The 59928-nt window shown below is 32.7% G+C and overlaps 5 protein-coding genes and 1 pseudogene across 8 annotated transcripts; 1 reads left to right on the forward strand and 5 right to left on the reverse strand.

Moving 5' to 3' along the window:
* The first annotated feature begins 8078 nt into the window (after positions 1–8078).
* LOC114421053 (reticulon-like protein B2) lies at positions 8079–10199 on the forward strand. Its single transcript, XM_028386822.1, has 5 exons — positions 8079–8508; positions 8970–9150; positions 9241–9382; positions 9583–9652; positions 9762–10199. Exons 1-5 carry the CDS (start codon positions 8307–8309, stop codon positions 9929–9931), a joined length of 765 nt encoding a protein of 254 aa, XP_028242623.1. The 5' UTR covers positions 8079–8306; the 3' UTR covers positions 9932–10199.
* Positions 10200–14471: 4272 nt separating this feature from the next.
* LOC114423107 (uncharacterized AAA domain-containing protein C16E9.10c-like) lies at positions 14472–20729 on the reverse strand. 4 transcript variants are annotated; one of them, XM_028389730.1, is made up of 17 exons: positions 20616–20728; positions 20284–20503; positions 19838–19959; positions 19627–19715; positions 19492–19527; positions 19237–19330; positions 18845–18887; positions 18653–18753; positions 18154–18218; positions 17530–18026; positions 17373–17460; positions 17134–17274; positions 16316–16884; positions 15941–16079; positions 15754–15822; positions 15142–15318; positions 14472–15011 (listed from the first exon to the last, which is right to left on the reverse strand). In XM_028389730.1, the coding sequence occupies exons 2-17, from the start codon at positions 20499–20501 to the stop codon at positions 14898–14900; spliced, it is 2562 nt and encodes an 853-aa protein (XP_028245531.1). In that variant the 5' UTR covers positions 20502–20503; positions 20616–20728; the 3' UTR covers positions 14472–14897. The 4 variants fall into 4 exon arrangements, with proteins under 4 accessions (XP_028245531.1, XP_028245533.1, XP_028245532.1 ...); XM_028389732.1 differs by having other exon boundaries at positions 20284–20452; positions 20616–20727; XM_028389731.1 differs by having other exon boundaries at positions 17134–17271; positions 20284–20729.
* Positions 20730–23915: 3186 nt separating this feature from the next.
* On the reverse strand, positions 23916–30891 carry LOC114421054. Its single transcript, XM_028386823.1, has 4 exons — positions 30369–30891; positions 29803–29955; positions 25195–25266; positions 23916–24988 (listed from the first exon to the last, which is right to left on the reverse strand). Exons 1-4 carry the CDS (start codon positions 30498–30500, stop codon positions 24320–24322), a joined length of 1026 nt encoding a protein of 341 aa, XP_028242624.1. The 5' UTR covers positions 30501–30891; the 3' UTR covers positions 23916–24319.
* A 4081-nt stretch (positions 30892–34972) lies between these two features.
* On the reverse strand, positions 34973–43357 carry LOC114421055 (potassium transporter 3-like). Its single transcript, XM_028386824.1, has 9 exons — positions 43161–43357; positions 42188–42431; positions 41836–42084; positions 41657–41707; positions 40615–40875; positions 40485–40537; positions 39717–39831; positions 37916–38170; positions 34973–36628 (listed from the first exon to the last, which is right to left on the reverse strand). Exons 1-9 carry the CDS (start codon positions 43200–43202, stop codon positions 35523–35525), a joined length of 2376 nt encoding a protein of 791 aa, XP_028242625.1. The 5' UTR covers positions 43203–43357; the 3' UTR covers positions 34973–35522.
* A 3971-nt stretch (positions 43358–47328) lies between these two features.
* Positions 47329–52862, reverse strand: LOC114421057 (annotated as a pseudogene).
* Positions 52863–54521: 1659 nt separating this feature from the next.
* LOC114421056 lies at positions 54522–59599 on the reverse strand. The gene is made up of 3 exons (XM_028386825.1): positions 59389–59599; positions 58214–58293; positions 54522–57314 (listed from the first exon to the last, which is right to left on the reverse strand). Exon 3 carries the CDS (start codon positions 56991–56993, stop codon positions 54945–54947), a length of 2049 nt encoding a protein of 682 aa, XP_028242626.1. The 5' UTR covers positions 56994–57314; positions 58214–58293; positions 59389–59599; the 3' UTR covers positions 54522–54944.
* Between the last annotated feature and the right edge of the window lie 329 nt (positions 59600–59928).

The raw sequence follows: 59928 nt of genomic DNA on the forward strand, positions 1-59928 counted from the left end.
TAGTATGGTGTTTAATCTATACCGATAAAAAAAATTAAACTCACAATTAAGTTTATTGTTTAGTTATTTCATTTAATTAATCTACGAATTTATTTAATTAATTTATCTCACTAATTTATATACTAACTAAATATGAACTCTTGTCTAAAAAAAACTAAATATGAAGATCAGTTAACTGACTTCATCAGTTACTACAATTTACCAAATTTGTAAAAGGAGACTATTGAATTAATCATCCTCACACCGCTCACTTTCCTTCCTTTATTTATAGGCTGCAGAGTGCAGACCTACCTACCTGCTAAGTAATGGGCCCTGTCTTCCATTGCTGAATTACATTGTACTGTACTCTACAATGCGTCACTGCATGGCGCTGTCTACCAAAACCCCCCATAGAAAATATACCTGAATTTTATGCCTGTTATAGTTTTTAAAGTCCTTTTATTAAAATGTTAGATTATTAATTTATACGATCGGTATTTTAGTGGAAAACTCTTTATACATAAATTTCAGTAGCATGAATTATATTCCCTGAGTTCACATGTGAAGAAGACTTAAACTGCCCAGAGAAAATGGGGACCCTCGCTCCTCAGGGATGCAGGTCTGAAGAGTAGCAGAGATTAGGAAAAGTGGAGCCATATCATGTGCGGTGTGATCATAACAACAGCATGAACATGGTGATGAAGCCCCCATACCATTTATTAGTGCCCAAGTTGTAATCAGAGGAACAAAATAAATATCATGTGCTATCATGCGAGACGCCCCATCCATTTTAGGTTGCACAATCACTATTCTTGGTATCATTTATCAAGGTATCGTTTCATTGTTTAATTTGGTAGACAGAGGAGGATGTGTAATTTCAGCCAAAGACCATAAAAGTTATAATACACTAGCCAGCCAGATATTCACAATTGATCCCCCCCCCCAAAAAAAAAACTTTAGATTTTTCACTCATCACTTTACAAACATCAATCCAAGGTAAAATTTCAATATTTAATCAAGCAAGATGTCTCTACTGTGTGACCTCTTATAAGCTTCCTTATTTGTGAAACTGTTGATTCTTGATTGCTCAGTTACCCGTACAAGGCACACCTATCAACAATGAAGAAAATGTTAATATCCAAATCTGTAGTGGGGGTAGTACATGGAAATATGAGTTTTTAGTTGATTTTTTTAATATAAAACATAGTTTTAATGTAATTATTATAAAAAGTTAATAAGTTTTAATTTCTTAGTAATTTAATTTTTCTGGTGACACTGTCTGTTTATTGGTTAAATTATTTTTGTAAATCATAATTTATAATTTTTAAAATAGAAAATACAATATTCATCTGATGTGTTTTTTTAACCATAAAATTACATTGTTTATATATTAATGATAAACATTAATAGTTAGATTCATCTTCTTTAATAGAACTTTTTAAAATAAAAAATACTAATACACATATTCTGATTTTATTATTATAATAATAATAGTAGTAATAATAATAGTCGTAGAGGTTATTGGAAACATATTACTTCAACCAATTTAATTAAAATACCAAGCAAATTTAAAATGGATTTCTTGAATTTTTAATTATCATAATAAAAAGAAAATAAAATATTTCATTAAAAATAGAAAAAATAATACTTAAATATATTTATTTTTACAATCAAAATTCTTAAATAAAGAATAATTACCTTAATATTAAAAAATTTAAAACTAAAAAAGAAGAGGAAGAATCAATGCCTTAAGTCCTTCCATCCCTATATAACACAAGAATAGTAAAATAAATTTAAAACAACTAAACTATGAGCTTGTAGCTTTTCGTCCCGCATAAGTTTGTACCAATAAGTCAATGGTTTGAATTTTGATTGATATTGAGTTTGAGTTATGTTTTTTTTGAGTCAAGTCTCGAGTTCTAAGTGTTATGAAAAAAGAAAATATGATTTGATGGAAATATCTTATTAAATATGATAAATTAAGTTTTCTACTTTCTCAAAAAGATTAGTTATTAAAAAATTGATGAATATTTTATACTAATATTATAAAAAAAATATTATACACATTTGTACTTTGTAGTGCATAGTCAATAGTGAAATATATATATATATATATATATATATATATATATATATATATATATATATATATATATATATATATATGAGAGATTTTGGCCCTTAAAAGATAAAGTTCTTCTAATTTAGTCTTTTATTTTTTTTATATATTATAAAGAGAAAATTTAATCTATGTTATCAAGTAACATAGGTGGTAAATGACGTAACAATAATCATATAGTAACGTGTCATGTCATTCAAAAGTCTCACAAATAATTATATATAATTTTTTTAGTAAATTGCTTTTAAACTCTTCTATCAATTAGTCTCACATCATCAACTTGTTTAAACCAATAAAAAAATGAAAACATAGTTTACTAAAAAAAACATATAGCTATCTTTTCATATTACTTAATGACGTGATAACAACTAATAAAATAAAAAAATAACTATTAAAATAATAAATTTTAGAAAGAAAAAAATAAAAATCAAAGGAAAAAAATAAAATAACCCAATTTTTTAAAGACTAAAATCAATAATAATCTTGAAACCTTTTTTTTTTCGATTCCCATCCATTCCTCTGTCACCTATCGGGCAATGCTGATAAATAAAATAACAATAATAAAAAGCAGACTTGCTCGTACCATAAAAGATCCCCATTTCGGCCTTTCCCATTCCAACAAAGTAAAGTAATATTAAACTTGAAAATTGAAATGGATTTGTGTGGAAATTGGGATTTGTACAGAAAACATCCTTTTTTTATATAGTGAAAACATCCTTTTCTGTAAACATGAAACAAGTATAGGAATATATTTGCATTGATTTCCACGTAATGTGTTCTTTCTAAAGAATAAACTTCATTGGGCATTGATATGCAAAAGGGGATTGTCCTGCATGCCATGTCTGCTAACTTTCCTAAAAGCTTCTTAGGATTTTAAAAGCAAGCAGGCTCCCTTTTTTAATCCACCCGTTTTAATTTTAAATTTTAAATTTTAGTTAATTATACTTGACAATTCGAACGTGAGTCAACCTTTTTTAATCCAGGCTTATAGTGTTTTATAGTCAATCCAGGAGGAGCCAGTAAATAGTAAATAGTTGTATGTAGATAAGTAAGGTTGAGGTTTCAAAGTAAATTAACTTGTCATACAATTTTGCTTAAAAAAACTTGACATACAATTTAATACAGGGTGTTCAGAAAGTAAGTTAACTTGATTTTGATTTACTTTTTTGGCTAGTGAAAAAAAAAAACTGGATTGACGAGTTAAGTGTGTTTGCTCGTGAACTAGCCTATCTAAATAAAAACAAAATATGCAAAAAGTACAAGAAAATTAAAAAAATTTAAACATAAAATAATAACACACTAATTTATAGTAATAATTCAAAGAATAAGAAAACCAAATAAAATTAAAAATATCAAGAAAATTTATATAAAAGTAAAAATATCAAGAAAATTTATAAAAAAAGAAAAAATAAATTTACCAGTGAAAAAAGTGAGTTTAACATTTTATAACTCATTTAGCTCTTGAATTAGATTAGGCCAGAATAACTCACGTATTGAAACTCACTCTGACACCTCTAATTTCAATATTACAAAACAAAATACAAGTGATGCTAGTTAAGGTAATGTATTTGAGAGAGAAAATGATAATTGGATGAGATGCTTTCCTCCCTGTATAATGGAAATGCAATGCCTTTTATAGATAAGGAATCATTCTTTTTGTTTCCTATCTCTGTTAGAGTTGATCTAGCCAACAACGTGAGTTGTTTAAATTTAATCACCATTTCTTATATAAAACTGAGTGATATATACTCGTGATTTGAGTACTCTGTATCTTTTTGAGTATTTGTGCTTGTGTAACATTGATTTCATCTTTTGGACTTATGAAACGTGTCCAAGTTTATCAATTAGATGGGGTTGGGCTGAGTTGTGAGCCTATGGGCTGATTGTGGTGGCCCATATTAACAACCATTACCGGGCATGGCAAGGCTGCAACTGCAAATTTCAATATAGCCAACGGTATAGCCAACGCATATTCGGTATTAATGGACGAATCTCATACCTAACAAGTTCAGCCTCCCATTTATTCTAAAAGGATATTCCTATATAAAATTTGTAAACCATTTAAGAGAGATAAGAAGAGAAAATAGAAACATAATAATGAATACTATAGAGAGACGAAGAAGAAAAAATGTGTTTTATGCTGTAAAATCTTGCTGAATAAATAACTTAGTTCTACTCTAAATAACCATTATTATACCTGATTTCCAATCCAGCATTTATTTTCAAATCAAAGGCAAATCCTAAATCCTTATGGCATCTGTGTCAAGCTACTCAGCAAAAAATACATAAAGAATCATCATTGTCATCCATGAATAGATCCATGTTGTTCATCTCGACAGCAAGAGAGTAACCACACAGCATATACAAATACAAATAAAAACATACAGAGTTCAGCAACCTAACTCTTTTGCTTCCCTTTCTCTGGCTTCTGCGTTTATCTGTTTCAGACTAAATAAGGTAATCCGTTTATACCCCACCATCCCTCTACCTTCTCTTGTACTTTATACTTTACAGCGCATATAGTAATTCCTGCAATTTTACTTTAATCTTCAGTAGTCTTACTAGCTAATACAAACTGTATTGCTCTGATTTCTGGGTATCCATTAGAACAATCAAATAATGCATTTTCTTTTTACTCCTCTGTGAAATTATGAAACATTATATATCAAATTAAAATTCGATTCTAAAGAGTCATCATAGAGGGTGTTTGTTAATATTAATATTATTGGTTCTAAAGTTTTCATATGTTTTCCCTTGATCCCCAAAACCATATTATATATTACTTAGTTACGATAAAACATAAAGATAAGAGAGCATTTGTATCTCACATTCATTCTCACACCTGCTTGCTAGTGTGGTTAATGATAGAAACCCAGCACCTTGGTTCACACTCTCTGACCTACTCACCCTGGTGGCCTGGTATATATTTTTGTCACTATATTGTCTAACTATTTGTAGTTACAAAAGGTAGATATTGTTGTAAAACTGCAATACCTTGAAATCGATAATTTCTCAGACCAAATATTGTGGCTTTCTTTCGCTTGCATAATTGAATTCCCAATTATATCATACATACTCTCAACCCGGCTTAGAGGGTGTTCTTCTTAGTTTTTTTAATCAAGGGATGCAAATATTTGACACACCAACCACTGCAAAAACTTGACAACTACTCACCAATTGCACCAATTTGGGGTTTTCTCTTGGCATTGCTGTGTTGGTGAACTGGATAAAAGAGTCACACATTAATCAATTGAAATGCCAACTAATCAACTAAATAATTTATCTCTGTAGACACTTTGACTGAGACTTTGACATTGTTTTTCTCCATGCTATATCTTGGGTGCTCTCTTACCATCATTGGCTATTATACACTTATGTTTGTTCTAGTTGTCATATGTGTTATCTTTCTTTCACCATTTCCTATGTTTGTTCTTATGCATAATTACTTTACTGGGTATTCAGAATCTATTAAAAGAAATCATTATTTCATTTATTAATGAATTATTTGATTCTTAAATCCAAGCATTACAAAACATGGATTAATAATTTCATCTTTATGTACCAGTAAATAATAACCATAACAATATTTTTTTTTGGACGGCAATAATAACCATTACAATTAATCATAACAATAAGGTAAGAGTGCTTTTTACAGTGTGCATTTGTGATCTATCTTCTTGTAACCTTACGAATTCACAACTATTACTACAATTGCTATAGAAGTTAGGAAAAAGGCAAATAAGGAATATAGTTTTTGTTTAATCTCTTGTTGGGAGAGCCTCCCAAAAGTGTACTCTACGTGTTTGTTTCACCTCCAACTAGGTGATATGATCTAAGGTTGTTTGTTTTATCTCCTAGGACTTCTTTTCCTCACGTTGATTTTCCTTGATTGGATGATTTTTGCATTATATCCTGTATTTTTTTTCGTTGGGTCTTAAGTTTGAAAATTTTATTGCAGGAGTTATGAAATTATTGTTTTCTGCTTTTGGTGCTTATGTTTTGTCTAATCTGTTGGTCATAGTAATTATTTCTAATATAGCTTGTGCACACATTGATCTTTTTTGGTTGGTGGCATAGTCTTTTTTGAGGTTTTTAGGATATTGGACATGTGATGAGACATGTTGAAGTCTCGCATCAAATAAAAATAATGCTGAAATAAATTATATAAGTGGAGTTGAGCTAGCAAGTTGAGTCAATTAAATTAGAAAACTTAATTTGATTTAATTTAATTAATATTTTTCATAATACTATTTACTTGATTTTGTTTTAAAATCTAAATTATTAATATCATTCAATTCAATTTAATTTATACTAATTTATATTTGTCTAAGTTTTAAGTTTGTCTTATTTACTTTTCAAATATGTGAATTTATCAAATTTATCAATATGTGTATGTACTCACACATATTGTATATGCATGTAATTGTAAAATATAGATTTAAGATAATTTAATAAAATACACCAATACATATTTGAACAAATGTCATAAATTTAAAATTATTTAACGAACAAGGTTTTATTGTAGTGAAACTAAAATATGATCCTACATAAACTTTATTTATAGTGTTAGGTATTAAAATCAGTGATCCCATGTGTGTGAATTTTATTTGGCGCATATGGTTCCCTTTAATTGTTTGACAATTCAGCTTAAAGCAATCCAGGAAATGGTGATATTGCAACTTCACATCAATTTTCCTGAGCATGATTAGTTAGTAATTTCGGTTTCATGGGTCTGACATGTTAATGAAAAAGAAAATTCATATAAGCAAATTAAAATGGATTACGATTATGTTTAGAAGGAATAATATAAATACACCCTGAAATGTATTGGAATAAGATAATATAATAACTAGTGAGATTTAAAATAAAATTTAAAAAAAGATTTTATTATTTAAAAAAAAAGAATTATAAATTTGGTTATTTTATTAATAAATAATAAATATAACTTTTTCTTTTGTAAAAATTAAAAGCAAATAAATTTTTTGTTGATCAACCTAAAAGTTGAACTTTAGTACTCTTGCTCTTGAACAAGTCTCAAGATAAAAGGAGAGTAAAATAAAAAGAAAAAAATTAAAAATAAATAAATATAATAAGTAATATGATAAAAAGTGATAAAATAAAAATAAATATAGTTATAAAGGTTGTGTTAAAAAAAAACAAAAGAATACTTTAAATTCAGGAAAGGGAGAGAAAAAGAACCCACGGATCAAGTTAAATTAAACGGGTGGTTAAGTAATAAAAGGCTAAATGCTATTCATTTTCATTTATTCCTTAATTAATGATCATGCAAAGAAAAGAACAATATTAGGTATTAAATTAAAATCTTTACTCCAAGTTGATTGATTTTTTGCGGTCAGTAACAGTCCAAGAAAAAACATGATGGATCTGTATGTAATATGTAGGACTTTTCCTTCAGCTATAAGTCTATAACATCAACATATGAGGTCATCACTGGTCTATAACTATACATGCAATTTCTTGTTAATTTCAGCAATAAGTGGCCCAATCCCGGAGTATCCACGTCAATGTGGGACACGTATCCCCCATACGGGTCCCACTTTTGCTTCTCATGCCCCCGCGAAGATTCTGCTATTTGTCTATTTAAGTAAAATGGCCACAAGCCTTTGGATTATGGACCGGGCTGGGTATTTTAGTCAAATTCACCACACTCCAATTTTCTTAGGAGCTAAGTTGTTTACTACATTTTAATTTTGTACATTCAAAATTCCATATATATATATATATGTATATTATTTAATAAAATGTATTGGAGTCGGGAATTTAGTAATGAGGGTCCCCACACGAAAAAAAGTCCAACGTGTCGCAGATCTGTGTGCTGCAATGAGGCGATATTTTGTTTGTTGAAGCGCGTGTGAGACTTTGAAGCAGCGGTGACGGAGGTGCTGCCACGCGTCCAAATTCATGTCATTTAATTTAAATTAAGTTTCTTAACGGCTTGGGTCCCTTGGCGCTTGCGAAGCGAGGGTGTACGAGACGCATATCGGGTCGGATCACACTTTTCAATTCGGGTCACTAATCGAACGGGCGAGATGCATCGATGATAATCACCCACGCTATTTAGAGAAGGAAAATGAGAGTGAGGGTTTGTTGTTACTTTTGCTTTAACACATTACACTCACACTCTTTGTGAAAAAGGGGAGTTTCTTATTCTTTCTAGACGCTTCCATTGATCGGCGATTTCTTAGACATGGCGGAGCATCACGAACACGAGGAAGTGAAGGGTGAGTCCTTGTTGGAGAAGATTTCTGGGAAGATCCACGACCACGATTCGTCATCTTCGTCGGATTCCGACAACGAGAAAACCAGCGCTTCTGACTCCTTGAAGTCAAAGGTTTTCAGGCTTTTCGGCAGAGAAAAGCCCATTCACCATGTTCTTGGCGGCGGAAAACGTATGCGATTGCCTTTTATTGGGTTTTTTTTTTTATTCTTTATTTCTTTCAATTCGTGTTTTGTCTCACTAATTTATGCTAACAATCTGTGTACTTTTCTTTCTTTTTGGTTACTTTACTTCTGAATTGCTCTTTTGTGTTTGGTTATAGTGGGTCTAGGGTTTATGAGGTTCAAGTGAGATCTTGTTTGTTCCGATCGTTTTTCTTGTTTCTCTATTCTTTGTTTTTAAGTACGATTTTGACAATTAAAATTCAGAGGGACTGGGATAACATTTAGGTTTTAGATCTGCAATCCTCTGTACTCCCAGTTGTGTTATTTTTCACCAATATTTTCTCAACTAATACAGGTACCCCTAGCTTGTGATAATCGATGGATTTAATTTTATGTTGTGTTGGTTAAATTTTCATTTTCCTTTTTTGTGTGTTTATGCTTTTGACTGAGTTTTTTTGTTATGCATCAGCGGCCGACGTTTTTCTCTGGAGAAACAAGAAGATATCTGCATCGACACTCGGAGTTGCGACCGCTATATGGGTTCTGTTTGAATTGCTTGAGTACCACCTCCTCACCTTGGTTTGCCACTTCCTGATCCTTGGTCTTGCGGTGTTGTTCTTGTGGTCCAATGCATCCACTTTCATCAACAAGTAAAGTCTTTATAGTGTAATTTGATTTGGTTCTCAGATGTTCGGTCTATTCTGTTGGCTGATTAAATTGCTTGTTTTGATTTTAATTAGGAGTCCACCAAAGATCCCACAAGTGCACATTCCAGAGAAACCTGTTTTAGAATTTGCCTCTGCTCTTAGAGTTGAGATCAACCGGGCTTTTGCGTTGTTAAGGGATATTGCATCTGGAAGGGATCTCAAGAAGTTCTTATCAGTATGTTGTTTTCCTTTTATATTTTGCTCTTTCCCGCTTGGAATCTATTGGCTTTATGACCAATGAATAATAACACGGCAATTTCTGCTAGTGAGTAGGGGGAGACGATAATAATTTATTTGTCCTACAATGCAGCAAATTGTTGTGCTGATTTCCAACTTCTTTGTTATTAAATGTGGTTTCTGTTTTGTATTATTTAGGTGATTGCTGGATTATGGGTTTTCTCTATTTTGGGTAGCTGGGCCAACTTCTTGACCCTGTTCTACATAGGTAATGAAGTGTTTCTTTATCATTTGACATTTACTGCCATGGAGGTTCTAATATTAACTTGAATTTTATATACTGCGATGTAATGTATTTCTATGTTTTCGTGAAACAGCTTTTGTTTTGCTGCACACTGTGCCTGTGCTTTATGAGAAATATGAAGATCATGTAGACTCTTTTGGTGGGAAGGCAATTGCCGAGATTAAGAAGCAATATGCAGTGTTTGATGCGAAGGTGTTGAGCAAGATACCCAGAGGACCTTTGAAAGATAAAAAGAAAGATTGAAGTGGCACTAGATTCTGACAAATATGTTTTAGTGGGGTTTCATGAATGTCCTGTTAAATTTAGATTCATCATCAGTTAAAACCCTATCATGTCATATTTTATTTTTTTAGGGTCCTTTTACTAGACATTGTGGATGAAGAGTATCTTGTATATTTTTCTTCTGGCTTTACATGTACCTCTCAGAAATCCTATATGCTTATGGATGACTTGTTATTGTGTTGTATTTACATCATGAATACATACTCTGCATTTGAATGCTTTCGTAGAAGTCGTGGTGGTAATTATGTTTTCCTACTTTTGTAATCTCGAAGCTGTTTGACAGGTTGCCCCATCCTGTGCCTGCCCTTGTTCTAACATAACAAGGCACAAATCATTTTTCCCCAAAAATTACCTGAAGGCATTTCATCCTATCCCCCATTAAATAAATGGATTCAGTTTACAGAGATATTTTCTATTTCCTTGTTATAACATTAACCACCCCACCTGAAGCCAGAGTTCACTTCGTTTGAAGTCGTCACCTGTTCTGATCATAAATCTATGCAAATTTAAAATGGATAGCATTTTCAAGACATTGAGGCAAATTTTGGCAAACTAATTAACCGAAGTCACTTCAACAAAAAACACAAATTTTATAGTGTTGACTGGAATTTGAGGAGCAAGTATGGTAATCTTCTCTGAAAGAGACCTAAGCTGTGTATGTACACTCTTGCCGCATCGGGCTTGGTGGTGAAAAAAATGAAAATTAATTGCTCATTTGGCAAGGCAATGCACATTCTAGTAACTAACCTAATAAACCATATAATTTGTGGAGGTAATTTTCATCAATGACTGTTATATCTGTATCCGTAATTTAATGCACATACTTGCTATGCAACGAATATGAAATTTTTTGATTTTTTTTAGGTTTTGCTTTTATAATATTTTTCTAGTTATCAAGCGTGGTTAAGGATTTTTCTTATTCGTAATTTATACATGACACGTGACAAGAGCTTGAGCCTTGAGCAGCTGCCGCTAGACTAAAATAACAAATTGATTGTTCTAGAATGATTCTGTGTGGACATCCAAATTCGCTTTAGCCGTATTTTATATACAAGTATCAATGTAGCATATAATGTTAACATAATAGTATATTATTGATATAAATATGTAAATAAATATTTTTTCGGTAGATAGTAAAACTGTAAGAGACTATAGAATAATACAGTTGTTATTGAATTACAGTTTTAAAATTTTAGTTTATAAAGCATATTCTAAAAAAGAAAAACTTAAAACATATATAGTAGCATAAATATAATTTAGTATTTAATCAATGCTATTAATGTATTATTTATACAAATATATAATTTTTTTTCTTATATGATATGACAGTTTTGTTATTTAATTATGATTTTCTTAAAAAAATAGTTTACAAAATATTTTAGGAAAAAAAAATCATATATATAATGATATAAGAAAACTTGAAGGCGTTCATACCGGTGGGAACAATCTATTTAGTGAGAGAATTTGTATTGACTTCCCGTGTGTAAAATTTCCTTGGGTCATTGAATGATAGTCATGTACCGCGAGCTGAAATAATCTCTCATGTAATGGGTTGGGAAACATCTGTCTCTCTAACCTAGGAAAAAAATATAAGAAAAATTTATTTAAGAATAAGTATTAATGTAATAAATATATAAATAAATAATGTAATAGTGTATTTGAAAAAAATAATGTATTTTATATTACTAGAAAACTTAAATAGAACATTTTAAAATTAATTTATAGAACATTTTAAAATAGAAAAACTAAATATATCTTAATAGAAAATTAGTCTTGAAAAAGAAGTATAAATGTAATACTAATATAAATAAATAATTTTCGTGTGTATAATATGACAGCTTTGTAATTTAGTTAACATTTGAAAGAAATGATAAAAACATATATAAACAAGAAAATGAAATACAACAAATCACACTAAAAGGGGAATTGAATAGTGTGTTAGTTAAAATATAAAACTTTTTTCAAAATGAAGGATGTTATAGTGTGTTAGTTAAAATATAAAACTTTTTAAAATATATAACCTTCGTTAGGTGACAAGAGGTGGATTATCATCCAATGACATGTAAAGCTTTGTCTTCCGCTAAAAAATCTTATGTGCAAGGTGTGATAGTAATGGACAATGAAATACTTTATAAGTTAATAAAAAGCATTAAGAACATTTTTTTTATACTACTTCACTCAACTTGAACTATGTCCAGTTCTCCTTTGTCAATGAGTAAAGGGTTCCACTAATAAATCTTGATTATAACAAGTATTCTTTCCTGCCACTTCTGACACAACCTTTAGACTTTCTCTGAATCTAAAAATACTCAAGTATTATTTTGTCATTAACTTAGCTTTCACAAGCAAAAGTTTGATATAGAATTAGAGATTCTTTACCATACTCAGCGAGAAGATTTACAATTAGATTCTTATCTCTCACTAATACTATGTATACAACAAAGGATGAACTTTTTGAATATTATGATCATTGTGCAAATTGACTTTTGTTTCCAGAACTAAGCGAACAGTGTGCGTTTCTATTTGATAGAATCATAAGTTTTCATATGCATCATTCATAACCCAATATGACCGTTAAACACATAAATGGAAATAAAGGATAATTTCATAAATATGTTCCTTTTAAACAAAATCATACAAAGTGGAATAAATTGATAGTTCAAATAAATGCTTATTCCACTTGTTGAGTTATCTAATAGTGAATAGGTCTCTTCCATGGTTGTTTTTAATTATCAAACCTGTTGACTTACATGCAATGAATTGATTAACATAAATTTATATCTTTATTTTCATTAAAATCGTGAGAGATGTCTAGATCATCCAATAATGAATCATTCAATGTCTAACAGAAAAGTCCATTTAATTTTATCATCAATGTAATATTTTATTCAAAATTATTAAAAATTGTGTTAACAATTAATTTTTTACTTACTTTTTTTATTTATGTAAATAATAAATAGTAGGTTGAATTTTTTTTACTACAAATAAACTAACTAATATGTGCATTCTTAATATTAGTAAGCTGTTTAATTTTTTATTTTACGTATAGTGCATTCTTAATTTGATTTTGGCGATAAGAATCAAATTAAGAATATATAACAAACAAAAAGACTAAATTAAGAATGCTTTTATATAGAGAGAGATAAAATTAAGAATGTGTAACCAACAAAGTTATTTTAGTTGGTTAGAAAAAAAACTCATATTTCAAAGGAATCTGAACTTAATTTCTCTGTGGATGTGAAAATTGTTAATAGATAATTACAAGTCTCAGTATGCACGAACAATATAATAACTTTTTAAGTATAAAGAACAAATTGAGAATCTGCACACGTATTTGATATGAATCCAGTCCCCCCATGCTTATTGTCAAAAGTTATATATCTTTGTTATATGCACAACTAGTATAAACTTCCCTTTAATAATTTATAATTTTTAACTTAATATTCTTATCCATTTTGCTAATAATTATTTATGATGTTGCATTGCACTATTGCAGCTTCTTCAGATAGCACTCCACTGGACATTGCAGAAAGAATATTTGCAAATTGCTACCTTTCCTGATAGGTTTGAGATCTACAGCTATTCTTTCATTTTATTTACTTGCAACTGCATATTAAATTTCTTATTATCGAAAAATGATAATTTGTTAACAATAGTATGCTCACGAATAAAAATCTACTAATGTTTGTTAGTTATTAGAAGAAATAAATAATTACTAGCTTTTATCCAAAACTGCATACTTGCATTCATTAACAGCCATGTTTCAATGTGAATTTGATAAACCACTATGTCTGATTTGTTTATGATCAGGCTTTGGTACTAATTCCATTCTTGTCTCTTGTTAACTGCTTTGTAAAATTTGAAGTGCACTACTTAAAATACAATAATAAGGATGAAAAGTAACTTAAAATACAATAATAAGGACGAAAAGTAACTTCAGTGTATGCTTTAAAGCAAGAGGTTATGTGGTATGTTTTTTCGCAATTCACGGTTTCACTTTACACATATTAGTGGCTGGACATGTCTTTAGCCCTGTCATAGTTCTTTCTATTATTATTAATACATTTCCTTTATTTTCACTTTAACCTGAGACAATTGTTCTACAGCTGTTTTTTATAATGAGTAGGGGCACCATAATCCTTCCTTTCCCAGTAGTTGAATCTTTTTTTTCCTTAAACTGATTTTGATGGCTTATTTGTCTCGATTGTATTTTCTGTACTTCCTGTAAAGCCTGTTTGTAAAGTCAACCAAGTCTTGCTTTTCAGAATCAAATTGTTAATGGACTCTTGAAATGCTAATGTTATATAGAAAGGATAATTTTTATAGAAATGTAAAAGTGTGAAACGAAAATTTAACTTTCCAAGAAAAAGGAAGAGAAGTAGAAGAAGCAAAACCAATAACAACAGGGACTGTCATAACAAACTAACATGCCCTTAATCGCATCCCCACTGTCCAATTAAAAGTTACATAAATTGCACTACATGCATATTGCGATTTGCGGTCAATAAAATAATGTACTTTATCATCAAGATTGAAGGTCTGTTACATTGAATCGCATCTCTTATTTCAAGGATACTGCATACATTACAAGTCTACAATAAACACCAATACAACGTATATAGTGCTAATAAATAACCCTACTTTTTGCTTTGTGACAGACAAAGCTGTTAAAACACCATATTATAGGACAGCATACCATAGTAACTAGTCATATTCGTAGCATATTGGGCAAAATACCATAGGTATATAGCTTAGTTCCTAAGCTTTAAGGGAATGAATGAAAAAGTATCAAGATATTCTTGGAAAATATAGAGATATTGCTTGATAGGTGCCTATTCAGTGGAAAATGTTTCCCCACACTATCATTGAAAAATGGTGTAGCCACGAAAATGTTCCCACACAGTTTCATTGAAATCCTCAGTAAAATTCACAGGAAGTAAGACAACTGCTGCTGCTTCCTTGAACCGCCTTCTCCGTACAAATCGTTCCACTGTTTCAACTCACCCATTCCAGCCCCTTCAGCTGCAAAGCTTGCAGCAACCTGCAGAGATGATGCTTTCTTTCTTAATAAAGGACTTTCACTTTTAGTGGCTTAAAATTAGCACTAAGGTTGATGTTAACAAAAACTCCTATGAAAATAATATTTCTTTATTTGTTATGGTGGGTGTTACCTGATTTTTGGCCTCTTTGAAATCCTGCATATTCAATGGCCTAAGGGTAATAATAACTCTTTCCTGTTTAACTTCCTCTTCTTCATCTAGAGCATCTTGAGTATTTCCTACTACGGATTGTCCTCGACTTTCTTGGACATCTTTATTCTGTCCCCTGGAAGCTTTCTGCTTTTTATCCTGCCCCCCAAGAAGGAAAAATAAAAAACAGCATTAGGAGGTTAGCATGATGAACACATAATCGGTAGGATTAATATAAGAAAGTGTTTACATTACCTACTAGTGTAAACACTGTCATCCAATCAAAAAACACCGTTTATGATAAGTTTGTTGACTTGAACAAACTTATCTTAAGAGTTATATTAACTGTGATTTGTGATTGAATGATGAGTGCATCGCCATTATCTTAAGAGTTATATTAACTGGGATTTGTGATTGAATGATGAGTGCATTGCCGTTAAACTCAAAATAAATTGTGATTGAATGATGAGTGATTTGTGATTGAATGATGAGGGCATCGCCATTATCTTAAAGAGTTATGTTAACTGTGATTTGTGATTGAATGATGAGTGCATCGCCATTAAACTCAAAATAAATTATACAATTGCCACTTACCAGACTCTTTATCCTCTCTTGCTGAATTAGCTCTCTAACAGGCCGATAAGCAGCAGTTGTGCACAAGTTCTACGATGGACAGGTTGACAATGAATAAATGATATAATTAAAAGCACGGAAAACAAAAAGCACTTGTTACACGATAGTGTTATATCCAATGTGAACAATATAAAAGAATAGCAGCAACCTTTAGATCACTTCCAGTATATCCTTCTGTCATAGTTGCAAGTTCCTTAAACTCAAGTTCGTTGTCCACCTTTTCTTTTGCCAAAAGAGTCCTCAAAATCTTTTCCCTGTTCTCCACAGATGGTAGTCCTACCATAATCCTGCATTAAAATTAAAATAGATTTAAATGACAAATAAATAACTCAACTTCAAGGTATTCAGATTGTCATACACATACATCATAGATAGCTATGTATGCAATCATTGCCTATCGTGTTGCCCTCCTTTAACATAAACTCACAAGAGGAAGTACTAATACCATCAGCATATATGGAGAAAGTAGAAATGTAGTGACAAGATGAAGGATGGATTTAAAGTCAAGAACTAGTAGAGGTACCTTCTTTCAAATCGCCTAATAATAGCTTCATCCAAGTCGAAAGGCCTATTGGTTGCAGCAAGAACAAGGATCCGCTCCCCTTGCTTTGTCAAAAGTCCATCCCAATGGGTCATAAATTCATTCTTTATTTTCCTCATGGCTTCATGTTCCCCAACTCTGGTCCGTTGCCCAAGCATGCTATCAACCTCATCCACGAATATTATAGTTGGGGAGACCTTGGCTGCAAGTGTGAATAAAGCGCGAACATTCTTCTCATCTTCACCAAACCACTTAGAAGTGATGGTAGACATGGACACATTGATGAAACTTGCTCCGGCCTCCTTTGCAATGGCCTTTGCCAGCATTGTCTTCCCAGTTCCAGGAGGTCCAAACAGCAATATTCCTCTACAAGGCTTTAGAAGGCCTCCAGTGAAAAGGTCTGGCCTTCTAAGAGGAAGCATTACTAGTTCTTGAAGGGATTCTTTGGTCTCATCTAAGGCACCAATATCAGAGAATGTGACATCAATCTCATTTGCTAGTATTACCTCGGGCCTTATTCGCTTCTCAAACTCATTATCAGGAGGAACTTCCTGAAAGTGAATAATTGAGTGAAAAAGTTTGACATGAAATTTACAGAATAGATAATAAGTGATAGCCAGCAGAATAGAAAGGGTGTTTCTAGATCCTAAGATATGAAGTAAACATTTCACCAATGCATAGCACAAAGATACATTAAGCTTAGAGATGAGGCCATAAAGGGAGAGATTGTTATCTCTGAATAGGCCTCTCACATATACTCTTGTAATATTGTTACACAAGAAAATTTGATGAAGGCTTACAGCGGCTTTGGGTGCAGGAACTGATTTTTCACCATCTGTCTTTCCCACTGAACTTAATGTTTCTGCTTCAGCCTTTTTTACAGGAGCGGCATTTTCAGACTTTGCTTCTGGTTTCATAGCAGTTCCCTCCTCTATTTGCTTCTGTCCATGAAGAAAGAGAGAGAGAGCATTTAAAGCATATCAGTACCTGGTAGGTATCATTCTCAATTCGATGTACAGACATGACAAGTAGTGCAAACCTCAGATTTTACAGCTTGATCTTCCAATTTTGATGTATCTCTTCTACTGGATTTCCCCTTGTGGAATATATTCAATGCATGGGACAAACTGTTTCACAAATGATAAAGTCATTCACCAAATTTTGATAGTTCATGCAATTAATGTTTTAAGTCTCACCTATTGGAAGAAATAACGAGCTTCCCATTTCTGTATTCAGTGTCTTTGTTTTTCATCAAATGATACGAAATTGCTGACACAATAATCTCTTCTATATAGTTACTGAGAACCATTGTGTCTGAGACACAAATGGAATCCAGGTCATCACAATCAAGATCATTGGCTGCAAGCACTTCCATGATATGGTTTTTGTTATCCTGAACTTGTATCATCTTCAAATCCTCTTCCAATTGAGACTTCCAGCTGACAAGATGCGATTCATCTTCTGGTGGCCTGATTTCTATGTTGTATGGGAAGAGCGAATTAATTTTCTCATCCACCTCTTCATAGTCATTACCAGAATCTATAACTCGAGAACCAAGAATCAAAACTGGTCCAGATAGTTTCTTCAACATTTTTTGGAACAAGTTATATATCCTTTGTGATTTATATAACAGCCTATCAACATCCCGCAAATATAGCACAATGGGATAGGTTTTTGACACAAAAGCCAGAACCTGCAAGTGAAATTCCACTTATCAAATCAATGCCTTTGTGGAGGAATGTGATCTAAAGCTTAAAGCCTTGTTCAATTTTGATAACAAAATGATGCCAAAATGTCCACGAAATCAATAGTAGTATTACCTTATAGAGAGACTGTATAAGAAGCTTTTCGTCAAAAGACCAGCTGGTTGTGCGCTTCAGAGGAACTGAAGGGAGATTAGAAGATAATAGAAATCATGAGAGAGAAAGAGAGAGAGCATTAACAGAAGGAATCTGAAAATAATTTTACTGTACATTGTAAAAGTTCTCACTCTAAAAGATTTTGTTTGCATCTAAGATATAAAAGCAATTCTAAAAGATACTGATTGAGACTCCAAATTAGAAAGCATGAATTTGATTTATATATAAATTAACTAAACAACGTGTTTGGTTCTGAAGCCGATTCAAGAAAACATGATGAAAATGTATCCCTCTTCAGTTTTGTCATTTTCTTAAATTAATGCTTCTGCCTTCTGGCATTTGTAGCATTTCATGATTAGGTCTCTACTTAAAAATAAATCTCCAGCAGAGTGTAAACATGTAAATGAAAAATCAACAGTAATAATCATTTATCTTTGTAGATAGAGTTTCTTCAAGTTACCTGAATTTGTAGGATAGGTTTGCGAAGCAAGGCCACTAATATTTGAAGAGGAAGAAGCATTCCTACGGAGTATTGGAGGATTACAAGATGCTTCAGCCCCCCTGCAAAACAAAAGCAATAATATAAAATAAACTGGAAGGCAAATTTGTATTTGTTCTCACAGTCAGAACATAGTTCATCTACTCTACTTACATTGATTGGAGGTCCACTCCACTGCTAGGCCTGTTCATTTTGCCTGCAAAAATACACCTGATCAGTGATGTAGTTTTTGTGGGCACTTCCTTTTAATACATTGTCAACTAAGGACTAGTGTCCCAATGTAGAGAATGGATGAACCACTAACCATTATACTTAGCAAACATGAAACACAACATTTAAAGCTATTTGCATAACCATACCCAATTTAATCTTCTGAGTATCTTTTAATCAATTAAAGTTACCATTATCACTACTTTTCTCCACATATAAACTAAAACTTATTCTTGAAACCAAAACAAGGCTGAAAAGCCTTGTATTAGAGATTGACAAAACTTTTGGTTGATTATCTTTGCCAAGGGTCAGAAGATGCTGATCAATCTGTGTACCTTTAGGTTCCTCCCTTTGTGAAAAGATTGAAAATGACCCAAATAGATCAGATAGCCGCTCCAAAGTAGTCTCTGAAGTGGATCTTCTGAAAGACTAAAATAAGAAACAAAGGAAAAAGAAAACATGCAGCTAAACTTTAGGTCAAGAAAGAACAATCAATTTATCTATGTTGGTAAGCAGCAGTATTCTAGACAGGATACTGATGATAGAACACACTAGTAAAAGCAATAAAAGATAAACAAGGAATAGCTTACAGATTCCATGTTGGAAAAACCATATTTACTCTGAATCTGCACAAATAGCAAGCCAACCATTAAGTACATAAGTAAACTAACTGAAGAAAGTATAAACAAGTTATATATGAATTATAACTTCTTACACTCACTCACCTTCAATGAAAAGTCAGTTAAATCTAACAGAAGCAACTTGGCCTCAAAGTAATGAGCTAAAGCCTTGGCAAGCATCTGTTGGTAAAGTTCTTTTAAGACATGAAAAGGGAGGTGTGTGAGATATAGTTAGCTTAACAGTAACAATAAAAACATCAAAGAATATCAAATCCCTTATCAATAGAAAACAGCAGATTCCAATTAAGTAATTAACCTGCTGGCCCTGAAAGCAGAATAGTCCGGCTTGCAGGAGCAAGATTACGTGTATACTTAGAAACCTCAGCATGCTTTAAATGGACATAAGCCGCACTTGTCAGCAAAACCCGTGTTTGCTCACTGTTATCAAATATAGGCAACGAATATTAAATTTATAAATTATAATATATAGTGACCACTTCAGATATATGGTCAAATCAAGCCTTCATTGAACAGATCAGTATCTAATAAACCATTTGTGACAGTCATGTCAGATAGAGAGAAAATCACGCAAATCAAATATTTATGCATGCCACAAATCTCTTAGTTCTTATCAATTGTCAATTGATCTACCAAATTAAAGATTAAGTATAAAATAAGACCATGCTGGTTTGCATCCAAAAAACATTAGGAATTATTATAAGAGAAAACAAATTAAGGAGTAAAGGTTATTTTGTGTTATGCCTGAGGTAATAAGGGAATTTATCAAAAGTGGCGTTGCTTTCTCTTCCGTCAACAACTTGTCTGAGCATTTCCTGCTCCATCTTCTCAGCAGTAATAGCGTTCGAGGAGAAAGTGTTGGCTCCCCATTTTCCAACGCTTTGTCCAGAGGCCAATCCAATCCCCACTCCCACTCCCACCCCAACACCCAAAGCCGATATCAGAATGCTTTTCTGTTCCATCACTATGAGCAAGTAATAAAGTTCTTAAGAAGAAGAAAAGAAAAAGAAAACTGAAACTTTTACAGTAAGACAGAAAGAGAAAGAGGAAGAACTCTCTCTGTCACAAACACTTACAAACTTTCTGTTATTGGTGGTGTTAACTATGTATGTAGTGTAAGTGTAATATATGATGGGGCGAGGGTGCAATAAAAACTGATATATATGATGCAGTGTTGATCGTTTGTGATGCGGCCATGTCTTTGGAAGAGTTGAGGTTTTAAAGAGGAGCATTGGTGGGTGACTCATGTTGTGCACTGTGTTACGTGTCCATGTTTTGGCGGTTTATTAGGCGGTTGCACAGTTTTGTTTATTATTTCTGCTTTGGATATACACATTCCTCTTTCCTTTCTTCATCATGTACATCTTTTAAAATCTTAAAATAGTAGTTTGATAAATATCAAAAAGTTAAAAATAAAATGAAAGCAAAATGGTGATATTTTTTATGACTAAAAAAAATCCTTATTTTTGGTAATTAGAATACAAAATTGCCGTATATACATGCAAGTGTTTTAGCTTGAAAATATCTCCAAAGTTTAATAAGCGTGATTTTTAATTAATATAGTTATTATAAAAGTTGATAATTTTGTGATTGAATATTAATATAAAAAAATTATTATATCAAAACATATATGATTTATTTATAATTTTTACTTTTTTAATTGTACTTTTCAGTTTTAGTAATTAAAATTGATGATCAATGATATAAATGTTTTACTGTTTAGAAAATTTTCCCAGATATTTGAATAATTTTATTTCTGTCAAAATGTTTGTTATTAATAGATTAATAAATATAGTCAAATATTAACATCATCAAGTTTTAAAGAACTATATCAAACATTTTCTAGCTAGGCGAACACAACTTTTGTGTTAGAAACAAGTCAAAATTTTTCTGGTATTCAAATACTAGCCTCTGAACATATACATGTTTCGATGTTTTAATTTGACTCTTTTCTTTTAGCAAGTACTATATTTTGTTTGTTTTGAATCTTTTGAGCAATACGATGATTATATATATATATATATATATATATATATATATATATATATATATATATATATATATATATATATATAATGTGGAAAACAAACAGTTGCATTCACCTGTATATCATTATGATAATTAGGGCAAAAATATACACTTCCTGTCTGGACTGAAAACATTAAATATGTAATTGATGTAAATATAACTGAAATTAAATGTTTATTATTTTTTAGGATAAAAATATTCATTAATTAAAAAAGTGAACACCAAATAACATTATTCTTTTCTTATAATAATTATAGAATAATAGTTATAGATAAGCACATATATAACGTATTCTTTTAGAAAGGTAAACGCAAATGCCCTCACCTCACGTATACGCTCGTGCGCGCGGAACTTTGCACTCAGCAGCAGATCGGGATCAGAGTCATATAAACTAGATAAATACTTACTAGTACTACTCTAGTCTTTAGGTAGGTAAATATGAATATGAACACTTTTCTGTTTGAGTTAAAATCCTTAAATACAATTATTGTGGGTGTTAAAACTTTCTTTCTAAACGTACAGGAGTATTACTAAAAATTCGAATTTAGAATTGCCAATTAAACTAAAACAACTGCATATGATTCATGTGTTCAGTAGTCAGTAAGCACCTTTTACAAAAACGGTAAACATTAAAGAATTAAAAATGTCATTATTTAAATTGTGCTATACAGTACATAGCCCAATTGCGCAAGTTGGATCGGAGGAAAATGCATGAAGCCATCGTGAAATAGCAGAAGTGCAGAAGTGTTCATTGTAACTTGTGGCATGGAAAAGTGTTCAGCACGGGCACAGTTACCTATGTATGTATATCAGAGTATACTACTAAAGTGGCAGTGGCACAAACAAAAATACAACTTGCGCCAAAAATGATCCACTACGTACTTTGGTTGGTGGCTTGGTACATGCTTTCTGTGCAGATAAGATACATCACTTCTGATCTCTGTATTGCACGTGACATGGAAAGTAGCAGCATGACTGCAACAGAAAGCATTTCTTGCCTATCAATTACTAAGGAAAGCAGAAAGAAAAACATTATATTATTACTACTAAATAACATAACATCCTCACATAAAAATAAGATATCATAATATTATCTTTTACGTAGAATTAGAAAGACTCTTTATATTATTATTTATTGTAATTATAATAATTCTTTTGTGATTGTTAACATAGTTGCATATATGAGTCAGTTTAATTTATTTAACCCAATTTGTTTTGGTCCGCATTTAAATGGACCAGGCCCAGTTAATTCACTTATTAAATGGCTCTCATTTTTAATTAATTTAGGTTCAAATCACTAGAACTGTGAGTTAATGGATTGGTTTTTGGGCACAATAATATAAATAATATAAAAATTTTAAAAATTGAAATATGAATTAAAGAAATAATCAAATCCAAAAGAAAATTTTATCAACGTCACTCAAACATTAAATAAAGCAAAACAGAATCGATATCTAACATGACTTATAAATATTCAAACACTAAGAGGTCAATGTATACTAATCAAACACTAGATATCAATTATTCAAATTCATCAATAAAATTACAAAATAATAAATAATATTTTAAAAAATAATTAATTTGCTGGCTAACTCGTTAACCTATGAACCAAGTTCATTTAAACTATGAGTTAAATGAATTGGACCAAATAAATCTACATTTAAATAGATTAACATTTATAAAAAAACTTCTCAGTGTGTTTCATTCGAAATTTTCTCTCTTATTTATCATATTATATATATATATATATATATATATATATATATATATATATATATATATATATATATATATATATATATATATATATATATATATATAATCAAATGTAATTAAATTTTGACGTTAAATTTTATCCATTTATTTTTATTTAATTGGTCTCAACTTTTTGTTTAATTCAACTCTACTATCATCATAGCCGTCACTACTTCTATATAAAAATAAAAAAATACTAATGATGACATGATGATAACAGGGAGAACTGGATGAAGGAAATAAAAAATTTAAATTATTATTAACTTCTAAATCAAATAAACATATATGAATAGAAATTGGTGTATTTGATCATTGACGTCATTTATTTAAAAACAAAGATAGAGATATTAGATGAAATAAAATAAATTTGATTATGCTTTTTTTTTTTGTACTTTATACCATTCCAACAATTATAACAAATATTCATTTCATTTTGCTTTTCGTATCCCTAACAAATCTAGCATCTTCGAAGACACTATTTTTCCTTAGAAGTCTCATTATGCACTTTTTCTTTATAAAATAATTCAATTATAAGGACTAGTGACTATAACTTAGTGACCATAAAAAGCAAATCTTCTGCAGTGTTCGGAAAATCCCGTCAATAACTTCACGTTTATTTTTAGATTAGCCTTAAAGGATGAGTTCATTCAGAATATATAATACAAAAGTCCTTCAGCATCATGTTACCCAAAATGAATGTTTACAGTAAAAAGGAAGGGGGGAGTAACTCAAATTATACTACGTATTCATAGCATATATGGACAAATGAGGGGCACTGTTTTTCATAATGTACAATTATAAGATTGCATCAGCTCATGTTACTCCTTCCTTGCAAATACACTTGATCAGCGTACCTTAACGATGTACGTACTGTTCTATATGCATATGCATTTTACTTCTGAAAATGCTTATCCAAAGCATAAACCCGCATGCTAGTGCCTGCAATTCTACCTACACATTGGACTCTGCTTACAAGAGAATCACAACGTTTGAGAAGCTATTTCATCAAATCTAAGAAGACGAAGCCATTCCAAAGACTATGCAACAGCATTGATGGCAGTAAATTCCTTGACCGTGTATATATCACACCCATCACCATCCCAAGAAATATAAGGGGAAGCATCCTCTGTATGTTAAAATGTGCAAGAGCAAAGGCGATTGAACTTACCAGTATTGCACACCACACTGGCATGTATTTGGTGAGGGAAGGGAGCAGAAAGCCACGGAAAACTATCTCCTCCCACACTGGAGCACAGACTGACACTACTGTTGCATACAATAGCATTGCCACAGGATCCCTCGCCCTTATTGATTGTTCAACACTTGAAAGGGTGACGGGTGTGGAGGGCAAAAGGGGTAGGAGGTCCAGGTTGAACTGTGAGAGCCGATTGACGAGCGGAAACATGAGACATCCCATTATGACATCTAATTGCCAATTCCCTTTCAGGCTAAACTCGAACCAGTCAGGTGGAAGGGGGCGAAATCGAGAAAGACAGCGAAGAAGAATCGCAACTCCAGCAAGTCCTTCAGTTACATCAGTAACAAGGCTGAATAATGCCTGCCCTCTAAATGTCAAAGATTCCTTGCTAAAGCCAGTTATATGGGCAGCAAAAGGGATCATCCAAGATCCTATAAACCAAAATGCCGTCGTCCAAAGAAGCATAACCTGCATCATATAATGTTGCACAGTTTACAACCATGTGTTGACTGTTTACTGTTTAGAATTTTAACTTTACTTCTACTCAATTGGGTCAATGATAATTCTCTCCATTCCTCTCACATCACATGTACCATAAATTTTTATCTGAGAGATTGATATATAAAAGAGAATTTATTCAGTCACATCTTGTTTGTAGTTTGGGAAACACTTACTTGTAATATAGTCATTGCATTCCATGGCACAACCCATCGATAACCAATTACTTTAAAGACTTCATTTGCAGCCTGAAGAGAAATAATGTATTTAGGTAAACAGATTGACACAAGATAATACTTAAAATACAATTTTTTATTTCATTAACAATACGGGCATAATACTCTGTCGCCCATTGCAGTGATGCATGTTTGATGTTTCAACGTGCAAAGAAAAGCTTCATATATTTTAACTGATAAATAAGATTTAGATGCACTAAAATCAAGAAAGCATAAGTTTACAGATAAAATCATTAAAATTTCTAGTTCAGTTTCAAATTTAGGGCTAAACAATGTTATCAATGGCGGAAGGCCAAAATTCCGCCATATACACATGATATTGTGGCCTATTGCGCCACCATAGCGGGCTTCCCTTCACAAATTGCCTATGGCGGTTGCAATAAATCCATCATGTCATTGCACCGCCATTTAACAATGGTCAAATGGTGCCAAGTGCTAACTGAATTATTTCATCACCTTAGACTTTACAAGAGGGTTACCATTTAGGGGTATTTATTTAACAGTTTCAATCGTGAAGGTAATCTAGCAATTTTCGTATTCCCCGAGTCTTCTGGGTTCAGCTGCTGTTACTTTTGTTTCATTGTTAATGTTTTCCGTATGGGTTTAGTTAGAGTCTACGGGATTTGGGTTTACTCCCATTTCTAGCAGAGAAAGTTTGAGGTCTATGTAAACAGTGTTGATGCTTTCTTACAATAGACTGATCATTTTTATGTATTATAAGCAGAAAACTACAATTTCTTGGGTGTGAGATGCAACCAAACACTGTAATTCGTAGGTATCTTTTCTGCTCATCTTCAGCCCTATCAGACATCGTGACAGATTCACCACATCAAAATCCTAATTCATTCTTCCTTCAATTTTCCCTTAAAATAAAAATAATAATAATAATCCAGGTAATGCATGCACCAGTCACAGTGCTCAAAAAGTCACTATTCTGACCCTAAAATCCACACTCAGATTCTCTGTAAAGTGCTCTTACCTCCATATATATCATCATTTCATTTATAATCTACCAGTAATCCAATTAAGTAGATATTCACCTAATAGTTAATACTTAATATATCATCCATCACATATTTTCAACTCAGTCACTTCCTCAGATTGACTAAATGGCTCTTGATTGACAGTCTGTTAACAGACTTGCTAAAATACAGATACCTGATGATAGAAAGTATTTCTTTCAATAGATAGAAAGAACTAAACTGTGGACCAAACCTACTTCAGCCTTCAGAGTCCTTAAGGTTAGATTGAGGGCCAAAGGATGATTGACACTAGAATGAAATGCATTAGATTAGATATCATGAAATTACTAAAACTGTTTTTTGCAACCAGCTCTTACAACAGAACTTGAATGCTTTTGGCAACAAATTTTGGGTACCTCCCCTGATTCTTCTATTGAAGATGTCTTTGCCTCAATTCTACAATCAGGTTCCTCTCTTGAGCAAAGCAATGTTCAATATGGCTGTGTAAGCATCCAAGTCCTCCTTTCTTTATCCCTTTTGTTTGAGACAGGAAAGTGATCAGGGTTGTGGTAATCACACCTCATGACCCAGCTACACAAATTGCAACTGAGTGGGCCATACCCAAGATTGATTTTATGTCCTTCACGGTCTTACTCCCAACGTAGCTAAGCAGTTGACACAAGGTTGATTGTTTTTCTTGAATTTGAACCAGGTTAACTCAACCTCAGCAGCTAGCTCATGAAGTGAGGATTGTCCAAGCCTTTATAATATCTACTGTGGCATATCTATAATTGATGTGGGATGGGATCTCAACACATCCTCCTCACACATAGGATTGGACACCTGGACCTTGAAAATTGTAGGAGTGATTTTTTATATTGTATGTTGTACTAGAAAAGTTGTGGCCTATATGGGGCCAGGTTATTTTTGGACAGTCAAAGGCAGCCTAATATCAAATCTATGATACACTCTAGTAACATCATAAATTTGGGTTGGGTATAACTCAATCTCAAAAGTTAGTTCATAAGGTGAGGATTGTCAGGCCTTTATAAGCTCTACTTTGGCTCTATTTATAGTCAATGTAGGATTTCAACAGTTTTGTTACCTTTATCGATGACTATTCTTGCATACTGGGCTATATTTAATGAAAGATAGATATGAATTGTTTTCAAGTCTTTTTTGTTTAAAATCCATACACAATTTAATTATGCCTATTAGGTTATACTTTATTTGCTCATGATCATACAAAAGGCATAGACAAGTTATGAACTTAATCTATTAAGTATGCCTTCTTGGGATGCATTAGAATTAGATTCCAAGAAGATGTTACTTGACCATTTTCTTGTCAGTAGATGTTACTTTCCAAGAAAAATCTTCTTTTTTCATGGCCACTGCTATTGTTTCCCCTCCAATCACTTATCTATCCCTTAATTTAAGCATTACTTCAACTGCCACTCATGCTTTTACAGATTAGCCCTTTCAAATCTATCACCAGTGCCATCACATGGATACTTGGCAAGGACATGGCCCAGATCACAACTGACTACTACCCCTTCATGAGATCTTGCTCCAAAGGATAGTATATCTCCTCATATCATCACTACTTAAAAGGGTACTCATTCCTTTCACAATCTAAATCCTATTTATAATTTTTTTATTTATCATTGCTTGTCTCCTTCCAGTTATGCCTTTAATTCTCATTTTTCCAGTGTCCATGTCTATCTCAAAAATATTAGAAGCTTTCTCTCATCCAGAATGGTGGCAAGGCATGATAGAATACACATCTGCATTACACGCAAATGGTATTTGAGAAGTTGTTCCACTGCCACTTGGAAAATTTTCTATGGGCTATTACAAGTTTACAGTTAAAGTAGGGTATGGAGCAAGACAGACCAAAAAACGTTGCCTAGCTGCTAAAGGGCACACTAAAATTTTAGGCCAGCATCTTTTCCTTTCCACAACAGCCATTGGCCATTTCATCAAAATGATATCAAAATTGTCTTCTTACATGGTGATCTTGCATAAAGTTTGTATGTAACTAGTGAACATTATCACCAAATGTCTTTGGGGGTCTTGGGTATAGTTTGTATGTAACAACCAACAAGATTGATACATATTATTTATATGCTCTAGCTTCAGGGGTAATATTGAATATTGTTTAATTAAATATCATTAGCTTCCTAAAGTTAAACACTTACTACATATAAGATTATTTTCCTTTATTTCAATCTAGTTGTAATCCTTGGAATCACAGGTTAAGATTGTAGTTGTTCATGTACATAACTATACATGCACAAAGAGTTGTCTCTCAAGAAATTAAGTTGTAAAGAGTTTGTTTATTATTTTTAAGTCTCCAACGGAATAAGGGTAACTATAATGTCCTTGATTGTTGACTTCTTGACAGCTCTCACACTATGACACTTTACACAATAGCACTTCACTCAACTCTTTGTCAAAACCCTCCGTAGATAGTTCTTCACGAGACATCGACAACCAGTTCTGACATCACTTGACTATTCTTAGGATCAATGACTGTCCCCACAAACCAACACGAGATTTTTCAACATTTTTGTCCTCACACGTTTTCCGTGAAACTTTCCAGAAGGTCACTCATCTCATGATTGCTCCAAGTCAACCACGTTAAACTGTGGAGTTCTTAAATAATGGGTTACCGAAAAGTAGATGCATCTTATAAATATAGGTAATACCAATTAATTCTTTTAAATCATTCTCAATTGTACAGTCTCATACTTATATAGTCTCTGGATCTCTCTTTTTGGTGTGATTCATCAGGGTGTTACATGCCCACAAGTTTCCGCCTAATTTATCATCGAACCACACCGTACTAGGAGAGATTTGCTTTGATATTATTTGTAATGTCCTTGATTGTCGACTTCTTGACAGCTCTCACTTTAATGACACTTCACACGATAGTACTTCACTCAACTCCTCACTGGTCAAAACTCTCTATAGGTAGTCCTTTTCAAGACACCGACAGTCAGCTCTGACGCTAGACTACTCTTAGGATAGACTGTCCCCACAAACCAACACAAAACTTTTTAGCATGTTTTGTCTTCACTCACACGTTTTTCGTGAAACTTCTCAAAATAGGTAGTATCAATTAATTCATTTAAGTTATATCCTCAACTGGATAGCCTCTGGATTCCTCTCTTTCTAATGTGATTCGCCAGGGTGTTATAGTAACCCTCATATTCGTATATATTAAGCACATTTAGCATGTGCAAACTACAATCTATCACTAGGGATGCAGAATATAACATTGAGTAATTTCTCTTTACTGCAGACCATACCAAATAATCACTCTCGCAATCTTAGAACATGTATGAGTGAAGAAACAAAATTTAATGTAAACCATTATAAATAAGTTAGTGTGAGTGAATTTTGCTTGACATGCCATCACCATGAAACTTGATGGTAGGGCTCACAAGTGCAGATTTCAATTTCAATAGCAAACATATTCATTAATAAGACTACCAATCTTTAAATAGCCACACCACACTACACAACACATCCACATAGGAAATGGAAAACCATTTGTTATAAGAGTAAACAATAGACATGTGACCTTCTGAATGGTTGATTTCCAGTCTCTTTTGGTGACACTGGAGTCATTGAATTCAGATTGCACCAATTCCTCATGAAGATAGTGCTCGATAACTTCAGGTTGGGGTGTTTCTGGAGAATGATGGTCGTGCCTAAAGCACAAAATACTCAATCTCTGCAAGGAAAACCAAATAAAAAAAATGAAAACAGCAATGCAAAAATGGTGCAGCCAATTACTCCAGGTATATGTTTATATATGTGTGTACCACAAAAATACTCATCAGCCTCCACTTCCACTACACATTAAGCAATTAAGAACTTAATCTGAAACTTCCCACTTGAGTCATTTAAAGTCATTGACTTTTAGCTCAAGAGTTTAAACCCTCCACAAAACAATGAATTAAGAGGTCTCAGATTCTCAGGTTCATTTGGGGATAAAAGTAAGAACTTTTCCAACCCTTCTCGGCTCGACACTTAAAAATAAATAAATAAATAATTCATAACAGAGATTTCCAATGACAAATAACAGAAACATAAATAAAAGGAGACAAGCGAAAAGAAATAAGATATGTATCAGATAGTGCTTACGTTCTTTGGAGACTTGGCATGAGATTCCAAGATCCCAGGAAAAGGTCGAAGTGTAGCTGGTCGGGGGATACCCTTAATTGGATTGGGGAGAAAGGAACGGGTGAAGACAGAATAAGAAGAGGTACTCAACATTTATAAACCCTAAGGGCTAATAACCTAATCACCACCACCCTTCAAATTAGTTCCTTACATCAACATTAAAAAAAGGGGGGGTTAATATTTGGGATTTGGTTATGGTTAAGGTAGGGTAGATGAATGTGATTTGAAGCTTCTCTTGCCACTTCTAGTTTGTTCCATCCACAGAGAGAGAAAGACAGCGACCAAGGTTAAGGTTATTATAACCCCAACGTTGAAGCCTTGTCGCTGTGGTGTTCAATTCTGACCGAGAAAAAATTACGAAGAAACTTGGTCACCAGCATCTAGCAACAATAGCCAATGGGAATAACTGACGAATATTAAATTACAATGGGTTGAGTTAACGGTGTACAGAGCCACCAGACCTGTGGGTAGGTGTTTATCAATGTCTTTCTACCACCCTAGATGTTTTTATCGAAAAAATAATTACTATATATAGCTAAACAGTGGAATTAGTTTTTGCGTTATGGAATTTCTTTTATTCAATTATTTTTAGGTCTATTTAATCCTTAAATTTATTTTTAAAATTTAATTTGGGGATTTTATTATTAAAAGGTTGAATTAAGTTGTCTAATTTTTTAAAAATAATTCAATTTGTTCTTTTCACTTTTAAAAGATTCAACTAGATCCTTTTTAAAAAAATTATCTGGACTTGTCTATTTTTTTATTTGCTCTGAAAATTTTGAAAAATAAGATTGAATTTGATTTATAATGGATCGAATTGAACTAAAAAGGAATTTAATCGTAACTTTTAAAAGTAATAAAAACCTTATTAAATATTTTTAAAAATTATAAAACCTAATTGAATTGAATCTTTTAATAATAGGAGGACTAAATTAAATTAAAATTAAATTAGAGGATCAAAATTATCATTAAATCTTATTTTTATTATATTTAGGCTTAAATATATTTTAATATCCTACAATTATGGCGCCTTGTGGTTTTGGTTCTTGGCAATTTTTTATTACTTTTAGATCCTTGACATTTTTTAATTTTTAAAAAATATATAAAAATAATAATAAATTTAAAATTTTGAAATAAATTATAATAAATTACCTTATTTATATAAAATAATAAATATATTACTTAATGGTATTTAAAAGGAATAAAAATATTACTTAATTAAATTACACACCTGAAAATAATCTAACTATCTTAATTTAAAATATTTTATACTATCTTAATTATATTTTTTAGGAATATTACATTATTTATCTTTATTTGGAACACTTAAAGAATTATATGTGATTGATTAGCTAATTTTGAATTTGATTTGAAATTCTAAAATAAAATTTGAATACGAATTTGAGTGTGAAGGAAATGAGAATATGGGAATTAATTCAAATTTGATTAAATAATATTTTATTAGATTTATTTATATTAGTTTAAATTGAATTAGATAATATTTTATTAAATTTGATTAGATGAACTCATATTTAACAAGATAATATCTTACTACTGTTAGATTTGTTAGTATTTTATTTCTAGGATATTTGATTTACTCTTTAATTCAAATATAAAAACTTTAAAGCTGAAAAGGCAGAAGGGAAAGAAAATAGAAGTTAAAGATCTGCACAGCATAATTTGCATCGCATGAACATTATATCTTAAAAATTCTGAGGCGGTAATCAGGGAAATTGGAACCGAACACCAAACTGCAGCTTAGAACTATCCCATGATTTCACAAAAGATTCCAGCAAATAAAGATAAAAAGAGAGTAATTTGAAATGACTGACAAAGATTTTTTTTGGAATGATTGTTAAATCAATTTGAATTTGAGATGTACAATTGAAAGGAATAAAAATTAAAACTTAAATTATCAATGTATAGAATTAAGATAAAACATGTTTTATTCCTAACTCTAAATTGCATTTTAATAAAAAAAGATGACACAATAAAAAGATAATACTCTGAGAAATTGTGAGAGAATTTTTTGACTAATTTCCAAAATACTGTATGCAACGCACATTTAAAAAAAGAGAAAAAATAAAGTGCTGGAAATTGTTAATTAAAAGAATAAGAAAAAGGAGAGTCTTTATTTTTAAATTTTGTATTATAATTTGTAATATAAAAATAAATAATTTATCTCTATAAAATTAGCCTTGGCAAAATCTTGGACTCTTGTTTACACTACACTATAACATGTTTATATTTTCCAGAACTATGAAAAAAATTACATAAAACAAAATAAATTTATTTTATTATTATTATTTTCAATGTTTTGTTGTTATTTAACCAATGGTTTTTATGCTTGCAATTATATATTTATATTTATGTTTGTGTTTTACTTTGGGTCAAGATATTTTGGTCTTTTATCTTTAATTGTATGATTACTTTTACATATAATAATAATAATAACTAGGAAAGAGACATACATTTTTTTTATATTATTTTCATTTTTCGATCAATTATCTTAAACCCATTTTCATTTAGTTTTCAAGTTGAGAACTTGAATCTTGACAATTACAAAACATTGTTTGACAATCTTAGGAAATATTCATTTCCCAAATTGATACATGAAATTTATTTTTGTCGAATTGGTTCTACCAAAATTCTTGTCAAACAACACATAAATGCTTGAGAGTTTGAAATCCAAAGGAAATCAGAGCATCTCCAATCGAAGGTGCTTTGTGGGTTTGTAAGTGTAAGAAATCGTTTCTTAAAAGAAATTCTCCATTGAAGAGTATCTATGTGGCATGGGAGTTCCTTCACCGAAAATTTGGGTTTCAAATATAAGAAACCGTTTCTTTAAATAATTTTCTTTTTCGAACATCACCAACCGAAATCAAAAGCCAACCAAGGGAGAAAGGGAAGAAGGAAACGCATGCCTCTGCGATGCTTGATGTTGGCAGGGCAATCCACCTCCGACACGCCCTCAGGGAGGACGACAGAGATAGCAACAAGGTTACAACAACGGTTGAAATCCTCTTGGACGGATTGAGGGACAATGAGGCGCTCGATACCATGGATGACGCCGTCGACACGAAGTATCTCAACGGAGTTGACGATTATCTGGCTAGAGGGCTTAGAGGCCAAATGCAGGTGGTGGTCGGAGAGAGTGTAGGAAGGTCGACAGCGAGCCAGTGGTAAGAGACTCTTGATGAGGAAGGAAGGTTTTGGAGAAAGCACGAGTGAGAGAAACAAGAGGAAGGATCTCTAATGTTTTTGGAAAGAAAGAAACTCATGGAGGCATTACTGTTACGGGTGGGTAAGCGGGTCGGCCGGTCTCGCGTAAGGCCCGCCCGCATAAGTTCGCATTGGCAGTGGACCGGGTCAGTCCGCTCCGCTTCTTACACAGACTAAATAAATTGGTCTGCCCTTGCCCCGCAGACCCCACGGGTCAAACGGGTCGATCCGCGGGCCTAATTTTAAAAGAATTTCAATTTTAATAAAAATATAATACAATGAAATTAAGTTCAATACAAATGTAAATAAAATCTCAATAATTAGTCAATTACATCAATAAAATAAATAATGTCTTAACAAAAGAAAATCCAAGCAATAAATCTAAAATATGAAATTTAAACATCTCCAACAACAAATGATTCCATATTTGAAGTAGCTTGAGTCTTCTCCATCTATGATGTGAGCTATTTTTTATAATAAAAATATATTGAAATATCTTTAAAAATATTTATTTAATAATTATTTTTGGCTTAAATGATAAAAATTGATATTTTTATTATTTATGGTTTGTAGATATGAAAATGATAGATTAAAAGAGAAAAAGATCGAGAAAATATCAAAAAGGAAGATTTTAGCATGTTATCACTTATATTTTTTTTATCTTAATCTTTTATTTCTATTATCTTTTATTTATCTTATCTTATCATTTTTTATCTTTATCATCTTTTAATTTAAATATTTTATTTTTATCTTTAAATCTTTATCTTATCTAATATATTTCTTTATCTGTTGTTTTAAAAGAAAAGTTTAAAGTAAAAAAGAGAAAATCAAACCTAATTAATTGGATCAAGATCAAATAAATCAAACCTAACGCAGACTGCGGACAACCCGCAAACTCCGCGGACCGAACCCGCATAGTTCGTAAGTTAGGCGAGGCGGGCCAAAAAATATGACATAACCATGTACCGTTTAAAAAAATCGGTTCATAACCCGCGCGGACCGCAGACCCCGCGGGTCAGTCGATAGACCTGGACCCGTTTATCCACCCCTATTTACTAATGAAGTGAGTAAAATTTGGAATAATAATGAATTAATTATTTTATGGGAATAATAATTAAGTTATAATAAAAATATACAAATGTGTGAAATTTTTAAAATTTCTTATATTAAAGTAATATTTTATATGAATTTCTTATGAGTAACATGACATTATGAGAATAAAAAAAAGTGTTATTAGAACACAAAGTGTTGCAGGGACACAAAAAGATAATTAAAAAACACAAAAAATCATGATTAGGTAGTCGAAGTAAAGGCAACAAAGCAAAACTAACTAGAGAGATGAATTCACAGTAGCCAAAATTAATAAATAAATAAATAAAAGAACCAAAATTCAAACTTGTCATCTGGATGTCGCTGAAAGACGTGACACGTTTTCAGTTCTAAATACAGTTCATTTCCTAGTTTTTCCGAGGAAAATTGAAAAAAAAAAAAAACATAAGAAATTTTCGTACAAGTACCAAGGCAGCAGTAGATGCTTGTATGCAAAGTATTCAACAAACACTAGAGCGAAACGGTTAAGACAGACGTGATTCCAAAGTGTAATTTAGGAAGCTCAAACTCAATAAACAGGTACAGGACCCTGCACAAAACTCGTATATCAACCAATATAGTAATTTACATTCCTCGCCAGGCTCACCACAAAATCAAAAGATCTTGGCAATTTGATGCCGCTCTTTCTTAAAACATGCGGCCGAGAGGAGATTCTTGAGAGAAATCCATCTAAGTGGAATCTGTCAAAGTAGCATAGTCTTGCCGTTCGTGGAAGCCCAAGGGGCATTCTTTTCTGGTTTGGATAAATTACATCCCCAGTCAAAATATTGTCATTAACTCATGCTACACATGATAATTCATTCCTACTTTAATCAGAGAAATCTGAGGAATGTTTAGTCCTACTGCAGGTGACCGGCAATTTTTTCGGAGAAAAGAGTAGAGGTTGATAGCAAACCTCTTTAGAAATGATGAGTTCCACTTGGCCTTTACGTGAGAATGACCTATTACATACGCTGCTCCAGCGCGCTTGGCTTCTACAAGTTCCATGAGCTCTTCCTTGACACGTGGATCTTTATATATTACATTTAGCAACTCGAATTGAATCCTTCGTCTAGTATTGAGTTCATCAGGTGATTCCTGCTCATACATGGCCTGCAGCTTCTTCAATGCTGGAGATTTACTACTAGTAACAGTCAAAGCTCCGGGAAGACTAATACTGCAGCCTTCTTCAAAACCAGCAGATTCTGACATACGCAATCTTGTCCCAAACTTCCCCGAGGTCCTAACCACTGCCATCCGTCCATCCACTGAACCCTCTGCATTTCCAGAGCAACCTTCTGCTTCCAATTGAATGTATTCTGCTATGCTCATCACCAGGTCATTTTCAAAATCATTTTGATGACTATACACATCTTTATAGCCATTTCGAACAATGCACCGATACAGTCGGTAAGATTTGGGACCAATTCGGCCAATGAGGTATCGTTCTTCATGTGGCACACAAGGCACAGGTACAGTCTTAACACAAACAAAAACAACCACTTGGTAGAAAGCTGGCAGATTTGTCAAGAAATGGGTAAAACTGGCAGGGACTCCGGTAGCCAATTCAGTGTAGATAAGGCCCAATCCAGGAACCCTAACAATCCCAAGACTAGGACCTAATGTAATGATCGACCTCATTGAAACTTTGTTAAGCATGTCAAATAAATACTTTTTCCTAGAACCATAATGCCACACGTACATAACAACCATGAAGACGGCAGAAAGCACGAGTGGAATCCAGCTACCTTTAAGGATTTTCATGCAATAAGATGACAGGAAGAGAATCTCTATTGCGCCAAAGAATAAGGCAAATGCCAGAGCAACTATAAGACTTTGATTCCATACAAGGTTGATGACTAGTGATGTCAAACATGTGGTCACAAACACCACAATCAGATATGCCATCCCTGCAAACAAAATGATGATGTTATTAACAATCATCAGCTGACAAACAGTAGTGAATAATAAAATGACCCAGGACATCAGTGTATTTTCACCCACAATCACTGATGTAAAATAAGTTTAAGTTTGATTCACTGTTATTGTAACTTTTACCCTAGCATCCAATAGTGTTGCCAGATCACCGATAAAGCTCAAACTCTTAGGAAGCTAATATCATAGCCAACTCTTTTAAAAACATCATAATACATGATAGAATGACAATTTAAAGAGTTCTTATGCCGATAGTGGATCAAAATTATGCTAATTTCACTTCTAGTAAAGGTTTTACCTATTTTTGAAATAGATGGAATTGTATGGTTCATTGAGAATGTAAAACTTCAGTGCAACGAATCATAATTCAAATATTCAATCATATTTCAATATCAAATATAGAAGAGAATGAAACTCTGTCTTAAATTTATTTTATGTAATAAAGAAATAAATAGCCTATTAGATAAAAGAAATATAAGGAAACCCACAAACTAATATTAATTAGATAGTAAATATTTTAAGTAACATTATTTTACACAACTTATGATGGGAATTGAGAGTTAGGGGCAGTGAAACAGTTATTAGCAGAGTCACTTTAAAATAAGTGTAATGCAATAATAAGAATCATTAACAATAACAGTTATGTATTAGAATATCTTGAATAGTAACTTTCATGTTGACAGCTTAGTGCAGAAATTTAGAATGCATATTACTCTCTTCAGTCCTTTATATAAGAAACAAATGACTAATTCATCAAGACCAATAAAAGTAGTTAGTTAATTAATAATATCATAAATTTAAATCTTATTCCAAAAATACCCATAGAAAGTAGTGATAATATTTAATGACACTATACATAATTCAAGGGATGATGTTTTTTTTCCACCAATGAATGTGCTTGTATTGTTAAGGGTATGAAAATTTTTTAGCAATAAATGCATCCACTTGCATGAAAAATGAATGAGCATTTTTCACAATAAATCAAGGGTATGAAAGAAATTTAGCAAGTAATAAATTTTAAAGTGGGTCCATGTTTCTTATAATTAGGACCATAGACTCATTTGTTTCTTATAAAAAAAATCGGAGGGAGTATTAAATATGTGTGCATTAGGGGAAATGTGTGTTCTGTTTTCTGGTAATTTGGACAGAAATCATCTTTGTAGGAGTCTATGACTCTGGAACAGAAAACTTCACTGTATTGTGTATTTTGTGATTTAATATTACTATTCTCCAATCTACCAACTGGTGTTCTATCAACTTACCATAAGCGTATCCTATATTACTCATGTCTCCTAAACCAACTGTCACAACCAAGCTGATTATCATAAGAATCCAGTTTATCTCGGGTATATATGTCTGACCAGGGATCCACCTTCTGGAATGTACTGCCTTAACCCGTGGGAAACATTCAAATGCATGGCATTGTTGGACAATTGAGAATGTTGAAGCGATGACAGCCTGACTTGCAACTATTACTGCCAAAGCAGCCACCACAAATACTGGCCAAAATAGAATATCTACAAAATGATAAAACATTCTGAAATAAATTATGGAGACTCCAAAACAAGTACTGCTTTCTCATCAAAAACATATGGCAGTACATTATTACCAGCTCAACTATTTTACTTCATTTACCATTAAAGTAAGTTTCTTGCATAATGTGACCCAAATGCGAAAAGTAAAAGGTGATGTTATTCCAATGATGGCATATATGTAGTACACAGCACACCAGCATGAGAAGTTAAGAAAACCAGATACAGGAATTGTCTGAGTGGTTCCTTTTATGGGGAAAAAATGATAAAAGAGTACAAAACCACACGGAAGAGAAATAACGACAACTAACCCATTGGAGGTTTTAGCTCAAACATTATCAACTAGTGTTAAGCTAAACCCATTGGCAATGTCTTTGATACAATGAAAAATAGGAGCAGGAACTGGGTAAACCAAATTGTTCACCAACAACTGCCACACATTAAAAATAGTACAGTACACAAAGTTTAATTTTTTCTGTTCAAGATATAGAAAAATTCTCCAGCTTTTATCTCAAATTCATGAGGAACTTACATCCTATATAATAAAAGTGACATTACTTAACTGTTGCAATTGCTGGCACTTTTTCCTAAGATCAGTTACATTCTAGTTAGAGGCTGGGTTTCAGTTTGAAAAAGATAGTGTTACACTATTAGAGTAATACACAGACCTGCAGTTATTCAAGTGCAGCTGTCTCAGTTAGATTTAACCATAGTGGTTAAATGTCTGTTCCAAGTTATTTAGACAGTTACAAGTCAGTTAGACAGTTAGAAGTTAGTTAGACCGTTAGAGATTAGTTAGAAATCTGTTAGCTGTAAATCTGTCTATAAATACATATCTGTAATCTCAGAATAACTTGGCTAATGAAATCATTATTCACTTTTATCAGTTTTTCATTTTCTCTCAAATATCTCTCTTCGGATTTCTTTTACACACAGTCTAATCTATAGACCACCTTGAGCAAGACATGATAGATATCACTTTTTTCAAAACGGGAAATCATAATACAAATATACAATTATAATAATTAATATGTAAGTGAAACAAACTTAACTTTCTAGAACATAAGAAAAGGTTTGGGTTCATTAAAAACATGATATGAAGAAAAATGCACAGTAATACATCCACCCCAAATAGAATTCAGCACTAAAATATTTCTCTGCTAGATTAGTAAATCTCAAAGGTTAAAGTTATCTATCAAAACTGTCCCACATAATATGGCCAAGCATTGCCAGAACTTGTATCTAATACTTGTCAAGTTGTCAGTGCAGGCATCAGTTCATAATGAACAATTTGGGATACAGGGAATAAAAAGATAATACTTCAATTCATATATTACTAGGAAAGAAAATATTTGATCATTCAAAGAATCCCAAATTATCACCAGTTCAATATACTAGTACTTAGAAAGTCCACAGACATCTAAAATAATCAAATTATTCTGAATGCAGATAACTTCAATCCATGTTTTTCTAGAATTGTACAAGAAGGCCTATCAGACATCTATTATTCTTAGCATTTACATTAACTGACCTGGAATAGAAGCATAAAAGCTTATAGGCACTGCAGATAAATTCTTTGAAAGAAAAGCAGCCTGCCCCATGTATTGAAGAACTAGGCATGGGTAAATGACACAACAAAATGCAGCCTGCATGGTAACAAGGATACAACAACAGTAACAAAGGTCACTTTAAAAAACAAAATATATCTGAAAGTTGTATCATTCTGTTTAAAATGAAGAATCACTATTTAGGTCTCAACTTATTATGTCAAGGACCACTGGTGAAGGTAAATTATGTGAAATACATTATCAAACAGGTAAATCAACTCAAAGTTCGATTTCACATATTCCATTTTGGCTAGAGTTCTTGATAACAAATCAGGAATAAATTTCTAAATGTCATTGACCTACAGTCTAACAAATCCTATACTCCTTCACTTGTTATGCATGTGCGTCATTAATTCACTATAAACAAAGGTTTGACTTTTAGGATACTAATATATATGCATGCAATACAAATTAGTATGTACCATTCCTTCTGTGTGGTAACTTTCCATCTGAAGTTCAGTTCTTTCATATCATATAATAGGCAATCTAGCATGTCAAAGTCTGAAAAGAATATTACAACTAGGTACACATTCTATTACTGATTAAAAGAAATTATTATCACCCTTACAGAAAACTGCAGTAAAATAATATTAATCATTCTTGGTATCCATTTGGAGGGTCAGCCATGAACAGAACATTGCCAGTTAACCATGAAGTCGAAATCCAACCTAATAATTATTGGCCACACATACCCTAACAGGTGTTTGTCTGTAGTACCCAAGGTCTGCAAACATAGCTTCAGTTCCTGGAGACAATATAAAAAGAATGGATTTGGCAACAATAAGGCTTAAACAGAACTTGAATTTTAAAAGAGATGCAGACCTGTAACGCACAGAAATACTCCTCCAAGATTAGTCCAACCATCTTTTCCTGTAAGCCTAAAGAACTTGTATATATAATATGGAGAAAGAGCCTGATATACTCTTGGATTCCACTTGATGACATTGTAAATACCAATCATGAAAATAGTCAGTAACCATAGGATGATTATGGGGGGAAACACGAATGCAACCTTGTAGGAGCCACGGTGTTGCATAACAAAGAGTCCAATCAGTAGAACACAAGAAATAAGAGACACCATACCTGTGAAATGATATATGTGCAAGTTTAGCTAGCAAAATTGCATAATATTTTCCAAGGAAGAAATATAGGACCAGTACCACATAGCAAGCATATCATGTGAGAATTGTTCTCAATTGTTAACATGAGAACAAATCTTTATCATACTCATACAAGATTTTGAAGATACAACCATATATGAATGGTCAAGATTAAAACTGAATAAAACCAATCTTGAGCATCCATGTATGATTACATAGTCAAGATTTGTTGTTCCCAAGTCATTTTGCTTATGCTGAAGAATGATGAAAAGCAAGCTTAATTCATTTTTTTTTTCTGAAAATGCTTAATCATGATATACATTAATAATGCTCAGCAAGTCACAATGTAGAACCTAATCAAGAGACCATTATTTTTTAATTAACCCACACATAATATAATGAGCTTGGGGTAAAATAAGGGAAGTTATCTAGGTTAAGAACCTTAATAAAAGTCACCGTAAATTAACAATCACATTTTCTGGAGTTACATTACATGATTTAATCTTACACCCTAAATCACCTTCTTTCTATATAGTCTGTATTAAATTATTAGTTGATTAATTTAATTCGTTTAGATTTTTTTTTTGGGTTTACAATGACGGCAACAAGGTTTGAACCTAGGAGCTTGTGCAGACTACCTACCCCCCCCCTCACCCCTCCGCCCCCCCAACTACTAGGCCAATTCTAGTGGGTAATTAATTTAGATTATTTAAGCTTTGAGTATTAGATATTATTTGGTGGAAGATTAGCATTTTCTCACTTACTTTTATTTGTAATCTTTGCTTCAATTTTCAGGCCTTCAACAGATGAACGAACTGCAATATAGAATTCTTATCAGAAGAGGTACAAATAGAGCTAATACAATGGTAAGACATCAATCAGATAAGTTACTCCACCACACACACTAACATATTTGTGAGGAGAAAAAAAAATGTTCCCTTACCTGAAATGGCAGGCATGAGTGCACCAACACAAATTATCATGCAAGCACCCAGTAAAACAAAAATAAGCAAAACCGTTTTTGTACTCTTGTGTTTCTCAATGAATCTTTTCAAAGGCGAGGGTGGTATGCTTCTATTTGAGGAACCAGGTTTGTGATATGTAGAAAGCTCCTCATCAGAAGCTTGATGATTAGGAAGCAAACAAAATTTTGCATTTCTGCAAAGGTGTGAATACAAAGCAACGATTCCCCCTGTAAAAGTTGAATGTATTAGCATTACCACAATAATTATAGTAACAGGAAAAAAAAATAAAGGACCTAATTTTACAGAACAATAAAGAAAAATAGCCCTGACCTTCACCATTATCATCTGCACTTAACATTATAATGGCATACTTCAACAAAGAAATAATTGAGAGAGTCCAAAAGATCAAAGAAAATGCGCCAAATATTGCATCCTCATTTTGGACCTTTTTCAGTCTTCCAGAAAATATACTTTGATAGACATAAAGAGGGGATAAGGTCAAGTCACCAAACATAAAGCCTAAACTCTGGTATGCCAAAAACAGAAGTGCTCTATATTGAAATTTCAGTTCCACCTGTTAATAAAGAAAAAACATATATTATACACGTAAATAAGGTCTTTGAGTTCAATAAAATAAAGTTCAGATTAAAAAACAAAGTAATGAACAAAACAATAGATTATGTAGGTATTCAATGTTTTTTTTCCTATTTCCTTTTCTTCTGCACAGGCATACTACTCCTGTGAGTTGCTCATTTGCCATTTGATAATAAAAGACAAAAGAGGTGCAGAAGAACACAAATATTATGGCATAAAAAGCTTCTACCAGTATATAACATATGATAATAATAGACTATAGATGTTTATGTTCAGGAACAGTTCCAGCTTAATTTTCTAAGCTTCCACCAACATGGCATATTTTCACCACACTCTCCACACAATAACTAGCATTTCTTTCTCGGTTTCTGATGCCAAATACATTATATGCTGTATGTGATCGCCTCCATGCCAGTGATCCACGTTTACATAATTACATTTACGATCAAATTTGAGACAACGGATCTCATTTTCACTTCGCACATTCTCTTTTTAAGACAAAAGTGGTGCTTATTCAATAATTAGAATATCACACATTCATTCGTTAGGATTGGATCGATGCTACGGAAAACGAATCTGAAAAGACGAAAAACAAGCGAAGAAAGTTCCAGAAGCATTGGAAAACGTTTATAATCCAGTTTGTGATTAAGTTAGGGTTCGAATTGTGGGAAAAAAAAGAGGTGGCGATGGAGAAGAAGGGAAAACGTACCACGGTTGATGCACCGCGTTCTCTACTAGCATCTGAGCTCATAGCGAAGCCTGAAGAAAACAGAGCAAGCAGTTTTGGTTTAGAGAGAGAGAGAGCGTTGTCGTTGCGCTCGTTTTTGGAAAGGAAAAAAAATGGAAAATCGACTCCAACTGTTGTATATTGGGACCGCGAAATTGCCTCTAATGTAGAACATGTTTGATTATTTTATTAGGTCCACCATAAACTCAGTTTTTTCTCCCTCTAATGTAGAACATGTTATATTATTTTATAAAATATTCTACTCAGTATTTGATTGGCATTCACAAAAAAAAATAATTTAAACAGAGATTTTCCACGTATAATCGTCAACTTATTTTTCTAAAATCTAAAGTTTAGGTGAAAGATTGGATAATTGTCTTGATAAAATAATATTATTCCTTTACAATCTAATATTTAAAGGTTGATCCAAACCTTGCGGTCATTGTTGATCACATGTTATTTTTTCATCATGTAATTCTGTATATTTTTTTTTTTGGCATTTTTATCTCATCGGGGATTGAATGTGGCTTTTTCCTTCTTCATCAGGTTATTGACTTGTTGTCGTTTATTAGCATTTCTTCTTATTCTTTCTAGATTCGGACATAAGAAAATATACAATAGTCTAAAATATAAATAAACTTTAATTAATTTCATTTTATTTAATAAAATTATTCTCAAAACATATTTTATTTTATTTAGATTTTATTTTCAATGACATTTTTATTCTCGTAATATCAACTACAGGATCTTCTTAATAGTGAAAGAGTATATTCTTCTATAAGTTTCCATAAAATCAAAGTATATCGATTAGCATAAAAAAAAATTAAAAATAAATAAATGTTTTTAATAAAATTGAAAAATTTAATAAAATTAACTAAGATTCTTAATTAAGATACAATAACAAAATCTTATCCAAGTAAACAATGTCAGTCATATAGATCACATTATGTCATTAAGTTACGTTAAATATTAAAATTTCAAAAATATATTATTTATCTTGAGATCTATTGTGACAAAATCCTCCAATGTTTCTCTTGACTTTCCTCTCTTCTTCTTTGTTGGACCAAAAATAATATGATTTACTTATCCAAACTACCTAATATGTTTTTCTTTTCATATTTTTCTCAATCAGTACTACATCAATTACTCTTCAAATACAATTATTAAGAGCATATTCATCCCAACATAAATTAATTTTTGTTTATTTACTGCGTAAGCCTAACTGCATCCGTGGAATTTGTAAGAGATGCGGCATTATGACATTGGTATGGCTAGCATCGCTGAATATGCACACTGCACAGTACTTCCCATTTTACGTCTTTACTTTAACAGTAGCCTTGTCACCGGGAGGGGACGACAGGGCCAGAGACAAGAGTGGTAATTTCATTTGAAATTTATGAATGAGAGGGAATTTTGAATTAATATCTAAATAAAAGTAAGTTAATGGAATTTTTATGATTGATTATAAAATCGTAAAAAATTGTTAGATTTTAATTTTTTTTATTGAAGTTGTAAAAGTTAAACGAATTTAGTTTTTTTTTTATATGTTTTACGACTTCAAAATCACTCTAACTTTTTTTAATTATTTATTTTGAAGTCATAAAATGTTTAACAACTCCAAAGTTGTGCTAAAATTTTGTAAAAATTTTAAATTAGTTTTAAACGGACTCTAAATTAGTTTTAATTTGTACTTTTATATATTGTTTTATTTAATATTTTTATATTATTTTATTTGATGTTTTTTATATTTTATTACTAATGTTAAGGATTATTTTTTTGTAAATTAGAAAAAATATTGTAAACAAAAAGATTTAAATTTTAATAAAAAAAATAAAAAAAATACTACACATATTTCTTTAAGAAAAATATTAATAATGGAATAATATCTCAAAATTAATTCTTCCAAATGACTTAATAAATGTCTATACAAGTGATATACATAATAAGATGGACCAACCAATTTTAAATAAGCTAAAAAATATTCATTATGTAAAATTGAACGATATAAACTTAACAATTATTCATACGAAAAACTTGACCACTAATATTATTTTTAATTTTTAATTTTATATTTGTGTTTAATTTGTATTATTCATTTTATATTAATATATTATGTTATTTTATTTTAACAACTATTTTTATTATTAAATTATTTTTTTGTTAATATTAAAATAATGTTATCAAATAAAATTAATCAATAATAGTGTACGAAATTATTAGTTTACTTAATGATAAATGTAAAAACTAATTAAAAAATATTTAAAAAGAATTTAATATTATTTGATAAATTTTAAATTAATATTATTTGTTAATATCAGTAACAAAAATAGTAAAAACATTGAAACAAAAACGTGTAGAAATTAAAACGACTTTAAAGTTTTTAAAAATTAATTTAAAAATAAAAAATTAAAACAACTTTAAAGTCGTAAAACATCGTATAAAAAATTTAAAAAAAAACTCAAATCGTTCAGTTTTTACAACTTCAGCAAAAAAAAAAAAAAACTAAAGTCCTCAATTTTTTACAACTTCATAATAAAAAATCATAAAATTCCCTCTAACTTATTCCTAGATATTAATTCAAAAAATTTCCTCATTTGATTAAATTCCAAATGGAATGAGCCCTTTGATCATTCGGCCGGATGATAACTTCTACATAGGTTGGAATATAATAGCTTTCCACGGTTTCTAAAACCACAAAATAATTCTATTATTAAAGATGCTAATATTTGGTACTTGAGAGTTCATCACTCATCAAACACAAAAACTAAAAATGTTCAAATATAGTAATCTATTTGAATTTTTTGTTTTAAAGAAATTTGAAAATCTTTTAGAATCCACTTTTCCTACATATTAATTTAATATAAAATTTCTGTAAAAAAATAATATCAAATTCATGACTAAGACTATTTAAATTATATTTATGGATTTAAAATTAATTTTATTAAATTATAAACCAAACGGGTTGCAAAATTAATTTTAATTAATTTCTTCGGGAGTGGGACGGACCAAAAGGTTGGTCTTTGTAAAATTAATTTTAATTAAAATAAATTAAAGGTAAAGTAAGTTGTTTTTGAATTTTCATTTGAAAAATAAAAACATTAAAACATACTATAAAATTAACAACATGATTTAAAAATATTTTTTTTTTGGCCTTTAGTAAAATATATATTTGAAAATGAAAATAAATTTAATGTAAAACTTGAAAAAAAATCCGCCATTTACCTTCTCATTTCTAAAAGATGCATTTATGATCTTCCCATTTCTAAAAGATGAATTTATGATCTTCCCATGCCCATCCATAGATATGGATAAGTCATAACTGTTTATTAAGATTTGTGAGAAAGAAAGAAAATCATTGTTTATAAACTAAGAAAAGACAAAAATGGAAAAGCCCCATCTCTTTCAATCCCAATGACCTTGACTTCAGCATAAGAGTATAAACGTTATTTTATCAAAATAATTTTAATAATATATCGACATATGATTCCACGGAAGTATAAAAAATAATTAAAAACAAATTAAGCTAATTTGCAAGTTATGCAATTTATCCTGGTCTATTGGCCGGACAGCTTCGACTAATCGAGCTCCACATTCAACAATATATACATAGAAACAAAAAATGAGAAACGAGCTGCACCAAGTCAATAAATTATTGGATGAAAATTAGTAGATTAAATTATCTATCGAATATGTAGTCAATTAATATCCCATTAGTTAATTCTATTTAGCCTCTAGGCTTTTATTACAGTTATTTTGTTATTATGAAGAAAATTTTGATTCTTGACATTTTTTCACGTCTCAAAGACTGTTGTGGAGACTACAAAGCAGACACCAGTTTATCACAGTACAGAGACTGTTTTGCATTATCTCATTAGGTTTCTCTCTACCTCTGCAGCCAGAATATGCATATCCATATTCTTACACAGTACATGTCATGATTGACATATCCTTGAATTAGGAAGGATCATATAATATATAAGTATAAAATAATCGTCACTCACCTCTTACCTCTTAGTTAAATTTTGAATTTAAATTAGATCTAAATTCATGTTTTAATAATATAAAATAATATCAAAATATATTCAAATGATCACCCATTATGTTATATTCATGCATCAAGCTCAAGCTCAAGAAATACTGAATGTGAGAAAAAATATTAAAAAAAATCCAAATCTCATATCGACTAAAAATAAAATCAAATTAGAGTATACAAATGAAGAACAATCTTCATCCCTTGAACTAGTTTTGAAGGTTGAGTTAGACCTAAACTCAATCTAAGAAATTCAATTACAAAGTTAACATTCGACATAAACCAAGAGACGAACTAATAAAATCTAACTTTTTTTTTACCTCACTTATGAAAAAAAGATTGATCTGTTTTTTTCTTTGATTTGTACACGTTCGTGTCTGCTCAAGCAGTAGAAATAAACTTGTCCAACTAGAGTCTAGACCCACAAATATCATGCAAGTGCCTAATGAATCAAATAGCAGGCCGTTATACTATAAAACGTGTAGACACTCTGAACCCAACAAAGCAATGCAGGGGTTATTTGCGACGTCTATGGGTTATGTGAGTTATATCTGGGTTGCCTTTCCTCATCATGGCTACAAACTCATCATAGTTAATTCTTCCATCCTGCAAGAAAATTGATAATTAATATTGTAAAGTATAATTAAACAACACTACAAACATCTACAACTTGGCACTAGGATAACCAACAATGAGAACTAGGATGCGACCCCAAGACAATACAGCTTATCTTGTAAAAAAAAGACACGTAAAGTTCTAGACCTGGATCCTGTTTAGATAAATTTCTCCTTAAACACTTCCAAGAGAAGAAAATACGAAGATAAAACACAATAAGCTTCTCCTCAAGCTAAAATCAATTTTATGTACCTGAACTTTTTGAGAAGTTAAATGAAAATAACTTTTATAAAAGTTAAGTGCATAAGTTGATTTTAACTTCAATTCATTTAACCTTGTTTTCTTCTCCTATATGTGCTTACAGAAACATTTATCTAAACAGGACCATGCTCTATTTACTTTACGAAACAATAAAGCAGCATTACCCAACAATATAGTTACAGCATTTTCTAGAATGGCATTACATGGGACTATGTAAAAAAAAATAGAGATATAAAGGAATGAAAAAGAAAAGGTAAAAGGAAAGTAACTACATTGTCTGAATCAACTTCAGCAATGATCTCCTTTATTGTTTTCTCATCACCCATATTATATTTCTTAAGGGCAGATTCCAACTCTTCCATTGTGATGTACCTAAACGGAAGCAACAAGAAGAAAACCAACACAAAAATCAATGAGGTGATAATGTTGCTAAACTATAAATTATGAATGACAAATAAATGAGATTACCCGCTCTTATCATTGTCAAAATATTCAAAGGCTTTATATAGGCGATCCTCTCTTTCCATTCTATTCATGTGCATGGTAGCAGTTATAAATTCAATGTAATCAATGGTTCCATTTCCATCTATATCAGCCTGAAAACCAAATAATTTCCATCATATAGTTTATGAAAAAACACAATTAAAATTAAGTGAAGGGGTAACCTAGTAATCACAATATCATGTAGCCATAATGATAGTACCCATCTTGGCATCTCCTTTCTCCACAATTGTTACACAGACCACATTGATACATAAAGCATCAAGTTCTTTATAAGTGCAAAACAAGGCTTGGATACTAATGATTATCAACAAGACAGGAGATGAGATTGCGAAGAAAGAATTAAATTGTATATATGACATATACAAGGGCTCAGAGAGATACTTAGCTATGGGAAGCAAAGCTCCATTACTTTAGCATCAAGTTCATCATAAGTGCAAACCTCGGTTTTGGATACAGATACTTATAAACAAGACAGGATGAGCTTGCACAGAATGAGTTCTAACGGTATTTTACACACACATAAACTTAGCTATGGGGAGCCAAGCTCCAGTAGTTAAGTGATGTGGCCCCACAGCCAAAGATCACTAAGGTGTATGTAATGAGAGGCAAAAGGTGCATTGCACCTGATCATGGGGTTGGGGAAGTGCATGCGGGTTTGTTGGAGAGAGAGTACAAGGCAGGGAAAGGTATTTATAAGGTAGGCTAAAATCAGACCCTGCTGGGAGAGAATAGGCACTATCAACAAATGAGAGTAAATATTTTAGAAGAACCACTAGGAAAAAATACAACCAAAAAAGAAAATAATAACCTTACCGCTTCCATCAACTGCCTAACTTCAGATTCAGAAAGTTTACTACCCAATTTTGGGAGACCAGCTTTCAACTCTTCAAATGTGATTGTTCCACTGTTATCTGTGTCCATGGATTTGAACATTTCCTTCAAGCCAATAATTTCTTCTTCAGAAAGGTTTTCCGCAATAACCTGTAATAAAATAAATTAATAAAATACTTTTCAAAAGTCGTTTAGTCAGGATAATGGATACAGAAGTTGTGTATGAAACCAAATCCTCCAAGATAGATTGATCTTATTGTGAAACTAAATAATTCCATTGCATGATGTTGTGCATGGCTCATATGTTATGAGCGGGCAGATGCTGGAATATAGTGGAGCAAAGTGCAATGGAGCGAAAACATCTGCCCCTTGGGCTTGGCCCACCTGTTGTTGGGTTACGACAACGTGGGTTTGGGGATGCGGATGTAATACTATTATTGATTAATAAGAAAAGAAACAGCTGCTCTACTACCGAGGATGTAGGCCACTTGCTGAAACTCTTTAAATAGTTGCTAGCGTGTGTGCGTGTGATTATCTCTTTAGAATTCCGATTGTCGTTACTAACACATGAGAAGGGTTATATCGGCAAATGAGGAGACAGATTCACTAGCAGCCAAAGTATTAGTTTAACAAAAGCAAAAGCATCTATCCTTTGATCTAGTCAGCCATGAATGCATTCTCTATATTTATTCATTTATATACTGCAGTTTGCAGATATTTTACCAAAAGCTTGATTATGATGTTCATGGTGAGAACAACAAAATGATAATAAAAGATAATTTACCTTCAGGGCTACTTTTTTTAGCTTGTTCATTGCCCGGAAATGTTTCATTCTGGTTAAAACAGCAATATCAAGAGGCTTATCAGATGCATCTCCATCCACTCTCATCCAGGGATGATCTGCACCATATATAACATATTGTATTGTTATGACTGACTAATTCAAATAAGTAAAATTCTTATGATGGGGTTAGTGCTTGAGAAGAAGTGGCAATCACTTGGAAATTAAAAAATTAATCATAGTAAACTCCTGCGTACTACTCTTTTAAGTGCATAGTTATCATATATCAAAGAGGTGTAATGAGTTACAAAACAAGAGCACATTATACATGAGGCAAGAAGAAAATCTTAAGTTCAGGAATTTGTAGAAAAACTAGTTGGGTCTTGAACTACATTTCATTTCTTCTTTTTTTTTTTTCTTGGGAAGGGGTTGAAGTGTTTTAGATGTGACAATTATTTTTCATTCTCTTTCATTTTACTGAATGAATCACACTATTTCAATGTCCTTAACAATGTCACAGATCTATCAAATGACAACTATTTTGAATATTCATATCCTATTTCTTATCTGTTATCTCAGCCTCACTGAATCATAGTGTAATCCATCCTACAGGTTCAGAACCTCTCTAGGAGGTTAAACTATGGCAGACTCTTTTCCTCATTGTCAGCATGATTAAAATAAAATATAAACAACATTTGGCATAAAAATGAAACAATTTATGTTCACGAGTAGAATTTAACTTACTGAGTACTTCAACTGCTGAAAGCCGTTCTTTAGGGTCAGCTCGTAGCATCTTCTTGACCAGATCTTTGGCACTACTTGATATGGAAGGCCAAGGATCTGATGCGAAATCAATATGTCCACGAAGAATAGCATCAAAGATACCCTGTTCATTTTCTTCAATAAAAGATTAAAAAACAAAGTGAAAAACATTGGAAAGGTTAAAAACTGTACATATCAAGGTACTAGAAAAGAAAACTTCCACAGTAAAGCACCAACATGATCCTATTGAAGCTCAAAACAAACCAGAAGGTTCAACTAGTTGTGATAGATATTAGATGTTATACAAGGATAAAGCCATCCCCTTGTCTTCACCTAACAACCTAAGCTTTCTGGATAGTTAATTCATAACACCAATAAACAAGTTTACAAGTTACAACCATTAACATCATAAATTCCATGCAAGATATATCTCAATTCTCATCAACTATGTTGCATTGATATGGGTACAGTAACAGCATGTGATACTGATACAGGTATGTTATATGACAATATTTAAAAATTGAAAGTACGGGTAGATTAACATAATTATTAAAACACATAAATTTCAAAACAAAACATAAATAGAATATATGGATTGTTCTGAAAACATTAAAAAATAAAATTGAGGCTCTAAATATTTACAAGTTAAAAAGGAAGGAGTTCTACCTGCCCAAAAAGGTGGAACACCAGAAAGCAAAATGTACAATATAACTCCTGCACTCCAAATATCAGTTTCAGGCCCGTAACTTCTTCTCAGGAGCAACATAGTAAGCACTCCCAACAAGGTCTCTAAACACATCTCCTGTACATAAAAGTCAAAGCCCAACTCCCCAAGTCAACTAATGCCAACAACCCTGTCACTTGATAAACTTCTCAATAAACACTTAAAAAAATATAAAATAAATAAATAAGTCTATGTTTTGAACTGAATATGTAAATGCTTCCTCTAAGTACTAATTCAACAGTTGATCAACTACCACAACTGTGCATGTTTGGATTTTGGGTAAAAAAATATTTTTGAGGCAAAAATAATTTCACCCAAGGATAAAAACCTTGCTTTTGCTTTTATCTGTTAGATTTGGATTGAAATGCGCACATATCATTTCGAACTTGAATCCAAACATGCTCAAATAACTAACCTGGCTTAAAAAAGACGGAGAGACCAAAATCCGTGGCCTTGAGGGGTGAATCATCGTTATGGTTGAGCAACAAGAAATTCTCGTCAAGTCCCTATGCATGACTCCCATGGAGTGGCAGTTATGGACGACGGTGACGATCTAGCGGCAGGAGTTGGCGGCGGCGCGCTCGGAGTAGTGGCTCTTGGTGATGATGCGGTCGAAGAGCTCGCCGCCGGCGCAGAGCTCCATGACGAGGTTGACGGAGTGGCGGTCCTCGTAGGCGCCCTTGAGCTCGACGATGTTGCGGTGGCCGGTGAGGTGGTGCATGATCTGCACCTCGCGCCGGATGTCGTCGATGTCGTCGCGGTTCACCAGCTTCCGCGTGGCGATTGACTTGCACGCGAACTGCTCCTTCGTGGCCTTGTGGGTAACCAGGTACGTCACGCCGAACTGCCCGCGCCCCAGCTCCCGCCCGAATATGTAAATGGATCGCATGTCCTCCATGGGCCGGCCCAGCGAGGAGGTCGCTGGTGGGGCTGAAAGGTTCGAGTTCGGAGGGAGGACGGTGATGCCGTTGCGGCGGAGATGGTCGTCGGAGTAGGTGGTGCTGCCGCTTCCGCCGCCGCCGCTGCAGTTGCCCATGGACTAAGGTCAATCAGAAGAACGGTGGTCGGAGGAAGAGGTTGGTTGGTCTTGGTCAGAAGAAGACAAAGTGTGTACGTGTCGGGTCTTAAAACGATGTGGCCGGCACGAGGACTAAAATGGACTTTGCTGCTGCATAATTCTTAATTAGTAAAGTATTAGTTAAATGACATCTAATCTTAATTAAGATACAGTACATTGAAATAAATATAATTTCATTTTTTTACTTTAATTTTAAAAGAAATCATTTTTTAGGAGATAAAAATTCAGTTGAAAAACTACCCAAAGTTACTTTTCTAAGAAGTTCCAACACAATTATTTAGTTTATAAAAATAATTTTTAACTTCATTATTGATTAGAGATAATTTTTTTAAAATGTGTTTAATTAAAAGTTAAAAATATATATTTGTGTATTGGGTGAGAAAATTATATTAAATTTATTTTTAATATAAAAAATTAAACAGTGATCACTTCAAATTTAATTTTAATTAAAAACATTTATAAAAAAAATGTCGTCTACACAGAGAATTAAAAAACACTAAAGCAGCAACTTTGTCTGTAACCCATGTTATGCATGGTGGCCGAATGGAAGTATCCGTGTCTTAGTAGTTAGAACTTATAACTTATTTTTTTGGTGGATTACAAGAAAAAACAGAGGATTAGAAAGCTCTAGGAAATGAAATGAGGAAGCCTCTCTTCCTCGTGCATGTTCCCTTCTCCTTTTCCTCGAAGGATGGAGGATCTAGATGGATCTCAACACATATTCAACGACAAACCATAGAAGCAGTAGTCTCGATGCTTATTATTTTCCCTCGTTTATCAACTGTCTTTGAGATGTAAAAGTATTCTTTTTATCTTCTATGAGACCGAGTTTTTCATTGTGGAAGCTAGACAACTCGTTCTTTTTTAGTGGGAGAATTGATCAATAACAATATCTTAGATTTAAGAACTCTATTAAGAACATGCCTTTGAAGATGCTCCATGAAATAAAACAAATTGTGGGTTCCGTATCAATAACCATTCTTCCCAAATCTAAAGAAAACAACAACGAACTACAAAATCATTGAAATGATAATAATGCCCTCACTATGCCAGTTAATTAATTGCACCGCATTTAACTAGTATTTGTTTTTTTCTTTAACAATTAATGTCATCCTTATTCTTTACATTATTCATAGTTCGTAAATAACTAAAAATGTTTTATTCAAATATTTATAATTTACTAATATTTTTATCTTCGATTTTTAATGATTTTTTTCATTCCTTCTCTTTATTATTTATTAATGTTTTAATCTTTCTATGATTTTAATAAAATATTTATTTTCTATTTTTATTCTCTTTATCATACTTTTTATTTAAAAATATTTGTCATTTTATCAATACTATTATTTTATGTACAAATGTACAATAATAACATTGATCTCATTCGTATTACTCAAATCACCCACCACTAGATCCTAGTGGGTGCTTTTTTAGTTTTGGTGGAAACGTTTCTTCCTTTCCTCTTCCTTTTATTTTCTCAAGTGAAACCGTCAAACAATTATCACATTTTTTTAATTCTCTTTTTCTCATTATCCTTTCATTTCTTTTTCTTTTTTTCATAAACCAAAGTATTAAAAAATTAATCTCACTTTCCACTTATTTTCTTTCCTTTTCATTCTCAAATCAAACCAAACAGGCACCGAGTAAAGGAGAAAAACAGAAAACACTGTTATCGACACAATTTTGTGACGGTATATGGTGAACAGTACAAATTGCCAAATGGGTACAACAACCTCAGCCCGGTGGCATGTCAAATAGGAGTCAAACTCGAGAGGGTAACCATGTATTGAATTCAAAATAAGTACTATTATAACAAATACAATCTCAGTGAAGTTTTATTATTAAATAGAATACATGGCACACTGACAGACCTTACATTACAGGTAGCAACCTGTATTCACAAACTGCTAAACGTTTCATCAGATGTAATATTTACAGAAGGAGGAAGAATGGTAAAAGAACATCACCAACAACCTAATCAAAGTACAATTTTCGTTTCCAAATTGATATCTCCCCTCCACCAGATTGTCAAACGATTTGGTTATTCTCTCAACACAATTTCAACGGATGACAGAATAACTCAATTCGTCAACAACCTAAAGTAGAATGGAGTAATAATGTAACATGCTGATAAAACTTGTTAACTACGGAGACCATGACAATGAAAACGATAACTAGCATTAAATCCAACTCTGGGGCATGGCGTAACCTTTGATTGGTTCAGATGGATCGCCAACTAGACCTCTGCCGCTGCTTGAGCCACGGCTAGAACTCCCCGTTAGCATTGCCATCAGGCTACCACCATGCACCCTGCCTTCAGGAACAGCAACTGGCACTGGCAAGTGACTACCTTCCTTGGCTGAGACATGAGCAGTTGCAGCTTCAAACTGTTCGAAGTCGGAACAGGTTGCAGTGCCTAGACTACTCCCTATTTTCATCATATCTATATCCATGTTTTTGTCAACGAGTACCTGCTTTAGTTCATCTGTTTTACTGGAATGAGGATCCTGAACAACAGATCCCAGTGAGATGCCTCCATGAACCCTCTTGTCATGCACTAGCCCACTATGAAGTGCACATAGACCTGTTTTCCCCCTTGCAAATGAATTGCAAGGACCATCCTGTTGGATGCCATATTCTGAACCCGGATGGCCCCAAGAGCATCTCTTGCCTCCCCCATGTGCTTTGCAAAAGTCAGTGCTGCCTTGTGCACTCTTTCCACAGCCTTCAAACTTGCATCTCTTGCCTCCCCCATGGCGGACACAATGATCAGTCCTTCCTCTGGCACTCTTTGTGCAGCCTGGTACAGCACACCTCTTTCCACCCCCATGTGCCACACAGAAGTTGGTACCTCCATGCACACTTTTAGTGCATACTCCACCACCCTGGTATGTACAGCGTTTTCCCCCTCCATGGCCCTTGCAATATGGGGTGCTCCCCTCAGCACCTTTGGTGCACCCTGGTGCAGTACACCGTTTACCCCCACCATGTGCTTTGCAAAACATTGTGCTCCCCTGTGCCCCTTTTGTACATCCAGGAGCTTGGCATCGACGCCCTCCACCATGTGAGATACAAAGGCCTGATAGGCCTTCTGCACTCTTGGTGCAATTTTCTCTCTGGCATCTCTTGCCCCCACCATGCCGGATGCACAATCCAGATTTCCCTCTGGCAGCCCGGGTACAACCTTCATGATTGCATCTCCGGCCACCACCATGGGCAATACAGAAATCTGTACGTCCTTCTGCACTCTTTGTGCAACCAAGGAATTCACATCGCCTGCCACCTCCATGTGCCTTGCAGTACACTGTACGACCCTCAGCTCCTTTGTGGCAGCCAGGTTTCTGACACCTCCTACCCCCACCGTGAGATATACAACGTCCAGAAGCACCTCTGGCACCCTTCCCACATCCCTCTACTTGACATGTTTTAGAATTACTGGGGCGATGTAGTGCCTGTTGCTGCTGTGTAAGCTCAGAAATGCAGGTGACCGAACTTTTTGGTCTTGTAGACGAGAGTTCCACAACAATAGGACTATGATCAAACTGCTTTGAAGACTGATTTAAAAGAAAATTAGTGCCTGTATTTGATGACGTCTTAGAAGATGGCAAAGCAATCCCTGGCTTCCAACTACATGAAGTTGATCCCTCATCTGTATTTTGTGTCCCACTGAATGCTAATGGCATCTCCATATTCAATTGAAGAGGTGATGGATTTAGATGTACACTTGTAATATCCGACTCACAGGGCCCAGTGGAAAGGCTTAACTCCAAATCAAATTTTGGTTGCAGCTCCATTGTCTTCAAACTTGGATTAACAGGTTTCTTCTGGCTGTGTACCTTCTCACAGCCAAGATGAAGAGAAAAGTCCAGTTCAATATCTAAAGATGATTCCTCATCAATATCTTTGGCTGAAGACATAGCAGTGCAGGCAGCAGCTGAACTCCCCTTGCTGTCTGAGGAACTGCTTGAACGCCCAAGCCCAAGTGACAAAGAAGAGTCAACTCTTTGACCCATACATCCATCAATTAAATCCCACTTCCTTTTTGTTCCCTTATAAGAGGGCACAGAGGTGGGAATTGAAGAACCAGGGGAATCAAGTCGTAAGATGGTATCTGTCCCATGATAATTAGCTCCCCTTCCTTCAACTTGCATAGAATTGCCCAAAATCTTGAATGCATTTGCAGAATGATTAGCAGCAAATCCTAAAAAGTTCTTGAACCTCGCGTCCATGAAAGTGATGAAACCACTCCCGAAACAATATCTAATCCTATTTATGAATTTCACAGTACAACCTTCCTGACTTCCGGGTAAAAAAAGAGATGCTTATCTACAAAGTTAGGGTTAGATGTGTCTACAGGTGTTTAATGCACCCCCCACTGACAAATCCTGAAGTATCACGACGATCCATCTATAAGATATAAAAAGTTAAGCTGAGGCTGAGTTTGTCAGTTGTAAGTACAAATTAACCTATCAAGATCTGACTCCTTCCAAAACACACCATGGAAGCACTCATACTGTTTGCATTGAACCACATGGTCGGAACCGAAACATCTGCCAAAATGAACATGGTTGCAATCAGACTTGGGCAAGCCAATTTAAATAAAAGTGGGTCATAGATGGAATCAGAAATAAGTGAAACACACACAAAAAAAACTTATGATTGCCACATACCAGATATTCAATGGCCCAAAACAAGCAAAAGACTATAAATTTAAAACTTAAGAAAAAAAAAACTTTTCCAAAAACTTTATAAAAATTGAAAAGTGGGATAGAACATAAAGACCACAGATAAATCTACTCATAATAGCATTTAAATAAATGAACTGGGCACACAAATTTCCATTGTGTAAGGGCATCACAAAGCTAGCAAAACAAAAACTGTAGCTATAGTTATAGTTATATAAAAAGCAAAAGGTATGGAATTACATAGCCGTGGCCACCCTTCCAAAAACATGTTTGCAAATCAACCATTCAACCCTAATCTCGAAGAATGAAATTCTAATTAAAAGTTGGGCTGATTAGCAAACCGGAGAGATAGCTGAGTGCCAGAGTGGTTCAGCCAACTCCAAGTGAACGAGTAGTTGAAGTAGTCAATAGTTATTATATATAAAATAGTGTGCATAATGCAGCATTTCAGAAAACAAGCACATTGTTTTCTCTGTTGTTTGTTTGCCACTAGAGCACCAGAAGTGCAGGTCAGACCCTGCTGACTACCACTTTATACTATGTTTTCACCAATTCTGGATAGAAGGGGCCACCCACTTTATACTGTGTTTTGAACCAACTGGCTGAATCCAGTCTGCTGACCAGCTGGTCCTTAAACACAACGAGGCGTTATCATGTCAAATAAATTTTTTAGATAATAGAGGACTTAGATGTCTGCCTAGCTTTAACAGATGCATCAATATTAAAGAGTATACGAAAATGAGACAGAGAGAACTAGAGCAAACCTCGCCAGTTAACTGATAAGACATCTTTCCATAAAACAGCAGAAGCAACTAGGAGGAAACAGCAGCCGAACACCAAATACCTAAGTGCATCAGTTGAAACAGTTCTACTAATATTATAACACAGAAAAGCTATGCAATAACACATAAGAAGCATAAGATAAAGACTAAGAGCAAGCAAATGCATATATGAAAATATGAAATAACAAGTATTGGATTCTTTAGTATAGCACACAGGATAACTACAGTCTTTGAATGTAATAATTTCTCAACAAGAAGACAGCACATCATTAAATTAACAATGAAGAAAAAATAACCGAGCAAGAGAACCTGAACAACGAACAAGTTTAGAACTCAGTTGCACAGTAACATGTTATATTTATATATAAATACAAGCATTGGAGCGAAAATTGTTTCTTCTTTCTTTTAGCTACTTCTGTTTCAAGAAAAAAAATCAATTAAAACCAACCAAAAAAGGAAGAAGGGCTAACCCAGAAAGTTTCTTTACATATAGAGTAGACCCCAAGAAAAAAATAAGATAAAATAAATCCATTCAAATAAAACATAGAAAGAATTGACCAAAACAAGCGTAAAACAGAGAGATTTATGGAGAATTCCGATAATTTGTTGCGTTTGATCAAAGTACCTGGAGTCACAAACTCCAATAAATAAATAGAAAGACGGAAACCAGAAACAAGGATGGAAGCGCACAAGTTGAATTAGCGAAATATTAATACTAAGTACCCAAATATGCTGAATTTGATCACTATCGTAAAATCGGAGCTAATTAAGGAAGAAAAAGATTGAAGTAGAAAATATTATATTGAACTGCAGTGATTTGCAGAGGAAAGGAGGAGAAAAAACAAATATTCCAATTCAACTTTCAACGTTCTAAATTTGCTGAAATATGCTAAACTGAGAATCTTCAATCAAAATCAAAATTCTGTTTCCACAGAGTCGAGAAGGAGAATAAAAACATCAATTCATTGGCACGCCCGTCCTTTGAATACAATTCCAGATGCCAAATAAATAAAGTCGAAATGGAAAACGAAAGGGCACGCAAATGACGATGATTCCCTTAGCTCGCAGCTGAAGAGGTTCAATGAAAATTAGATTGGAGCGATAAATAGAACATGAATTGAAATTGGATATCGGAGATCTAAGGAAGAGTGAGTTACCTAGCGCGTCGATTGGATTCGATTTGATTTTATTTGATTTGGGGTTAGAGAAACGTTTCTAGGGTTTTGAAATTCGGCGAGAGAACGAACAGCGAAGGCCGAAAAGAAACGGCGAAGAGAGAGTGAGAGCAATGAGGATGAAGAAGTGCGTGTTCATAGTGAGCGTACGCTACAACCAATTTTAATACGAGACGGATTCTAGGGTTACGTTTCTCTTCTTTCTTTTTTATTTGACTTATACTTCAATTATTTTTGTTTCTTCCATAATTATTAAAAAGAAAAATTGTTTCTTCTTGAATTTGTGAACAGTTTTATGATTTACACCACATGTGAAATCCTAGCTAGCTTCTTTACACAGTTTTTTTAAGAGCTTCACAAGGTTTCCTTAGTTCAAAGGAAATTAGAGGAAATAGACATCTAAGATGTTAAGCAACTTATTTTAATTAGTTTTTAATTTTTATTAGTTAAAAAATTATTTAATTATTTGATAAGTAAATTTTAGTGTTTTTTAAAATATTATTTTAAGTAATATTTTTTAAA

This window comes from Glycine soja, chromosome 8 (genome assembly GCF_004193775.1).
Source record: "Glycine soja cultivar W05 chromosome 8, ASM419377v2, whole genome shotgun sequence".
In the NCBI taxonomy this organism is placed as follows: Eukaryota; Viridiplantae; Streptophyta; class Magnoliopsida; order Fabales; family Fabaceae; genus Glycine; species Glycine soja.

What these genes read in the sequence shown, in the direction of transcription:
- LOC114421056 (XM_028386825.1), bottom strand. Translation starts at nt 56,993, where the DNA reads ATGGACGCGAGGTTCAAGAACTTTTTAGGATTTGCTGCTAATCATTCT.
- LOC114421055 (XM_028386824.1), bottom strand. Translation starts at nt 43,202, where the DNA reads ATGAGCTCAGATGCTAGTAGAGAACGCGGTGCATCAACCGTG. An exon ending in TGCAGATGATAATGGTGAAG is followed by an intron (nt 42,085 to 42,187) that starts GTCAGGGCTATT and finishes CAACTTTTACAG; the next exon opens with GGGGAATCGTTGCTTTGTAT. An exon ending in ACAGACAAACACCTGTTAGG is followed by an intron (nt 39,832 to 40,484) that starts GTATGTGTGGCC and finishes GTTACCATGCAG; the next exon opens with GCTGCATTTTGTTGTGTCAT.
- LOC114423107 (XM_028389729.1), bottom strand. Translation starts at nt 20,501, where the DNA reads ATGGAACAGAAAAGCATTCTGATATCGGCTTTGGGTGTTGGGGTGGGA. An exon ending in ATCAAGCTGTAAAATCTGAG is followed by an intron (nt 17,275 to 17,372) that starts GTTTGCACTACT and finishes CTTCATGGACAG; the next exon opens with AAGCAAATAGAGGAGGGAAC. An exon ending in ATACTGGAAGTGATCTAAAG is followed by an intron (nt 15,823 to 15,940) that starts GTTGCTGCTATT and finishes TGTCCATCGTAG; the next exon opens with AACTTGTGCACAACTGCTGC.
- LOC114421054 (XM_028386823.1), bottom strand. Translation starts at nt 30,500, where the DNA reads ATGTTGAGTACCTCTTCTTATTCTGTCTTCACCCGTTCCTTTCTCCCC. An exon ending in ATGCCAAGTCTCCAAAGAAC is followed by an intron (nt 29,956 to 30,368) that starts GTAAGCACTATC and finishes TTTTCCTTGCAG; the next exon opens with AGATTGAGTATTTTGTGCTT. An exon ending in GGAAATCAACCATTCAGAAG is followed by an intron (nt 25,267 to 29,802) that starts GTCACATGTCTA and finishes ATTTCTCTTCAG; the next exon opens with GCTGCAAATGAAGTCTTTAA.
- LOC114421053 (XM_028386822.1), top strand. Translation starts at nt 8,307, where the DNA reads ATGGCGGAGCATCACGAACACGAGGAAGTGAAGGGTGAGTCCTTGTTG. An exon ending in TGTTCTTGGCGGCGGAAAAC is followed by an intron (nt 8,509 to 8,969) that starts GTATGCGATTGC and finishes GTTATGCATCAG; the next exon opens with CGGCCGACGTTTTTCTCTGG. An exon ending in ATCTCAAGAAGTTCTTATCA is followed by an intron (nt 9,383 to 9,582) that starts GTATGTTGTTTT and finishes TGTATTATTTAG; the next exon opens with GTGATTGCTGGATTATGGGT.